The sequence below is a fragment of the Oncorhynchus gorbuscha genome, unplaced genomic scaffold, assembly GCF_021184085.1.
Source record: "Oncorhynchus gorbuscha isolate QuinsamMale2020 ecotype Even-year unplaced genomic scaffold, OgorEven_v1.0 Un_scaffold_50:::fragment_4:::debris, whole genome shotgun sequence".
Classification (NCBI taxonomy): Eukaryota; Metazoa; Chordata; class Actinopteri; order Salmoniformes; family Salmonidae; genus Oncorhynchus; species Oncorhynchus gorbuscha.
In genome coordinates, this window is record NW_025745332.1 from 1 (window position 1) to 72,089 (window position 72,089).

The 72,089-nt window shown below is 41.7% G+C and overlaps 2 protein-coding genes across 7 annotated transcripts; both read left to right on the forward strand.

The window, feature by feature from the left end:
• Positions 1 to 5,792: 5,792 nt before the first annotated feature.
• Positions 5,793 to 10,775, forward strand: LOC124018408 (replication termination factor 2-like). 2 transcript variants are annotated; one of them, XM_046333717.1, is made up of 4 exons: positions 5,793 to 5,943; positions 6,771 to 6,825; positions 9,088 to 9,165; positions 9,781 to 10,775. In XM_046333717.1, exons 1-4 carry the CDS (start codon positions 5,908 to 5,910, stop codon positions 9,972 to 9,974), a joined length of 363 nt encoding a protein of 120 aa, XP_046189673.1. In that variant the 5' UTR covers positions 5,793 to 5,907; the 3' UTR covers positions 9,975 to 10,775. The 2 variants fall into 2 exon arrangements, with proteins under 2 accessions (XP_046189673.1, XP_046189674.1); XM_046333718.1 differs by having other exon boundaries at positions 9,784 to 10,775.
• A 1,524-nt stretch (positions 10,776 to 12,299) lies between these two features.
• LOC124018409 (transcription factor AP-2 gamma-like) lies at positions 12,300 to 28,193 on the forward strand. Of its 5 annotated transcripts, none has more exons than XM_046333721.1 (8): positions 12,300 to 12,374; positions 16,310 to 16,759; positions 16,968 to 17,019; positions 18,963 to 19,046; positions 20,041 to 20,263; positions 23,798 to 23,916; positions 25,380 to 25,521; positions 26,578 to 28,193. In XM_046333721.1, the coding sequence occupies exons 1-8, from the start codon at positions 12,345 to 12,347 to the stop codon at positions 26,870 to 26,872; spliced, it is 1,395 nt and encodes a 464-aa protein (XP_046189677.1). In that variant the 5' UTR covers positions 12,300 to 12,344; the 3' UTR covers positions 26,873 to 28,193. The 5 variants fall into 5 exon arrangements, with proteins under 5 accessions (XP_046189677.1, XP_046189679.1, XP_046189675.1 ...); XM_046333719.1 differs by lacking the exon at positions 12,300 to 12,374 and adding an exon at positions 14,724 to 15,128; XM_046333720.1 differs by lacking the exon at positions 12,300 to 12,374 and adding an exon at positions 14,724 to 15,128 and having other exon boundaries at positions 18,963 to 19,034.
• The last annotated feature ends 43,896 nt before the right edge of the window (positions 28,194 to 72,089 follow it).

The window sequence follows — 72,089 nt, forward strand, 5'->3', positions numbered from 1 at the left end:
AAATAGTGTATAAGGGATCATACAAAAGATTTTGCTGTGACTCTTATGTGGATGATGTTAAAAATATTTGTTGGTCTGATGTGATTAATGAGGAGCATCCAGACGCTGCACTTGATGAATTTATGAAAATGCTTCTTTTAATTATTGATAAACATGCACCTGTTAAGAAATTGACTGTTAAGTGTTAACTGTTATGGATTGATGAGGAATTGGAAAAACAATGGTTGAAAGAGATGGGGTAAAAGGAGTGGCTAATAAGTCTGGCTGTGACTCTATGTGACTAAACTCAGCAAAAAGAAAAATAACTTTATTATGAAGCCAAGATCAATGATATAAAGAATGATGGAAATAAAACTTTGGGAGTACTTTAAATGAAATTACGGACAAATTCAACTCCATCTTTCATCGAGTCAGGTGGATTATTCAACACAAAACCATTTGATGTTGCCAGTTATTTTAATGATTATTTCATTGGCAAACTTAGGCAGGATTCAAGAAAGCGTACAGTATTACATAGAGTCCTTATTGCATGGAACTTCCTTCCATCTCATATTGCTCAAATAAACAGCAAACCTGTTTTCAAAACACAGATAAACACCTCGCAGCACAACGACTCTCCCCTATTTGACCTAGATTTGTGAGTGTGTGTGTATGCATTGATATGTAGGCTAGCTGTGCCTGTATGTAGTTCTGTCCTTGAGCTGTGCTTGTCTTTTGATGTTCTGTATTAGGTCATTCTGTATTATGTCTCATGTTTTGTGTGGACCCCAGGTAGTGCAGCTGCTGCCTTTGCAACAGCTAATGGGGATCCTAATAAAATACCAAGTACCGAATGTGTGATAGTCATACTGCATATTTATTTTCTACAACTCTTTGCGTACACGCTGCGTGAAACCACATACAGTACATGTGGAAAGTACACCCCATAATGACAAAGCAAAAAAAGGTTTTTAAAATGTTTGCGAATGTGTTAAATTAAAAAGAGGAATACCTTATTTACAAAGTATTCAGACCCTTTGCTATGTTACTCAAATTGAGCTCAGCTGCATCCTGTTTCCATTGATCAACCTTGAGATGTTTCTAAAACTTGATTGGAGTCCACCTGTTGCAAATGCAATTGATTGGACATGATTTGGAAAGGCACACACCTGTCTATATTAGAGACAGGGTTGTGTCGAGGCAGAAATCTGAGGCACACATTTTATTCAGCTTTGTTCAATTGTATTCTTCATACTATAAAATAATGACACGGAATAACAAGTCAATCTTTTCTGCTAAATGAACTAGTGCAGCCCATAGCCATTTGGCATAGACATTTACATTTAAGTCATTTAGCAGACTCTCTTATCCAGAGCGACTTACAAATTGGTGCATTCACCTTATGACATCCAGTGGAACAGTCACTTTACAATAGTGCATCTAAATCTTAAAGGGGGAGGGGGGGTGAGAGGGATTACTTATCCTATCCTAGGTATTCCTTAAAGAGGTGGGGTTTCAGGTGTCTCCGGAAGGTGGTGATTGACTCCGCTGTCCTGGCGTCGTGAGGGAGTTTGTTCCACCATTGGGGGGCCAGAGCAGCGAACAGTTTTGACTGGGCTGAGCGGGAGCTGTACTTCCTCAGTGGTAGGGAGGCGAGCAGGCCAGAGGTGGATGAACGCAGTGCCCTTGTTTGGGTGTAGGGCCTGATCAGAGCCTGGAGGTACTGAGGTGCCGTTCCCCTCACAGCTCCATAGGCAAGCACCATGGTCTTGTAGCGGATGCGAGCTTCAACTGGAAGCCAGTGGAGAGAACGGAGGAGCGGGGTGACGTGAGAGAACTTGGGAAGGTTGAACACCAGACGGGCTTCGGCGTACTGGATGAGTTGAAGGGGTTTAATGGCACAGGCAGGGAGCCCAGCCAACAGCGAGTTGCAGTAATCCAGACGGGAGATGACAAGTGCCTGGATTAGGACCTGCGCCGCTTCCTGTGTGAGGCAGGGTCGTACTCTGCGGATGTTGTAGAGCATGAACCTACAGGAACGGGCCACCGCCTTGATGTTGGTTGAGAACGACAGGGTGTTGTCCAGGATCACGCCAAGGTTCTTAGCGCTCTGGGAGGAGGACACAATGGAGTTGTCAACCGTGATGGCGAGATCATGGAACGGGCAGTCCTTCCCCGGGAGGAAGAGCAGCTCCGTCTTGCCGAGGTTCAGCTTGAGGTGGTGATCCGTCATACACACTGATATGTCTGCCAGACATGCAGAGATGCGATTCGCCACCTGGTCATCAGAAGGGGGAAATGGAGAAGATTAATTGTGTGTCGTCTGCATAGCAATGATAGGAGAGACCATGTGAGGTTATGACAGAGCCAAGTGACTTGGTGTATAGCGAGAATAGGCGAGGGCCTAGAACAGAGCCCTGGGGGACACCAGTGGTGAGAGCGCGTGGTGAGGAGACAGATTCTCGCCACGCCACCTGGTAGGAGCGGCCTGTCAGGTAGGACGCAATCCAAGCGTGGGCCACGCCGGAGATGCCCAACTCGGAGAGGGTGGAGAGCAGGATCTGATGGTTCACAGTATCGAAGGCAGCCGATAGATCTAGAAGGATGAGAGCAGAGGAGAGAGAGTTAGCTTTAGCAGTGCGGAGCGCCTCCGTGATACAGAGGAGAGCAGTCTCAGTTGAATGACTAGTCTTGAAACCTGACTGATTTGGATCAAGAAGGTAATTCAGAGAGAGATAGCGGGAGAGCTGGCCAAGGACGGCACGTTCAAGAGTTTTGGAGAGAAAAGAAAGAAGGGATACTGGTCTGTAATTGTTGACATCGGAGGGATCGAGTGTAGGTTTTTTCAGAAGGGGTGCAACTCTCGCTCTCTTGAAGACGGAAGGGACGTAGCCAGCGGTCAGGGATGAGTTGATGAGCGAGGTGAGGTAAGGGAGAAGGTCTCCGGAAATGGTCTGGAGAAGAGAGGAGGGGATAGGGTCAAGCGGGCAGGTTGTTGGGCGGCCGGCCGTCACAAGACGCGATATTTCATCTGGAGAGAGAAGGGAGAAAGAGGTCAGAGCACAGGGTAGGGCAGTGTGAGCAGAACCAGCGGTGTCGTTTGACTTAGCAAACGAGGATCGGATGTCGTCGACCTTCTTTTCAAAATGGTTGACGAAGTCATCTGCAGAGAGGGAGGGGGGGAGGATTCAGGAGGGAGGAGAAGGTGGCAAAGAGCTTCCTAGGGTTAGAGGCAGATGCTTGGAATTTAGAGTGGTAGAAAGTGGCTTTAGCAGCAGAGACAGAGGAGGAAAATGTAGAGAGGAGGGAGTGAAAGGATGCCAGGTCCGCAGGGAGGCGAGTTTTCCTCCATTTCCGCTCGGCTGCCCGGAGCCCTGTTCTGTGAGCTCGCAATGAGTCATCGAGCCATGGAGCGGGAGGGGAGGACCGAGCCGGCCTGGAGGATAGGGGACATAGAGAGTCAAAGGATGCAGAGAGGGAGAAGAGGAGGGTTGAGGAGGCAGAATCAGGAGATAGGTTGGAGAAGGTTTGAACAGAGGGAAGAGATGATAGGATGGAAGAGGAGAGAGTAGCGGGGGAGAGAGAGCGAAGGTTGGGACGGCGCGATACCATCCGAGTAGGGGCAGTGTGGGAGGTGTTGGATGAGAGCGAGAGGGAAAAGGATACAAGGTAGTGGTCGGAGACTTGGAGGGGAGTTGCAATGAGGTTAGTGGAAGAACAGCATCTAGTAAAGATGAGGTCGAGCGTATTGCCTGCCTTGTGAGTAGGGGGGGAAGGTGAGAGGGTGAGGTCAAAAGAGGAGAGGAGTGGAAAGAAGGAGGCAGAGAGGAATGAGTCAAAGGTAGACGTGGGGAGGTTAAAGTCGCCCAGAACTGTGAGAGGTGAGCCGTCCTCAGGAAAGGAGCTTATCAAGGCATCAAGCTCATTGATGAACTCTCCGAGGGAACCTGGAGGGCGATAAATGATAAGGATGTTAAGCTTGAAAGGGCTGGTAACTGTGACAGCATGGAATTCAAAGGAGGTGATAGACAGATGGGTAAGGGGAGAAAGAGAGAATGACCAGAGATGAGGATCCCGGTGCCACCACCCCGCTGACCAGAAGCTCTCGGGTGTGCGAGAACACGTGGGCGGACGAAGAGAGAGCAGTAGGAGTAGCAGTGTTGTCTGTGGTGATCCATGTTTCCGTCAGTGCCAAAAAGTCGAGGGACTGGAGGGAGGCATAGGCTGAGATGAACTCTGCATTGTTGGCCTCAGATCGGCAGTTCCAGAGGCTACCGGAGACCTGGAACTCCACGTGGGTCGTGCGCGCTGGGACCACCAGATTATGGTGGCTGCGGCCACGCGGTGTGGAGCGTTTGTATGGTCTGTGCAGAGAGGAGAGAACAGGGATAGACAGACACATAGTTGACAGGCTACAGAAGAGGCTACGCTAATGCAAAGGAGATTGGAATGACAAGTGGACTACACGTCTCGAATGTTCATAGTCCAAAGGACTTAACATAAGGACAACTCAGAGTATGCTATTATTTTCCTCTGAAATAGATTACATTTTCTACATTCTTCTTTAGACCGGTTTAAAATAAATAATGGATTTAGGAGGTGTGGAAGCCAGGAGATGCTAAATGTGTATGTTCATTAACTGTCAATTGTCGTAAGGCCGGCAGTTAGTTGCTTGACAATCACTGGCTGACAAAATTTTGTGAAAACCACAGGCCTAGTCTCCACATGTTATTGGATTGTCAACCTTGCAGAACCAAAAATGGGTCTCTGTTGAAGGTTGTGGGTCTTCCAGCAGGACAACAACCCAAACACACATCAAAAAGCACCTAGGAACAAACATTGAACTGTTCTGGAGTGTCCAGCGATGACTCCAAATCCGAATTCCATCAAACCTATGGCGAGATGTGAAAACAGCAGTTAGTGGAAGGCACCACTCGAGTGGGCCAAAGAAGAAGCTCTTTTATGGCTACAAGAAGGCACTTTTTTTTTAATCTCAATTATTAGTTCCTGGGTGCCATTTTGTTTTAGTTAGCTTAATTAGGCTAACATTGTATTTTTTTTAATGGTTCTGAAATGGGGAATTATTTTAGAAAGGTACAGGGGTGCCAATATATTTGGCCACCACTATTTTAGTACTAGACTTAGGTTATTTACTGTTTTGTGATTGTAAGTAACTATGTTCCATTGAGATTTGGATAGTATTATTTACTAGGGCTGGGAATGGCCAGTCACCTCACGATACAATATTATCACAATATTTAGGTGCCGATACGATGATGTATTACCATTTTCAGAATGATATTTGTATTGCGATTCAATACTATGATTTTGAGATTCCATGGTCCAAATATAGTGCTCACTATATGTCTGCTGCAGAGGGACAAGAGAGAGCCATGAGAAAGTTAGTTTTGATCAGTCATGGAAATAAAAGCTCCCTATTTAAAAAGTAGATGGAGAACAAGCTATGAAGGAAAAACACAGAAGTTTTGGTGCAAAAATAATATTGCGATATTGTCAAAATAATACTATACTATATATTGTCAAAAATAATATCCCGAAATGTAACTATCCCCCCCCACACACCACCTTCTTGCTTCATGTCCTTGTTATTGTGGCTCTAAAGTACACAAAATACATGTTTATATGTTCCTATATTTGCATTGTACATTGTGAATAAAATACAAGACAACATACCCGTAGGGGAGTTTAGAATCCCTACATGTGTTTTCCTTTCATAAACCATCCCTGTAATGTTAAATTAATGGATTCAAATAAGATACTCAAAAGCATAACATATGAAAATAATGTATAAGAATGTCTGGGCTTAACTAAAGCTTCTCTTGGTTGCAGTGTGGCGACCCGTTCAAAGACGAAAACCTTGTCGTCCTCAACGGGACCAAGGAAGAGGTGGAAAAACTGAGGGAGAAAATGGAGGAGAAGAGGGCCAAGGCCAAGGCAACAAAGGTACACATTTGTAGAGTTTTCTAATAAAAAATGTAGACATGCATTGATGTCAGTGAAAAATGTACTTATTGTAAGTAGAAGTAAAGATTCTCCAGATTCTCCCCTTACCGGTTATGTCAGTTACTTTTTGTGTCGGTAAAATGAATTGTGCGGGAAATGGCGGTGGAAACGACTTTATTAGCAAATATTGATATAATAACAAATCATATTGACGTAAACTTGGAGTCATGTGGCGATATGTCATGTGGTCCTCCCACTACGATTTGGGAAAGCATGCAGTTTATTAGGATACATAACTTTTTGTGTTTTTTTATCATAAACTTCACATGGTGGTGAATGTGCAAGTTGATGCGCTTGATGCTCCTTTCCAATAAATATCCAGGGTCTTATTCTGGTGACATTATGATCCATGCTTGGCTGCCGTTTTAACAAATACAAATAATATCACTCTTATCCATAATCTCATAATGTAGGTAGCCTACCAGCACTGTATCTGCGAGCTGTTGGCTAGAGCGCATATGCCAAGACCAGAGTGGGCACATTTTCTAAACAAGTTTTTGTGACTAAACCATCAGTAGAGTTGAAAATGTGATGGAAACCCATTTAACTTGTATTTTTCATTCGGTGCATGGGAATTTAGCAACAAAAGTCATTTTGTATGTGCACTATGTCATCACGCAGAGCCTTTTATCCGCAAAAGGTCAGTTTGGTGGAAACAAGTCTCTGGTGGGAAAATGTCCATATTGTTTGATGCAGATTCAAGAATATTTGCATGAAAATCTGTCGTCAATTGGATGGAAACCTAGCTAATGATCTTTTTTTTCTAGAAACCAAAGAAGAACAAAGTTGCAGAGACTGTTGCCAAGCCATCTGACTCAAAAGGTAGGAAGTGACGATGATGCTTGACAAATATCATATTTTGGTTTTATATACACACAGGCAGAAATTGGTGCAACCAGTTTGCAGAATGAATTACAGTTTTGCTTTTCTATATTGGTATTGCCCCCCGCCTAGCTCAGTTGCCACCCACTTAAAATAATTTGGACTTTCAATAGAATTGAATAACATTTTTGGGATACCCATGTAGCGCTCCTGACAAATTGTTTTCTCAATTACAATTGAAATCTATGGGAAACACAGGTGTAAATACCATTAAAAAACCATAACATGCCAATCACATCAACCTTCAGTCATCTAAGGTTATGTCTGACGGGGATCTACATAGTGATGGAAAATATGTCCACAACGGCCAATGACATGAGCTAGCAAAATAACCATGCAAAGCTTGACCTTATTAGTTGCTCAAACACCAATTGCTCATATTTGTTTTGGCTGCTTTTGATTGCGTAATAGAACACATTTACATTGTATTATGTAGACTTGGGCTAAACGGCACCCTATTGCCTATGTATTGCACTTATTTTGACCAGGGCCCATACGGCTCTGGTCAAAATTAGAGTACTATGTAGGCAATAGGGTGCCGCTTTGTATTGCATGTATGTGTATAGGTTTGTGTCTTACTGGTTAGTTATTTATTTGATAATGCCCGAGATTATTATTATTATTATTAAGCTGGTGTTTGGAGGATATGTTGTAGAGGGCCGGCAAACCGTGACAATATATCCTCCAAACACCTGCTTCGAAGGCATTATCGCTTTTATACACTGGGTTACCAACATATTCAAATAATGATTTTACATGACGTTAATGAAAATATCTTGATTAATTTTTTTCCATACTATTTCATCCATCCACAATAGTCGCGACACAAATCTAGGGTTGCTACCCAAACCAGATGGACGTTCGTTCTATCGGTTCGAGTTCCAGAGACGCGAACCCAGTCGATGTCTTTTTGTTCTGTACCTATGGCTGCAACCGAGTTGTTCGTTCTAAATGTTCCAATGCCATACTGGCTGGCAACATTCTAATCCCATGCTTGCTAGCTAGCCAACTACAGCTAATTTACAGTAATGTCAAACATTGCAGCCAAGAATAACAGCAAAGTAGCTGCATTTGCGTGTGTTTAAGCTGTTTTGAAGTGATATTTATTTAAATACAGTGTATTCGGAAAGTATTCAGACACCTTGACTTCAAGGGGTCTGAATGCTTTCCGACTGCGCTGTACATACAAAGCAATGAGCTAACGATGTGCTATTTCCCCCCGTGCAAAAAAATATGCTCTCTCTTCAGGACAGTGTTGTTCAGAGAAGCTAGCCAACAATACAGCTAACACAGTTTCAAACTGGAGCTGGAAAAACCGCAAACGAGCTGCACTTTGTTTTGTTTGTCCTGTTTTCTATTAAAAGGTCTTTGTATATATCTATAAAAATTATACTGATTCATGATTTCAACTGGCTGAGAAAAGCTGCCTGCCTGTCTTATCCCGCCAGCTGTTCATTACTATGGGACAGCTGCCGATCTAATTTGAATATTGAAACAATGTTGCAAATGTTCGGAGAGACAGAGAGCAAGGTTTATACAAAACTCTGCTGTTAAACTAAATGTTAGTCTAAAAGGAATTAGATCATGTCTAGATTCTTTTTATAGTGGACATCAAGTTTATAAATTGCATAGCTGGGCTGATGAGACAGTGGATTGCGTAGTCAGATGGAACATGGTAAATAGGCATGGTAACTTGTGGACTAGATATCAGCTGGAATGCGCTTTTAGCACATAGTGGTTAGAAACAGAATGTCCATGTTAGCCTTTATGCAACGGGTGGGAATAATCCTGACTTACTGATTGGTTAAAACTGCATTCCGGCCAATGTCCGTTCCACATGTTACCATCCTCCAAACACCGGCTTCTCGGGCATTGTCACTTAAATATTGCACTCAAACTAACTTATAGCTTCAATGAGAAAATGTCTTGATCTGAGGTAGATGGATGTTCGTCAGGTCAACATTTGTTTTGACCCACTCCAGCCTACTTTGATTAGCTTTTGGAACATACAAAATGTTCAAATAATTCATCATATTCACACTATTGTAAAAGATTGTACCTCTCTTTTCAGACAGACAGGAGCTTCATGAAATGTTTTGGAAACATTCTGTTTTTCTCCCCAAAATGCCAGAGTGTTATAGATGTTTGTTAAAACGTTCTATGTATTTCTTGTTACCATTCATCTCTTTTGTTCCTATATAGAAAATCCAGAGTCCACTGAAACTGTTTCTTCAGAGGGTCAAACTTCAACACAAAATGGTGGAGACAACAGCCAGCCAGGTATTTGTGGTTTATTTGACTAGGAAGGGATACTTCAGGATTTTGAGGCCTTTTATCTACTTCCCCAAGTGTCAGATGAGCTCATGGATACCATTTATGTCTCTGCATCCAGTATGAAGGAACATAGAGGTAGTTTCACCAGCCAATGCTAACTAGCATTAACTTAATGACTGGAAGTATATATGGTATGTACTAGCATGTTGCCAGTTACTATAGACTGCCAGTCATTGCGCTAATTCTAGTTAGCAATTGCACTAACGCTAGATCTTGCCTTTCAGACACTATAACCTCTCCATACAGTTCATAACTCAGCAGCATGATGTTTCTAACGTTATAACTGTCATTGTAATATTGAGGAAAGCATTAAAACCTTAAAGTGTGTGTGTGTGTGTGTGTGTGTGTGTGTGTGTGTGTGTGTGTGTGTGTGTGTGTGTGTGTGTGTGTGTGTGTGTGTGTGTGTGTGTGTGTGTGTGTGTGTGTGTGTGTGTGTGTGTGTGTGTTTGGGTGTGTTTGGGTGGGGGGGTTGAGATAGGCAGAAGACCAATTTCCATTTGGCACCAAAAAAATTATATTTTATTTTATCCAATTAATGGTAATTTTGTCTTCTCCTGCTAGCAGTCCCTGAACCCCCTGCTTCTTCCAGCACCAAGGTGGTTACACCCTCGGCGGCAACCGGAAGCAAGAGGTCCATCCAGACCATGGAAGAGAAGTCGGAGACCTACAAATCTCTCTTCACCAGCCACAGTTCAGCCAAACGCACCAAAGACCAGACGTCCAACTGGGTCACCCACACCCCCTACCATTTCTAAATTACTTCACCTCCCCTAGATCACCACCAAGTGGTCATGACAGGCAACACACAACCAGATTGTGTATTTGAAGGGTATCTATAAAAGGTTATTAATAACACATTCATATAACCCATACTTAACACATTCATAAGAAGTATGTGAGCATTTCATAAATGCTTATGCCAACAACCGCAAGTTGATAAGTCGCATTACTGCATTTCTGTGACGAAGGCAATATCAGCTTGCTACTGCTTATGAATGTGTAATATGAGGGTTATGAAGCTTATGTCGGCATCCTTCAAGTAAAGTCTTAAGGAAGTTGACATTTTTCTTATAGGTATTCTTGGCTCAGGTTAATGAATCAATAGCCTATAGGAAGCACTATTAAATGCTCCTTTTTCTAGGAATGGCTGTAATATATGTAGGTCTTATCTAGGTATGGATAGGTGTAGATTTGGCAAGTCATTATGGTTTGCTATGCAATATGACATATACATGTTTTGAAATTATATCACAAGGGCCTAGTTAATTTTTTTTGTATAGGAAGTGGAATAGTGAGTGTTTTTGTAGTGTTCATTCAAAACATGCTTTCAATAAGCTCATTACTTATGTCTATACTCAATTTGAATGTTTCCTCCAAATAGCTTGTCACCCACCACCCATCAAAATATAGATGGGAGAAAAGTTGTTTTATTCACATGTGCATATTTCATTTTTATTTAAATATTTACCTTTTGATATACTTTTTCCCACTTTGTTTGGGTTGAGGGTTGAACAAACATATGTCAAAATAAAGACTATGTCCTTTTACTTAAAAAATGCATTATTTTTTATATGGAACAACATTATTCTAGTGTGTACAAGTAAAGGTGCATTAGGTCGACTCAATACGGGATTTGTTGTCCCTTTCAATTTGTATTTTGGGTGTGTCGCCAAACTACTGCTTTTTTTAACTGTATATTGTAACTACTGTACCTCACCTTTTCATGACACTGCAGGTGTTTTTCAGGTTTAAGAGTGGAATTATAGGATTTAAGGTATATTTGGATTTCAATTATATTAGCTTACTTTTAGTACACGACCATGAAAGTGTAAATGAACCCAAAAGAGAGCAAATTGCAAATGTCATTTAAGTCACATGAAGGTGTCAAGGCTTTAATAATTCATGTCACAAGATGGCAGCAGAGTTGTAACTTTGCCTTAGATTCTACTTAAGAGTAGTATAATTCTAGAACTCTACTCTGCGGATAACTAGATTATATTAATTTAGGATATGACCACTGGAAAAAGTCGCATTGGAGAATTCTGTTTCTCATGCAAGTAAATTAATTAAATACATTGTGTGTAGGCCTACTCTTTTGAGGAAAGCTCCTCAACGTTTCAATTTGATGTAGCCTATGCCCTAAAGGCCTGTCTACATACTCTGAGCTTTAATTCTCATTCTTCCCAAATCCCATGCCCTTGTAAAAAAAAACTTGTATTTTCTTCTTAATTATTAGGCATTTACATATAACCATCTTCATGTAGTCCTCAAATATGGATTAAACTGAAATAGGGCGACCATGCATTTATTCTCATGAGTTCATTCACATGACATTTTCACGGTACATAGTTTATACATTGACAGTCAAGAGAAAACATATTTTCTTTCAACGCAATTCTGCAAAAATAAATGCAAACAGTATAGGCAAATGATTAGTCGTATGATTATGTGCATTGTGAAACTTTGAAGGAAAGCCAGGCTATGCATTTTTGTTAGCCTTCAGCAGTTCATTGGACGAAAATTCGAATGCGTCAATGTGTTGTAGTAGGTAGTAAGTAGTGTAGTTGACAGGTATTTCGCTATAGGCTATTTTTATCCTCTGGCATTTGACTTTGAAAATGCGACAATTTAAGGATATATATTTGAATCTATCTACCCTACACACGTTTACGATAGTCTAAACAATACATGTGATGTTAATATGGGACGGGGTTAAATTAGTCCAGTGGTTTAGGCTCAAAGAATCCCCACAATAAATTGTATTAGAACATTGAGCTGTAGTTGATCGAAAAGGAAAGAAACGAAAATGAATGGGCCTAAGCCTATATTGACAGCTCCTCAAATGGTTTACAAAATGATTTATTCGATGAATATACACTTTCATAAGTAAGATTTTACTCTGCAATGTGTAGATTCAACAGCAATACAATTTCAGAGAGATGTAGGAAAGTCTAACCGCGTCAGAGTAGTTTACAACTGGAATTTGCATAGGCCTTCACTCAGGTGTATTACCATGTAGGGCGCATGCGCATTCCAAGAAAACCAGGTGAAATCAGCAATTTTGACTACTTGCGAATTCACTCATTCGTAGCCACATCACTGGAATTATACCGCGTTCCTTGCAGATGTCTTTACTGGAGAGGCTAGACTGGCGGGTAAGCGAATGCATGTTTTTCTTTATTGTGTTATTTAAATACATTAATGGGTTATTCATTGTCTATCTTTCGACCTAAGTCAGCTCATTAATTGTAGGTTATAGTGTTTTAGCACCTTTGAAATAGGCTACTCCGCGGTGTTTGATAGTGGCTGCTAAATATGCTATTTGAATTCATTATTAAAGACCATAATTATGATCATATCAATCAAGCAAATGTATTTATAACGCCATTTTTACATCAGCCGATGTCACAACGTGACAATAGACCATATAACGTTGATCCATTAAAATAAGGTGCTCCTCGAGTGCCTCACGATTTAGGAATTTGAAATCATGCAGAAGATAAATAGTTTAGGCCTGAATTTTCTATACACCTGGTCACTATACACATAACTTGTGTGACTTAAAAATACGTGACCAACGGCGACTAAGATTCATAGTTCATATTGGCAACTGGTTTTCTGATAACTTGGCTTGTACTATTCATTTCAAGAACATTATGTATTCTGGTTTTCACAATACTCAGTAGACCAAATCTGCTCCATATAATAACATCTACTATTATAGACTACTCTAGATAAATGGTTCAATAATAAAATACTATACAAACAAATTTCAGTTAGGCTACTTAGAGATTGCGCATGTGCTTCAAAATTGATAATTTGTCTCGGAATTTCTTAGTTGCACATAGGCTATATAGCCTACACGAACTAGCTTCTTCAGTGTGATAGATAATATTAGCATAATTCAACTCTTTATTTTTCTATTTCGAACGCGCATTTCATTTTCACGTTAAACCACTTGGCCCATGTGACACCTAACGTATTGCTAATTGATTTAATGGATAACGATTTACTTTACAAGTGTCTATTCTATCAATAGTCCCTGTTTAAACGAATTGGTCTTGCCATGATAGTCATTTAATTTTTTAAATAAAAAAAACTGTTCACAACACAACGGCAAGGCTCCTCTTGCGTGTCTAACCTCGTTTACTCTACAACGGCGATGTAAAGATGCCTTCATTAATTAGTGAGCGTTCATTTCTGGTTTATATCCCATCACGCACAGAAGAACCACACGCAGCTTACAGCCACCGCATCGTTCACGGATGAGTTGATCTTCGTTACCCAATTTGAATTGTTTCCCAGAGACGATGATCACATGCGCGCAACAGGCAAAGAATCGCATTCCCCAAACCTTGATGATACATTTAGACACCTGTATTGTTCTCCCATGCATATAAATGATTATCAGACAGAAAATGATTCACACCGTTAAGTTACTGCTGTAGCCTATCTCTAGGACTCATTATATTTCACAATAATATTGGAAACTTAACAATTAAAAGAAAATCCCAAGCATAAGTGTAGGCCTATTGTGTTTAAAACACAAACGTCCTTGTCCTTGAAGTAATGCATATCAACACATCAAAGGGAACCTTTATTTTGGATATTGCAGTGCTCCACCATAAATGTTAATTCAACTTTTTCGTTGAGATCCCTCGTGCTTCGAGGTTTCGAGAAGAAATATGCTATTAAGCCTTGGGTCTTTGAGGTTTGTGAAGGCACCAAACTACAACGTGAAGCTCCGTAATGTAACTATTCATAAGTAAGTGTAAGTAGGTTTAAGTAAGTGTAAATTATTTAAACAATTAAGTTTAGCATGGAAATCGCAATATTTGATTGATATGAGCGCCTTGAAGCTTGATGTATTAAGCGAAATATGCTAATTCGTTTTTCAGGCTGTTTGCAAGCAATGGTGGTGCGCTTTGCCAGTGAATCCAACGCCTGGTCTCTTCGAATATAAAGTGAGAAAAGTAACAACATTTTGACAGCCCTGCAATGTTATTGGCGTGGATCGCATTGAAGTATACGCGCATAATGTTTTACATTGATTTTCGTATAGGCTATTGTTTTGCAAATGTGCTCATTGCATTGATTATCGTATTGCTTAACATGGTAAAAAATACATAGATTTTCGATTACATTCATAGGCTATAATTGTTATCACTTTTTAAAGCAAGTTTTCCAACTATAATATTAATACATTTAGTTATTCAGACACAATTACCAATAATAAGAGCATAATAATAAAGCAGGCCTGTTATTATTATTATTATTTAATTAATTAAGCTACAGCAAAGTTATCGGAAGTATAATCCTATAATATCTGTGTCATGCGAGCAACTGCAGACGGACAGCAATATGATTGGCTCCAATAATAACCGATAACAACCAATCAGCAAACTTTTATTCTGCCATATTCAAGATGACATCATGACAAAGGCACGCCCCCTAAAAATATCTAACCTATGCAAATTTAGTACACATGCTTCCAAGCGGGTTCAGTAAGGAGAAAAGGTTTGAACATCATCACTTTGTCCGTCAGAGGGAGTCAAGTTTCTTATTCAGCGCTTCTTCCCATATTCACTGAAGAACTGCTTACTGAGTCGTTGGGATGGAAAGGGAACTTGCTTGACAACCGTTTTCACTCAGTTGCTGTTGAGACCTACGTTGATAGTCGCCCGAATCACGCTCAAACGTCAGTGTGCTTCAAGGAACCGCCGCCCTCCTCTCGAGTTGAAGAAGTTGATTCATGATTTCTAGGAAGTACAGTATTACTTCATTTCCTACCTGGATTAACTCGTAGAAAACCATCAATTTACCTGGTCAACCTTGGTGTAAAATTTTGCCTGTCAGAAACTATGCTGTGGAAACTAGCAGATAACGTGAAGTACGAGGACGACTGCGAGGTAAATTCTAGCTATACACATAGACAAACCGCACGACATTAGGCCTGCGTTTCAACAAGGCTAGGATTTATGAAAAAAACATTTTATGAAAATGTTGTGGCCCTCATGCGCTCCATCACACCATCGCATCTGAAATTGGTAGCCAATTTTATGGATCTTTTTTTGCGCGACAATAGCTTTTAGGCAGACTTGATAAAAGCTTTACAGAATGAAAATGATTTTGATGGAACATTTTTTAAATGATAAAGCATTTGGAATAAGACAGATCGGTGGTCGGTTTATGCTATTTTCGTTGTCACTATTTGCTTTTATGGAATTCATATTAAATGCAAGTTCAAGTGCATTAGGGCACCCATGTTTGGTTTTCTGGTTTCTTTGCATTGTCAATATGTTTTTAAATATGCAACATTATTAGATGTCTATAGGCTAATCTCGATGGGCGTTTGACTCTATCCGCAGAATCTCCTCGACTAATGCATTGGCGACTGACGCCATGCAGTTTTGATTTCAGTAAATCACTTTTAGATGAGTCTATATGGATTGTAAAGTACATTTTTTTGTTACACGAGTGGGATTTTAATGAAAGTGGAAAGCTTTTTGATTTATTTAGGTTTATTTCTCTGAGCTAGGCCTAAATCAGGTTATTGTAAATAATTAAAACCAAAATTACAAAATTATTATTGTTATTATTATTATAGGCCCACGTGGGTAGTAAAATAGTTCCCTCCTGTGTGTCTATTGAGAGCTGACCATGGTGACAACAATATCTCAACAGTCCACATAGATTGCATAAACATAAATAATTCAGAAAGTTTTTCAGTTTAACAAAATATGCATTATTAGGCTACTTTGAATACTAAAACAACATGTTACTTTTTCTGAAAAATAGGCTGACCTCCAGAAATTGAGTACTGCAATAAAAAAAAAGTGCCTTATTTCGCCCACTAAATGTGAGCCGAGGCATGACTGTTTAAAACATTTCACTATATAGACCATGCCTTCCTAAACGATGGTGAAAAATACATCTCGATGTCAGGCCTAGCTGTCAACACAGTTGATATTTCTAATTTTGTCGACGATTGTTGATTCACTATGAATTTGGTTGATTGACAAGGGGCACAACTTTTTATAATTTATCTTAATATCATTGTCAACCTTAACGAAAGTCTCTCTGTTCCCAGGAAAGGCACGACGGGAGTAGCAATGGGAACCCCCGGTTACCTCACCTCCCCGCAGTGAGCCAGCACCTTTACAGCCCGTCGCCGTCTCTCTCCCACTCGGCCAACTCAGACTTCCAACCCCCGTATTTTCCACCTCCCTACCAGCCTATATCATACCCCCAGTCCAGTGACCCCTACTCGCACCTCGGCGACCCTTTCAACATCAACTCCATACACCAGTCGTCGAACCAGCAACAATCATGGCCGGGGAGACAGGGTCAAGAAGGACCCCATTCGCGAAGCGGACTCGCTAGTCAGATTCTGGGCCTGGAAGGCGGCTCCTCCGCCTTGAGGAGAGAAGGTTTCCGACGGCCGGAACTGCTACCGCCTCACGCTCATAGCATTGAGTCGTCCGTCATTGGTGATAATATAGGACTGCACGAAATGGGCCATGGCCTGGATGATGTTCAAGTGAGTGATTTCATTGTGATTTTGTTGCTGACTTTAAATTGAAAGAAGCATGACATCTAAAACAATAAAAACATATAGGCATGCAACAAAGGCATGGTTTTTTATTATGGTGTCATGTAATGGATGGAATGGAAATGGCATATTTCATAATGAACTTCCTTGTAAGAATGACCATAACATCACTTATATTAAACTTGTTTTTTTTCAGCATGTAGATGATCACAGTATTATAATGGCAGATCAGACGGTCATCAAAAAAGGTGAGTTTATTTGACTTTCCACATAGCTACTTTACTACTGTATATTAACTCATTTATTAAACTCATTGATAAAATGGTGAAAATGCTTTTACCACTTCAAGACAATACACGTACTGGTTTGTGAGATAGACATGCTTGGTGTATAAGGCACTGGGTGTGCAGTCCGGCATTGGTGTGCAACAGGTAACAAGGATGCAATAGAGAAACATTGAGTGCTATTTCCATGAACTCCATCCCTGAAATTGCTTGTTACTAAGTACATACCTGGAAAAATCTTCTTCAACAAATATTTTGCAATTATTTGTACAGTGATGTCTTTGCATTTGATTATAAAAAATCGGAATGGGAAAGGCTTTTCGCTGTACTTGTTCGTACATACATTGATAATCCCCCGTAGTCACGAGGTGCACTTAACTAAGCCTAGTTTGATCCTCTATGTGTTCTCGTGCTGAGGTCGTTTGAATAGAGCACCGGAAAAATAACCTTTTCAAAAAAATAGCAGGCTATAGCTGACAAGATGTAACTGTGAGGACATTGTGCAATCCTTGAAATCATGTATTGACTGGGGAGAGAGGGGGAGAGAGAAAGAGAGGGAGGGAGAGAGGGAGAGAGGGAGGGGGAGAGAGAAAGAGAGGGAGGGAGGGAGGGGGAGAGAGAAAGAGAGGGAGGGAGAGAGGGAGGGAGAGAAAGAGAGGGGCGGGAGAGAGGGGGAGAGAGAAAGAAAGGGAGGGAGGGAGGGAGGGGGAGAGAGAGAGGGGGAGAGAGAAAGAGAGGGAGGGAGGGAGGGAGGGGGGAGAGTAAAAGAGAGGGAGGGGGAGAGAGAAAGAGAGGGAGGGGGAGAGAGAAAGAGAGGGAGGGAGGGTGGGTCTTTAGAGGCCTACGCCAGTGCATTCGACTCCTTTTGAATTCCAGTTAAAAGCCGCCCAATGGATTGCTCTTCTCGAGACTCGCTGGCTGACTTTCTGCAAAACCAGATTTCGCTGGGGTGTGGTGTCCTACTTGCAATTCAGTCATTTGTTGGGGCATGAAATGTTTTGAATGAGGATTCAGAGTGTCATCTATTGCGCCTTCCTTCAACAGTCTTTCACTCAGAAGAAGGCCATGTTGTGCATTGATTTGAAATCCTGCACCACTTTTGTAACTCAACGAATTTATAGATGTATGTCGATATTGAACGGATCATACGAGTAGTAAATGTATTTTAGGTTTGTTAAAACAACATCACTGTAGATATATAGGTTCAAGAACTGTAATGATAGATAACATTGTTGTGGTATGGTGGGTGGCTACAGTTAGTAGTGTGAATGACATGTCCTTAGCAACATTGGCAAGAATGGTAAAGAGTAGTTGATGTTGTCTTTTCTGTAGTAAAGCCTACGTGTATAATGCTAAACTGCTTGCTCCACAGGATGAAGAATGTGAACAAAAGTATAGTTAATATGATATAAAATAGCCTAATGTGCATGCTCAAGTATTTATTTATGTTTTTAGACAAAGGATTTTGATGGCCATCTAGGCAGTAGAAAGCTTGAATATGATATTTAACCCAGCTATAACCGTTTGTTTAAAAGCTACCTAAATGCTCCTAATGCCTCATTTAGCATACATATGTATTTTTCTCAGTTGCAGGCATTTTGGATTTGAGACACACAATGTAATATTGGTGGACATTGTTGATTTTCAGATTTGAATCAATACGATAATCTGATCAAGCATACAGTATTAAGGAGGTAACAAGTTGTATGATAAAAAAAAATAGTTGTCATTAAAATGTGCAATGGCTCACTTTATTGGCCTTACACTCAAGGGCAGACTGTAGGTAGCCTACAGCCTACTACTGTACATTATTGTAAACGGTGAAAGCAAACCTCCCTCTTAGCTGTTTATCCAATAGATGAGCTCTAAATCATAATTTTGCCCCCCTTTTGTGATTCTTCTCTCAGTACTAGGACTACGAGGGGGCAGGAACTTTGATCGCTTACAGAGGACTTATTATGAGGGGGGCATTCTTGCTGGTGAGGACGAAGGTATATGTAGTGTACTTTGTATGTTTGTCTGGGTGTGACTTGTTTAGTTTGACCCTTGAACTTTTGACCCAAAATGACCACCCAGTTTGCCAGTTGGACAAGTCTTTAGATTAGGTTATTTTTAGCCACTCAATTAGAAGTAGCTACAGACCCTTAAACGTTTAATCCAAAATGGCCGTCTAATATAGGCCCTGTTTCTGTATATAATTCTTCAGATAGGCAAGGCAGGGAGAAGGGATTAATTACTCCTCACCTTCTCTCTCCTTGTCTCCTTCTCAAAACCCATTGGAGGAGAAGGTCAGAGGGGAGGATACTCTGGCGTTCTCATCCAATGGATTTTGAGAAGGAGACAAGGAGAGAGGAGGTGAGGAGTATGCAATTGCAATCTTCCCTCTGTGAAGAAGTATGGAGTAGAGGTGGATGTCATGTCAGTGGGTGGTAGGAATGAGGGGACTTTTAGCTGTGACACCGCAGGAATTATCGTTATCTAGTTAATGGCTACTTAGGGTCTACGTTTTGACTTCCACAAAGTAAACATGTTTGTTGTTTACGTGTAACAGTTCAGTCACCCTGATTTTTTACAAATCATTATGATGGTGTCAAATTTCATAGTTTATTATAAGGAAAAGCATGTTAAAGTTGGAATCCAAGCTGCAGTGTTTGGAGGTTACAAACAGTCTCGATAAGATTTACAACTGTCGGCAGACGCAGCCAGTCTTGATGACTCAACCTGAATTTCTCAAATAAACAGTCTCTTCTCCGAGAACATTTTTACAATGTAGCACAAACTCCAGAAAGTCCAATAATGTTGTCTAGTGTCCGTCTGTCCTCGCTGCAAAGCAAAATTCCCAATGGGACAATACAGATACATTTACCTTGAAACTCCAACTTTTACTCTTACTTTTACTAATCCTACTCTCATTATCATTTCTCTTCACATCTATATTAACCTACACTCATACTAACCACTCCTCTCTCTCCACCCCTTCCCCAGGCCCCATGTCTCTCCCCAAGAGCAACTCACTGGGTCTGCCCTTCCAGAAGGAGTCCCTGCTAGGCATGGTGTCCAACCCCACCGAGGTGTTCTGCTCAGTGCCCGGACGCCTCTCCCTTCTCAGCTCCACCTCCAAGTACAAGGTGACTGTGGCTGAGGTGCAGCGGCGTCTGTCCCCTCCCGAATGCCTCAATGCCTCCCTGCTGGGGGGAGTCCTGCGCAGGTCAGTATTCGCACAACGTCAATCCATTGTGAGATGGTTCTGAGACATTATAAGGGGTGTTAAACATGTATTGCAAAGCATTATAACATCATCATAATACGCTATACGGGTCGGCTTTAAGTTTTCAGTTTTAGCCTGAAGGGTTAAATAAACAAATGCATTATAACTGCATCATAATGCATTATACCGGCAGGTGTTGCCGTTTTTTCATTGTTTTATTAGGTGTAATTGTGAACAATGGCCAATATCTAGTCCGTTAAAATATGGTTCACAGCAGCTCAAAGGATCAGTGATTGTGGTACAGCTGATGTGATGTAGTTAGGAGATCACAGAGAGATGTGCATACAATACGTTTCTCAGTGTACTCTGATGTTGCTCCTGTTTTACAGCTATTGTTAGTGAGCCACTTCCGGTTGCTGGATACTAAACGAGTAAAAGATTGTCGGCCTATATTTAGTTGTACGCTCTTAGCAAAGAAGTTGCTATCACGAACCTAAAAGGGTTCTTCGGCTGCCCCCATTGGAGAAGACTTTGAATAACCTTTGTTGGTTCCAGGTAGAACCCTTTTGGTTCCAAGTAGAACTGTTCTGGTTCTACCTGGAACCTAAAATGGTTTTACCTAGAACCAAAAAGGGTCCGCCAATGGTGGACAGCCGAAGAACCCTTTTGGAACCTTTTTATATAAGAGTGTAGGTCTATACTGTGAAAAGTTAATACCTGCTTCATGGACAGACATTCATTTAGGAAAGTTTAGTGATTCTCTAAAAGCAGATGTGTCGCTGTTCGACTTCATTGTTTGTGTGGAAGCACCGTGACTACCTTTGTACGTGCTCTGCAATTCCGGGTACTTCGCTTTGGGGATATGTTACATCAGAGTAGTTGGCACCAGTATGATAGATAGAGTGTGTTTGTGTGTTGGTGTGTTTGTCTATGAGTTCAGGGGGTGGGGCTATAGGGCTGTTTTAATTGCTGCTGAGCGGTTGACCTTGTGCCCCATATATCAGCAGGCAGTCTGTTGAGGGACTAGGGGTTCGCTCCTGCCTATTTTTGCTGGGAATGCAAGTTTTTTTTAAACTTCCATGTGACCCCGCCAGTGCCACACACACACGCACGCACGTATGCACGCACGCACGCACGCACGCACGCACGCACGCACGCACGCACGCACGCACGCACGCACGCACGCACGCACACACACACACACACACACACACACACACACACACACACACACACACACACACACACACACACACACACACACACACACACACACACACACACACACACACACACACACACACACACACACACACACACACACACACACACACACACACACACACTTAACTAGGTCATGAAGCGATAGGCGAGGGTGTGGAGGGAGCGGGGCAGTCACACACACGCCTCCCCAAAGACACTGTCTCTCACCCGTCACGGAGGGAGTGAAGCCTGCCACTCATGTGGAAAACTGAATTGGCTACAGCGAGTGGGGAATTTTAGTGTGGGTGTGTGATTTCCCATCTATGTTCTTAGGGCGGGAGAAACATAATTTGACTGGAATATTTCCGAGGGCAGGGTCTACAGACCAATCACGGACTACAAAAGGAAAACCAGCCACGTCACGGACACCGACATCTTGCTTCCAGACAAACTAAACACTTTTTCCCACTTTGAGGATAATACAGTGCCACTGACGCCGCCCGCTACCAAGGACTGTGAGCTCTCCTTCTCTGTGGCCGACGTGAGTGAGACATTTACCCTCGCAAAGCTGCCGGCCTAGACGGCATCCCTAGCCACGTCCTCAGAGCATGCGCAGACCAGCTGGCTGGTGTGTTTACGGACATATTCAACGTCTCCCTATCCCAGTCTGCTGTCCCCACATGCTTCAAGATGGTCACCATTGTTCCTCTACCCAAGCTCATCATTAAGCTTGAGGCCCTGGGTCTCAACCCCACCCTGTGCAATTGGGTCCTGGACTTCCTGACGGGCCGCCCCCAGGTGGTGAAGGTCGGAAATAACATCTCCACTTCGCTGATCCTCAACACTGGGGCCCCACAATGGCGCGTGCTCAGCCCCCTGCTGTACTCCCTGTTCACTCATGACTGCGTGGCCACGCACGCCTCCAACTCAATCATCAAGTTTGCAGACAACACAACAGTAGTAGACTTGATTACCAACAACGACGAGACAGCCTTCAGGGAGGAGGTGAGGGCACTCAAGAGTGTGGTGTCAGAAAAACAACCTCTCACTCAACGTCAACAAAACAAAGTAGATGATGGTGGACTTCAGGAAACAGCAGAGAGAGGACCCCCCCTATCCACATCAACGGCACAGCAGTAGAGAAGGTGGAAAGTTTTAAGTTCCTCGGCATACACATCACGGACAAACTGAAATTGTCCAACCACACAGACAGTGTGGTGAAGAAGGCGGAACAGCGCCTCAGGAGGCCGAAGAAATTTGGCTTGTCACCTAAAACCCTCACAAAGTTTTACAGATGCACTATTGAGAGCATCCTGTCAGGCTGTATCACCGCCTGGTATTGAAAGTGCACCGGCCACAACTTTAAGGCTCTCCAGAGGGTGGTGCGGTGTGCACAACGCATCACTAACTACCTGTCCTCCAGGACACCTACAGCACCCGATGTCACAGGAAGGCCAAAAAGATCATCAAGGACATCAACCACCCGAGCCACTGTCTGTTCACCCCGCTACCATCCAGAAGGCGAGGTCGGTACAGGTGCATCAAAGCTGGGACCGAGAGACTGAAAAACAGCTTCTATCTCAAGGCCATCAGACTGTTAAACAGCCATCACTAACACACTGCCTACATACAGACTTGAAGTCATTGGCCACTTTTAATAAATGGATCATTAGTCACTTTAATAATTCCACTTTAATAATATTTACATATCTTGCATCACTCATCTCATATGTATATACTGTATTTTATACCTATAAAAATCTATTGCATCTTGCCTATGCCACTCTGTCATTGCTCATCCATGTATTTATATGTATATATTCTTACTCCATTCCTTTACTTAGATTTGTGTGTTAGGTAGTTGTTGTGAAGTTGCATGTCGCTACACTCGCAATAACATCTGCTAACCATGTGTGTGTGACCAATAAAATCTGATTTGTGTCATAGTGTTTTTTTTTTTAGGTTAGGATGGCACTTTTTCATATGATTTATTTGTTTTCAAAAGTGAATGATGAGGTCTCCTTCAGGGATGGGGGAGACTTCTGCTGCTAGGTTTTCTCAATGTAGTAGGAAGTCTGAAGTTTGGGTGACAGCCCTTACAACATCACTTATTGATGCTTACTTTTCGATTCGTAGAAAAAACATGTAATCACAAATAGCCTATAGAATGGAATATGCTATATTCTTCAGTTGGAGGGACTGTATGACCGTTATGAATTCAGACATTTCTACACGTTAAATGACCCCAATGTGGCCTTGTTCATATGGAAGCAGACATTTGTCAAGTAACGATGATGACACTAACTGTATTTGTCCTTATTTTTCCAACAGAGCCAAGTCTAAAAATGGTGGCCGGTCATTGAGAGAGAAGTTGGACAAGATTGGGCTCAACCTGCCCGCTGGAAGGAGGAAGGCTGCTAATGTCACCCTGCTAACTGCACTGGTAGAAGGTATGCTGCCCTCTTCGTATTTAAAACTGTGGTCATTGAGCCAAAAACATATATGACATCATAGAAATACAATGCATAGAACTCGTCTCCATCTGTACTCCTTGAACAAGTTGGCTCGTCCAAAATGGAGAGCCAATTGAATGAATTGTTGCACATATACAGAGATGTGATAAACAACATATCATCTGGATGTTTTTGTCGTCATCCCATCAGAGATGGTCATTTTGTTTACACCACTTCCACTGGTGTTGTACCATCTATTCATTATATTTATATGGTTAACCTAAACTCTGCGTTTCCGTTACTGTGACATGATTACCTAAATGATTATAATATTGGCTGTATAAAAGTTACTGGAACTTGGCTTTAATAGTAGCGGTGGCTGGTCTTTGTCTTGTAATTTCCCCATTTTTGGTCAAAATGGCAGTGACTTAGCTGATGATTGATTTGGTCTTTCACTACATTTAACTGCCTTTTGAAAATCAAGGAAGCTTTGACATTATCCACCTGGACTGTCTTGGTGACATTTTGAGGTTTACCAAGCAGCTGGCCAAGACCAGTAGAGTAAGAGAATAGGCCTGAAACACAACTTCACAGAGTCCAACCCTTTGTATTACAGCGGTGGCATCATCTAATACAGCACATGTGACCAAAGGACAAAGAAACATTTAGCGTGTAACCTTCCTGTCTTTCAAATCACACAAACTCTTTGAAAGATGTAAAATACTCATCTCCTCAAATCATTTTCAGGGCGAAGTATTTCATGAAGGTTTTTCTTGTGGTTTTTAGGTTGGATAGTCACCTCTTGTCTACTTTTTCATTAAATTCCGTCTTTGACGCTTTCGTCAGTCTTACCTCGGCTAGACAATGTCTAAGCAATGACGCATAGCTGTGTGCCTAGCCGCCCGAAGCCACGTGTAATTTCATTTTTCTCCCCCATATAAACTCTACTCACTATAAATGGAGTGACAGTTCGGTGCAGGGGAATGACTCGGGGCCAGTGTTATTTAGAGACCTTCAAAGTCTGAATTAACGCTTGTTATAACGTGTTTGACTTGCCAGGGGGGTTAACTGACCTTAAAGCCTAGTGTTTCTGAATAGCTACATTCCCCAAGTGATCTGTGTGTCTATCAATAAGTGCCTCTGTTCGGTGCTACAGGCCGTCCGGTTGCAGTTAGCCACATAAGCCCATTAAAGACCATGCAGGAAGTCACCCCTGAAGATGGGATATATTCATCTCAGTGGCACAGCTTCGACCGAGCCAAGAGACTGAGCGCAACTTATTTTTTTTAAATGTTGCACCACTTCAATGTTCCCCTTTCTACATATACTGCCCCTGTGGGATGTGGGATGTCAGCAAGACCACATTCACACTTGTCTCTTAGATAATATTTTTGTATTTTGTGTGTGTGTTTGTTTGTGCGTTTTATGTGTGTGCAACACTTGTGTTTTTGTCTTTATAGGTGAAGCCCTTCACTTGGCAAGGGATTTTGGCTACGTGTGTGAGGCAGAGTTTCCGGCAAAGGCCATCGCTGATTACCTGGGTCGACCACATGTGGAACGCAATGAGGTCAACTCGCGCAAGAACATGCTCCTTGCTGCCAAGTGAGTCTCTCTCTCTCTCTCTCTCTCTCTCTCTCTCTCTCTCTCTCTCTCTCTCTCTCTCTCTCTCTCTCTCTCTCTCTCTCTCTCTCTCTCTCTCTCTCTCTCTCTCTCTCTCCTCCAAATGAAGGGATGTACCCTGCGGGTTTTGAACATATGTGACGTTTTGGACTCGGTTAAAACCTTTTCGAATAGTTTTCAAGCTGCTCTTGATTTATAAAACATCTTGATGTCTTCACTACTTTTAAGATCTCCCAATTTCATAGTGTGTACATGAAACAGTGTGCACATATAAGTGAATCATTGTCACCCAGACATAAATCCAATAGTCCATGTCTGGGTCGTGTACATTCCGTTTCCTTTATCTAATTTCTGTCATCTTAAAAATAAAAATAAAATGTGTGTTTGCGTGTGTGTGTTGGCCATATATTTTTCCACTCTGCTGTGATGTTTCACAAAAATTCTGAACCTTTTGATTCTCATTGTTTCTACAGGATTGTAAAATGAAAGATGAACACCTTTGCTAAGAGTATTATTATTATGATTGATTGACTATGACTTTTCAAATCACCCAGCAGTTCTATTTGCAGAGTTAGCTCCAAGTACATGAGCAGTACCAAAAAAAAGTGATCTAATGATTCTGTCTCTTTGCAGCAAAACCTGCAGTTCTAGGATTGTTGTATCCCCCTTATATATAACTTTCTATTGGTTGCAAGAATTTTGTATAATAATTTAATTTGAAAACAAAGTTTTCAATCCAACGTCGTTTTAAATTCAACGTCGTTTTGTGTATCAGTTCATAGACCGTGTGCCATGGAAAATCTCCTCCCTATTATTTTGCAAACTGTATGTACAAACTTCTGTACATTCTTTGGTCCTTAAATGAAACTGGTATACTTTTTTATTTATCACAATTTTCTTTAGCCAATTTTGGTCTTTAAAGCAGAGCCGACACACAAGTTCTTCACCTTATACCTATATAAATCCAATAGTCTATGTCTGGGTCATGTACATTTCTTTACCTTTATCTAATTTCTGTAATCATTTTCTTATTAAAAGGCAAATCTGTAAGGAGTTCACCGACCTGCTGACTCAGGACCGCTCACCTTTGGGGAACTCGCGGCCGGCACCCATCCTCGATCAGGGAATCCAGAGCTGCCTGACCCACTTCAGCCTCATCACCCACGGATTCGGCTCGCCCGCCATCTGCGCCGCCATGACCTCCCTCCAGAACTACCTAAACGAGGCCCTCAAACAGGTGGACAAAATGTACCTGAGCTCTGGCAGCGACACGCAGGGCTCCTCCGACAACGGTAGCAAATCCTCCGACAAAATGGAGAAGCACAGGAAATGAGGAAATGCTCTCACATTGGACTGTATAGCCCCCCCTTTCTCCTTTGGACTATTTTGACGTCCTATTTAGTAGCGAAATTTTCGATATGATTCCAATTCTAGATCATTTGTGTTTTCACACAGTTGAATTAACGTTTTCCTGTGCTTCTGGCCTGTGCTCTTTTACGAGTAGAGTTTTTCAAAAGACTTGTCACTGCTTTTGCGTTGTTACTACCATTGGCTGGTTTCAATGCGAGATCAACCTACCTTGGTGCCTACTGTAATAGTAGGTGCATAAGCTGCTTACAGCCAAAGGGCCTAGACGCTGTTGACACGGGGAAAGGAACAGAAAACAGACTTTGTTGTTTCCCTATAGGACATAATTTCAAGATGGGTCATTGTGGTTGTAAATTCTTTTCAGCTATTTTCCTTCCTCTTCTGTCTGGAGACAAATCCTCTGATTTCCTCTGTCTCTTCCGCGGTGCTCAATTCCCATTGGACTTACCAAAGGACGTTGTTTTACAGGAGATAAGAAAATCCTCTTCATTCTTGTTTTCTTTGATGCTCAAATTTTCATAACGACTTCAATGGGTACGGTGTTATTGTGCTTTTTTCATGGGAGCTTCTTTCGTAGGTCTGGTAAAAAAAAGAAAAAAAAGAGCCTGTTTCTTTGTTTGTCTACATTCCCCAGAAACCTTAAAGATGATTTGCAATGGCAGCCATTCAGTGTTCGATGAGGGATGGTTACTTGTGGGTTGTGACAAAAGCCACAACAATGGGGTATTTGTTACTTGTAATTCCTGTCTTTAAGTACTTATATTGGCCATTGGTTCCTTTAGTATTTTTTTACAGTTTGCAATGTAAAAGGAATCAGTCCCCGACCAGATTAGATATCCCTCACCTTCAGTACAAACTATTCCATGTTGATGTTAACTGTATCCAATCATAATCAGCCATTTTCATCTAAATTGTATCTCTTTTAGCCAGAACACCAGCAAAAGTGTATGTGTTATGTTGTGTGAGTGTGTGTCTGTATGCAAAATGTATATATTTCATTTTGAAAAATAGTGTTTTTAATTAGACAATGAACTACAAACAGAGGATTTCCCCTGTTATCTTTACCTTGAATGTAAATATTTTCTAATTTATGTTGTAATTTAATGGGTTATGTAAATAATGGTATCATTATGGTGTGTGGCTTAACTTTTTATAATGTGTTAAAGTTTTATAAAATGGGTTAGTTTTTTAAAAGTAGAGGTTAGGCAGTTGGTATGATATGCTTTTTCAATATGTGTAAAGCTGTTTTAAAGTTATAGGAAAGAATATAAAAAGTCAACCCTGTGCATAACAACTTTGTTGATATTCTCCCATTTGGGCAAGTGTTTTGCCTTGCATAGACATTTGAAGAGATCTGAGGCAGTGGATTCTCTCCCTCTCTTGCAACACGCACACACACACACACACACACACACACACACACACACACACACACACACACACACACACACACACACACACACACACACACACACACACACACACACACACACACACACACACACACACACACACACACACACACACACACACACACACACACACACACACACACACACACACACACACACACACACACACACACACACACACACACACACACACACACACACACGCAGCAGCAGCAATGTCCAACAGGCAAAACATTTTCAGTTGTGTGTTTCATAAATTATGGGCAAGTCATTTGCGTGAAGATTTTCCTATTAATAAATGGTAAAAAGAATGGGAACAATGGGCATCATTATGTGTAGTAACTTAGCTACACAAATAAGCGATGTTGCTTGGTGCATGAGGATGGTACAAAAAGGCATCATGTGAGAACAAAACATTTCTAGTTTATGTTTTCACTTAGTTAACCATTTGGTGCATAACACACATACTTGTTTGTCTCCCTAAAGATTTATTTTGTATTTTTTTGTTCCCCTTTTTACATTTATATGCCCAACTTGGGAACAGGTGTTTTTGTGTGTTGCCCAATAAAAGCCGATCTCTACTTTAGCATATAACACACTGACAAATGTACGAGTATGTTGGATGTTTCACAGTAGGTGACGATTTTGATCTGCGAGGAAAAAAACAAAAGTGCTATGGTGCTCAATGTGTTGACTCTTCAGCAAAAGGCCGCTTAATCATCCCTTACCCATCCCCACTGAATCATATGGCAAGTCTTTGTTTACACGGATCACAGAAACTCTCACAACACAAATCCCTGCCCCCATTTTAAACAAAATGTGTCACACCATTATGCATATCAGACACTTGACTCAGATTTCAGAGTATGTCTCACTTAAGTGACACGCATGTAGGAAGCCTACAACATACCTCCTATCTAAGCTATCCCACTATGCCTCATTGAAATGTGTTACCACTGACCTACTTTTAGCATATCTATTTTACGACCCTGTGTCTTACAGTGTTGTTTGGAGTGTAACAAAGTGCCTAGTTGGATAAATAGAAGCTGTTGGACTCATGTCATACCTAGCAGCCCAACAAGTAGGGGCCTCTCTCCCTTAGAACCTGTTTGACCTGTCAGTCTCGCTATGGCTTATCGCTCTCTAGCAGTTGTCTGTAACTGCCTTCAGTTACATTTATACATGTTCTTCTCCAGAGGGGTTGAAACCTGAGACAGGGGAACTGCTTCAATTGTCTTTGATGACCAATCTAGCACGGTTGCGGCAACATTTCCTTGCCTCAATGGCATTGATCACAGGTTCTTTCTTTTCTTCCCTCTCTCAAGCTAGCGTTAATGTTTGTCTACTGCCAGGCGTTGCTTTTTGGTTATAAAGCTTTAGCCGCAAGCTAGTTATTAGCTACAGTAGGTAACCGTTTGCTCTTTTGAATGGCGCCCTCAGTGGATGTTGGCGTTTTGTGGGTTTACCGTCACATGCTCAGAATGTTATGATGTTTGAGACGGCTGTGGGTTCTGAATTACCATTAACATTCTTCGACTTCCAGGTTCTTAATGACAGGTTTCACTCCTTTACGACATGTGCAATGTTCAACGAAAGCTGAATGATCCTGTATTTGTGACTGCCCATTCATCACAACTAGATCTTCATTTGCATTGGCCATATTTTATCCCTCTATGGTTAAAGTGACGCACCCATTCACTCATTTTCAAATCAACATAGGACGGTTTATATGTGAAGCAGGTTTGGACCTGTTACATCTACCTGTACCTGAATCTAATATGCATATTTTCACCCAAACATAATTGATGAGCTAAAATATATATTTAGATGCCCAAAGCCAGTTGTAAATGTTCAATTCATTGAGCCATAAACATATTTTATGTAAGCTGTGACTCGATGACCTTTCTATATAGGTCGCGGGAAGTCACATGACACGGTGGTGGCCAGTTATGCAAGATTTGGATGTTCCAAGGATCCCGGATAGCGGTGTGAGTGGTTGAATTCTCAGAAAATGGTGGAAGCGGATACCGAGTTTGAAACTGATAGTGTTGGCAAAGATGAGTGAGAATGAAGCTGAGGAGAATACTGGATAGACTACAGTCGCTAAATGACGGATTAAGAAAGCTAAAATCGCAGTTAAAAGGCTGTCTAGTATGACTACTGCTCATGGCACAACTTCTTCACAGTTCTGTAGTAAATCAAATCACACTTTATTTGTCACTTGCGCCGAATACAACAATTGCAGACTTTACTGTTAAATGCTTACTTACAAGCCCTTAACCAACAGTGCAGTTCGAAAATATTTACCAAGTGGACAAAAATAAAAAGTAATAATAAAAAGTAACACCATATGAATAACAATAACAAGGCTATATACAAGGGGCACCGGTACCGAGTCAGTATGCGGGGGTTCAGGCTAGTCGAGGTAATCTGTACATGTAGGTGGGGGCGAAGTGACTATGCATAGGTAACAAACAGCGAGTAGCAGTAGTGTAAAGAAGAAGGGGGGGGGGTCAATGTAAATGGTCCGGTGGCGATATTATGAATTGTTCAGCAGCCTTATGGCTTGGGGCTAGAAGCTGTTGAGGAGCCTTTTGGTCCTAGACTTGGCGCCCTAGTGCTGCTTGCCGTGTGGTAGCAGAGAAAACAGTCTATAACTTGGGTGACTGGAGTCTCTGACAATTGTATGGGCTTTCCTCTGACACAGCCTATTATATAGGTCCTGGATGGTAGGAAGCTTGGCCCCAGTGATGTTTTGGGCCATTCGCACTACCCTCTGTAGCACCTTACGGTCAGATGCCAAGCAGTTGCCATACCAGGTGGTGATGCAACTGATCAGGATGCCCTCGATGGTGCAGCTGTAGAACTTTTTGAGGATCTGGGGAACCATGCCAAATCTATTTAGTCTCCTGAAGGGGAAAAGGTTTTGTTGTGCCCTCTTCACGACTGTGTTGGTATTTTTGGACAATGATAGTTTGTTGATGATGTGGACACCAAGGAACTTGAAACTCTCGACCAGCTCCACTACAGCCACGTCGATGTTAATGGGGGCCTGTTCAGCCCTCCTTTTCCTGTAGTCCACGATCAGCTCCTTTGTCTTGCTCACATTGAGGGAGAGGTTGTTGTCCTGGCACCACACTGGCAGTTCTCTGACCTCCTCCCTATAGGCCGTCTCATTCTTGTCGGTGATCAGGCCTACCTACCACTGTTGTGTCGTCAGCAAACTTAATGATGTTGTTGGAGTCGTGTTTGGCCACGCAGTCGTGGGTGAACAGGGAATACAGAGGGACTAAGTACACACGCCTGAGGGGCCCCAGTGTTAAGGATCAGCGTGGCAGACGTGTTGTTGCCTACTCTTGCCACCTGGGGGTGGCCCGTCAGGAAGTGCATTTTTGGTAGGAGTGCAGTTTTAGGATAAGAAGATGTACAGTACATGGGAGATCCGTTAGATGTTGCCAATCTGTGAGGGTGACCAGTGAGGGTGACCAGAAGTGGAATTTTGTTTATTTTTTGTTTGCCGGCAGAACAAAAGGAGCGTGTGTTGCACCTCACCAGAATCAAGGAGAAAGAGGAGACTGCTTTCAATTTTCAGAGCAGTGCACCAATCCAGGGCGTGATTTCTGTCTGTGGAAGTTGGGGCTGAGAAGACTAAGATGAATATTCCTGTAGTAGTTGGGGGTCGACGATTGAAGCGTATGTTCAATGGAAAGAAGATAGAGAGTACGTCTGCATTAGTATTTTTTTATGTCGCTCCCTACATTTGTCAAGATGGGATATGTGTGTTACCCTGAGAGGGCATTTGTCCCTAGGTTACTGCAGTGTTTCAACTGCAAATAATTTTGACATGTGTCAAGTGTTTGCAAAGAGTGTGACTTGAGTAATTATTTTGCTGCAGAAGATGATGATGTGGAATGTTGCAGTTGTGGTGGGAATCATGTACATGAGCTGCCTGAATGTCCTGTAAGGGTGAAGGAGGCAGAGATTGCTAGGATAAGAGCTCCAGCGTGTCTCCTATGCAGAGGCAGCGAGTAAAGTTAAAGGATGTTCTAGTGGTTCTGTTGCCGTGGATACACTGCACCTCAGTGCTGTGGGTGCCGTTCGTAAGGTGCAGGATCCAGATACCCTTCTCGTGAAGAAAATACATCTTTGGGCATTTCTTGCTATGGTAATAAACTGCACGGAATCAAATAAGAACTACAGAAAGATCAATGTCATCGGATCTGCAGCTGAACACTTCTTGGGAATGAAGGATGTAACCGGTGAGGAGCTGACCAGAGCAGCAGCTCTGTCCTCTTAGGTCACCAGATCTGAGTAGGGCTCTGAGTGTATTCTGAAGGACTAAAGGATTTTGTTTTTAGTTTTGTATTTTGTTTTCAGATGTTTGAGTGGATTAAACTTGAGTTTATTTCCCTTTTCCAGTTAGAATTTCCCCCTTTCTCTGCTTCACGCATCCAGTAGTGGGTGGCAATACATCGTTTCAGGTGTAGTCCTCCCTAAAACACAGCTGAAGAAGAATGACATTGTGGTCCAAAATGGAGGAGGACAGATCGTGAGACACTCACTGGCTTCAAAGAAGACAAGAATCCTAAATTGTTACCTAAGTTGTGTGAGTCATTCTTTTGGCATATTATCCTGTCTTGATTGAAACAAATGGGTTCAGTTAACAGCACCTTAGTGGGAATGTGTTCGTGTATGCTTGACTGCATAACAAAATGTCAATGAGTCAATTCCACAGCAGCTCATAACCTATTTTATCTACTTCCTTCTTGCCCTATCCTAACAGACACAACATAACCACCATTCAAATCTGCTCCTCATTAAGAGTAATTTGCAGTTGCTCTAATCGGTACTGAAACTCTTGACCACTGAAACCACTTAATTGTGCAAGGTTGAAAACATGCCATGTCACATCCCTAGCAACTACAGCGGTTCCTTATTTCCTCATTTAGAATATCACTCATTGTCCCTTGAAAATGGGTACAAGACAAAAATCGATACAGATAAGAGGGACACAAAAAAAGGGTCTAACCTGGGACTTGATTTTAGAGGAGGAGGAGGGGGAGGTGAGTTAAATAATGAGAACACCAAACAACAATGGGGATGGTAAACAACTAATCCGGGGGAGGAAATATGGAAGAAATTAATCTAAATTACAGATGAAGATAGGTTTTCTAAAGGGGGGGGTATAGACCCAGGGAAGTGGGGAAGGGGCAGGGAGGAGGGTGCACTCACTGCCTAAGTCAATCCTCTTCTCTGCTTTTTGTTCTTTTATTTTAGACTCATTCTGTGGGAATGTGGTGGCCTGTCCCTCTTCCTTTCGCCGCCCACCCAAACACCCCTCCTTCTCCTGCTCCTCACACATCCTACCAATTAGACTGCAGTGCAGGCTGCAGTGTCGCCGGGTCCATAGCCATCCCTCTATCCCACGCCTCCCCTCACAGACAACAGATGTTTAGGTTTCTCAGGGAACTAGCTCTGCTAGCTACCTCCGCTAAGAACCAAAAGAAGGATTTTGTCATCTTCTCTGAACTGCTAACTCACTGTAACTAGGGACTAGGACTCCACTTCTTATGATAGAGGTCACATTTATCAAGGATAAGATTTCTCCCACTTTGCTATGGCCTCCTCTTCCTCCGTCTTTCTATTTAGCACAACAGAAAAACAGATAAATGACAAGATGGCCGACACCGAATCTCTAGCCAAATGAAAAGCATCTGTTGTCTCCCTAATAAACATACCTTGTCCACCTATCTAGCACCGAGCAACAACAGTAATTGGAACAAGCTGTTTTGTCAACAAACAGGCCTACATGTACAGACTTGGTACTATGCGGCCCAAATGGCTGAACAAACACAGCCTTTACAGCAATGGAGTTTAAATGTCGAATCCTATTAGTATTGGACTTTGACATTTTTCCAGTATTGTCTTCATTTTCAATGGATTATAGCCCTTATGGATTATGAATGTATTATTGATTTCTCCCTTCCACTTCTCTCCCCTAGCTCTCTCTATCTGACTCTTTCTCATTATTCATCACATGGCTGATTCCCAAGCCTATTGTGCTAATGATTGTTAGCGGACTGCTAATGCTATTGCAATACGTTAGCAATTAGCATTGGGTGGAAGGACTCTGTAGGGAAGAGGGATCAGAGTCACCCACGAGCCACATGTTAGCCAGCCCAGCCCTGCCCAATGCATCATGGGAAGGCTTGGTGATGCCAACTGCTAATCAGTGCATGACACTCACATACTGTAATCGTAAGAATTCTGGCCAATAGAATTGCAACCATTTTCGAAAAAGCTAAGATTTTAAAGCTGGAATCCTTAATGGTGAAACTGCCACGTCCGTTTGCGATATTACAACATCAAAGAAGTTACTGCAAACAGCAAACATCATTTTCCCCTCAGACATCATTGCACATGTGATAGAAGCGCAGAATCTTTTTTTTTACCACGTTGGGCAACGCTCCTCACCTCCACTTTGCCAACAAAACAAAAACAAATAACTGTGGCTGTGGGGCAGACAGTAGTGCTGTTTCCCTTACTGTGGATTCCATCTTTAAGGAATAGGCCTACAACTCAAAAATAGCCAAAACGAAGCACGTTATGAAATGTTATTGTAAATACTGTTATTGCAAAAGTGGAAAATTACAGATACAATTATGGAAAACTACCCTAAAAAAAGTCACTTGAAACAAAGTACATACAGCCTTCAAATGAACAACTGCTCATCATCAATCATGCCTTCAAATGAACAGCGAGACAGTGAACCTCCATACTTCGTTTCAAAGTATGGTAATGTTTGTGACTATAGAGTGAACACATGAGATGAGAAATCTTCAGGGACGGAATGTGACCAGAAAATGGCCCAGGCATTTCGAACACACTGGCCCATCTGGGGCTCCTACATTGGCCCATTTGGGGCTCCTACACTGGCCCATTTTTCCCCCTTGAGGCCACCATTATAAAACAAATTGGGGTTATTCTGCTCATAACCCCCAAATTAGACCGGCCCACTTGGCAAAAGATGGACCAACCCATTTTGCACTACCAGAACTGCCCTATAACCAGTCCGTCTCTAGCTATCTTTAGACTGTCTAATACATCACTGATAATATCAACACATAATACAAATACACTTACTGTAACAAAGTGTATTTCAAGTAATCAATGGTACGTAAAAAATCACAAGACTGGATTGAACTTCATGACTCAAATTTATGTGCATGGTATTTGAAGGTGTCATGCGTAGGTTATACGCTGTCATACCTCTAGTTGTAGTGGGCCACTGCATCATACCCACACTTCATGGGACATTATCTTAACTGTCATCTTTTAGTCATGCCTTTAAAGGGAAAACAGCCCATACTGAATCATTTTTTCCCTGTTTCAAACTTTTGCCTTGATGACACTTAGTGCACTGGTCGACCCTTGTAAGGAAGTCATCAGGATATGTACAGTTAAAATATATATATATATATATATATATTGGTTATCATTATGCTAATAGACATGCACAGTAGATAGAATTTACTTCAACATTGTTGTGACTCTTGAAGGTCCTGAACTTATAATAATAAATAAAAAACATCTGGGTGAGATGCGTTGGGGTGGGTGGGTGGGGGGAGCAGGGATGCCCATAAGCAGGCACAAGCCTTTATGGTTCAGCTAAAGGTAAAACTCATTACTCCCACAGACAGTCCCTAACCAGCTGTACTGCATGGTTAAAGCAGATGCCCCCAGGTATTTTGACTTTTGACTAATAAAGAAAGTAGAGCAAGGTAGAAACACATGAAAACATCGTACAGGGAGGGCACATACTGTCATTTTAACCATGCAAGCAGTTCTGGGAAATTGAGGGAAGTTAATCATGATGTTGAGATATAAGCAGAAATGTATATCGGAAATGTACTGAAAGTTAGAAAGCTAGTAATAAGTCGGAAGCTTGAGATATTTATGTAAATAATCCAAATGAGATGTGTATCTGTTAAAGTTAGAGACAATAGTAAACATGTGAGACCAAAGCTGTGCTTTCTTTGACAATAAATGCTTCCAGTATGGAGTGAATCACTGGAAACCACATTAATTTCCTGCATGTGTTTACTCAGCGGAGATGAGATACAAGCTGTCCAGACTTGTTTGCAATGTGCAGGATCAAGGGGGAAAAGATGAGTTGAGAGAGAACACTATATCCAGGGAAGGGCCATGGCTGACAAGTGTTCTTTAAATGTACTGTGTGACAATCACTTGAGGACTAGACAAGTTAGACAACACCAAAAGGGAAAATAAATTACAATCAGTTAGGATCATTTCTAAGAGCAATAAGAGGGATGTATGTGATTGACATTGGATTTCTCAAAAGAAATGCATTTGCAAAATGTTTTAGTCTCAGGTCAACAATTAATTTATGATACATTGTTGGAGGAACCTACCTGGCAGATTGGTGATATATATATATACGTACACATTGATAAATCAATTGGTGACAATATTATTTCATAGCAGATCCCATACTCACCAGCATACCCACTTATTAAAAACCATAGGGGTGTGTGATCTGACAGCAAAATTGCCTTAGAAAAAGTGGGCTTCCTTCTCCATCCACATACCTCCCTCACACCTTATAACACCCATGTGCCATAGCAACCACAGCCAGTGTCCTAGGCCTGTTGAGTATTATGGTGTTGGGGAAAGACTCGTGTTTACGGTATACTCTGGCATCCGGCCAGGGCACAGATTTCTGCCTAAAGAGGGAAGGTGGTGATGAAAAGGTTCAATGCCGCCTTGTCAAATCGGCTACCCCCTCTTCAAGCAACAGGGGACAGAGGAAGAAAAGCCTTGCTAGTCTCTTTACCTGAATTGGGATGTTCTCTTCCCATCATTCCATTAATTCACATCTAAAGTCCTTCTCGTTCATGCACACAACATGTCCAACTCTTAAAGCTCAGTAAAAGCTGAGTGATATATACTGAACAAAAATATAAACGCAACAGTCATCAATATAAAAAAAATGGACTAAGTTACAGTTCATATAAGAAAATCAGTCAATTTAAATAATTCATTAGGCCCTGATCTATGTATTTCACATGACTGGGAATACAGATATGCATTGTTGGTCACAGATACCTTAAAAAAAGGTAGAGAAAGTGCATCAGAAAACCAGTCAGTATTTAGTGTGACCACCATTTGCTTCATGCAGTGCGACACATCTCCTTTGCGTAGAATTGATCAGGCTGTTGATTGTGGACTGTGGAATGTTGTCCCACTCTTCTTTAATGGCTGTGCAAAGATAATGGATATTGGCGGGAACTGGAACCCGCAGTCGTACACGTCAATCCAGAGCATCCCTAACATGCTCAATGGGTGACATAAATGCCGAGTATGCAGGCCGTGGAAGAACTGGGATATTTTCAGCTTCCGGGAATTGTGTACAGATCCGTGCAACATGGGGCCGTGCATAATCATTCTGAAACATGAAGTGATGGTGGCGGTTAAATGGCATGACAAGTTCCATCAAGTTCTTATCCACAAAATGTCATTGATAAAATGCAGTAGTGTTCTTGTCTGTAGATTATGCCTGCCCATACTATAACCTCACCTCCACCATAGGGCACACTGTTTACAATGTTGACACACCGCCATACACGTGGTCTGCAGTTGTGAGGTCAGAGTTCTTTATCACAAAATTGGAGGCAGCTTATGGTAGAGAAATGAACATTAAATTATCTGGCAACAGCTCTGGTGGACATTCCTGTAATCAGCATGCCAATTGCATGCTCCCTCAAAACTTGAGACATCTGTGGCATTGTGTTGTGTGACAAAACTGCACATTTTAGAGTGGCCTTTTATTGTTATACGCTTTTATTATACGCTTTTTGTGCGTAAGGCAAATTTTATTTCAGCTCATAAAACATGGGACCAGCACTTTACATGTTGTGTTTATATTTCTGTTCAGTATTAATAACGTTCTGGGAACATACTATTTGTTCAGTATAAATAATGTTGGGGGAACAGACTTCTAATAACTCTAAACACAGATAGCACATTCATTTGCTTAGGCATTGTGCTAGAAAACGTGCAATCTTTGGAGAATAAAATAGATGAGTTACGTGGAAGATTAAACTACCAACGGGACATTAAAAATGGTAACATCTTATGCTTCACGGAGTAGTGGCTGAACGACGACAACATCAACATACAGCTGGCTGGTTATACGATGTACCGGCAGGATAGAACAGCGGCTTCTGGTAAGACAAGGGGCCGCGGACTATGTATTTTTGTTAACAACAGCTGGTGCACGATATCTAAGGAAGTCTCGAGCTATTGCTCGCCCGTGGTAGAGTATCTCACGATAAGCTGTAGACCACACTACCTACCGAGAGAGTTTTGATCTGGATTCTTCGTAGCTGTTTACATACCACCACAGTCAGAGGCTGGCATTAAGACAGCATTGAATGAGCTGAATTCCATCACAAACAAACAAGAAAATGCTCACCCGGAGTCACTCATACCGGTGGACACCGTAAATCGAAAGCCCTGGTTCCCACTGACAGAGTAGTATATTTTTTGAGCCTGTGTGGATCGGAAATCTGAAACCACTTGCAACTGGGATATTCCTCCTAGCATTTCATTACCTCTTCTGACTGTTCATCAACTTCTGGCTATGTCATAGCCACTGACAAAGCACATGCCTGCTATCCTTACATCATACCACAGCAGGAGAGAGTGCTTTCATCACTGTAGCACATTCAGAGATCGTTTTATCTAAAGTATTTAATAGATTTTAAACAAAAAACACTTTCTGTTTGTTATAGATGGACAAGATTAATATGAGACGAAAGGCAAGTTCCTAACAAGTTCAGGAAGCCAAGCTTGAGCTTGGTGAAATGTTTACAGCAATGGGGGCAGACGTTTTGATCAAGAGAGACCTTTATAAAATATTCACATTTTCTCTGTGTGCATATGTATTTTACAGTGATAAGGAAGGTGAAATCTTATAGTTAGTCATTTTATAATTTGACTATACTATATGTATAAAGCATATACTGTAAGTAATTTCAAACCTTATTCATACCGTTTTGTTGAATATGAAATACATAATTTAAAATATTACATTTTCATATTTGTATCATATTTGTACTGTGTAGTTGAGCTTGTGTCCTCAAAAGTGACTACACCTACTGCAATTAATTATAATACTTTTTTACCAGAAAGGTGATACTTTCTTTGAGTATGCAGTATTACTAGTTATTGTTTGTGGCCCTCTCGTGATAAATACTGTAATTACTTTTGGGGATTACGTAGATCTAATTTTCGATTCCATTTAATTACGTTTAGTTGGTTTTAAGATCAGGTATGGCCAATTAGTGGGCGCGGTCAAAACACCTGAACACACTTAGAGACTCACTTAGAGAGAGTTTTGTTGATTCTGAGAATGGAATATATATGTTTAAATAACATTTTTAGAACATTTTCTGAACGTTAAACAAGTTATCTTGTCATTTTTGTGGAAAACATTACTTTAAATACCACCATGAGGAAACCTGGAGGAAACGTTATGCTGAAGTACTGAAATTCACACAGAATAACATTATATGTTAACATTTCTGAACTATTTGAGAACATTTCCAATGTCAAACCAGTTGGAGAATGTTATTATAACATTACTAAAATTGACATGAAATGTAACCATGTTTAAACGTTTAGGAAATGTTCTGTTAAAGTAATGAAATACCAATATTTTTTTTTTGTCAAGTTCCTAAAATGTGCTGAGAATGTTCCAAAGCCAAGCAACTATCCTGCACCATTCCCAGAAAGTTGTGGGAAGGTTGTATGCAAAATAAGCATAGGATTTCCAGGCTCTCACCATGCTCCAAGAAACATATGGTTCTCAGAACATTATGTACTAACTGGGTATGTTGTAATGTGCAGGGCATTAAATTGGCTTACTTTGCTGCAACAAATTGTGGTAGACCGGCTCTCATTGATCCAAGCAGTAGGTTTCCAATACCTTTGAATATTCAAACATGTGTGAGACAGAAAGTGAAAGAATCTGGCAAAAGTGGGAGAGAAAGAGAAAGAGAGGGAGGGAGAGGAGACTTCACATCAATGGCTAGATATGAACAGCATGTTACACTTTGATGACCTGAAATGTCATAACTGAGAAAAAATAAAGGGTCAGAAATCTCCCTCTCTCTGCGGGCTGTGTGTGTGTGCTTTCATATGTCTGTGTGTTTTTGTGTTTGTGCATAAGTGCATATGTGTGCAGTTGCTCGAATGAGTGTGTGTGTGTGTGTGTGTTTGTGCTTGCATGTGTGTGCTTGCATATGTCTGAGATAGAGCATGCTGCCATGCACCTGTCTGTCCTGGGTAAAAAGAGTCTAAACAAGCGTGACTACCACAGACAACAGTTCTGCTGACGCCCACTTCTGGAGAAAAAAAAAATATATAGACCATGAGAGAAATAGCGAGGGAAGGCACCGAGAGAAAGAGAGGGACTGACAGGAAGAAGAGGAGGAGAAAGAGAGAGGCAGAGTAGTGGAGGATAGAGAGATACAGTAGCTTATGTAGATCCCAGATGGTAGGAACATGAGGCGGATAAACTTCTTATCTCAGCATGTTTTCACAATGAGATGTGCTGCATACAGTATTGTGTGATTAAGCTGTGGTCTGACTGCAGCTTACTTACAGTGTAAATATTCGAATCAAATCTAATTTTATTGGTCACATGCACGTGTTGAGCAGATGTTATTGCGTGAAATGCTTCATTATCAGCGTCAAAGCACTCTACTGTACACTATATGTGCCATATAAAACTAGTTTGCAATAGTACAGTGACAGGAACAAGTATGTGAACCCTTTGGAATTACCTGGATTTTTGCATAAAATGGTCCTAAAATTTGATCTGATCTTCATCTAAGTCACAACAAGCACAGTCTGCTTAAACTAACAACACACAGACAATTATACATTTTCATGTCTTTATTGAACACACCGTGTTCAAAAGGAAAAGGTGGGAAAAGTATGTGAACCCTTGGATTTAATAAGTGGTTGACCCTCCTTTGGCAGTAGTAAACTCAACCAAACGTTTTCTGTAGCTGCGGATCAAACCTGTACTAAGGTCAGGAGGAATTTTGGACCATTCCTCTTTACAAAACTGTTTCAGTTCAGCAATATTCTTAGGATGTCTGGTGTGAACCACTCTCGAGGTCATGCCACAGCATTTTAAACCGGGTTGAGGTCCAGAAGGCGTATTTTCTTCTGTTGAAGCCATTCTGTTGTTACTTCTGTGTTTTGGGTCGTTGTCCTGTTGCATCACTCAACTTCTGTTAAGCTTCAATTGGACAGATAGCCTTGCATTCTCCTGCAAAATGTCTTGATGAACACGGGAATACATTTTTCTGACGATGATCGCAAGCTGTCCAAGCCCTGAGGCAACAAAGTAGCCCCATGATGCTCCACCATACTTTACAGTTGGGATGAGGTTTTGATGTTGGTGTGCTGTGCCTTTTTCTCTCTCCACAAATAGTGGTGTGTGTTCCCTCCAAACAACTCAACTGTAGTTTCATCTGTCCACAGAATCTTTTTCCAGTAGCGCTGTGGAACATCCAGGTGCACTTTTGCAAACTTCAGATGTGCAGCAGTTTTTTTTGGACAGCAGTGGCTTCTTCTGTGGTGTCCTCACATGAACACCATTCTTGTTTTGTGGGCCACCTAATAAGGATCACCTAATAATCCACATTTTACAATTGGCTCATTCATCCCCCTCCTCTCCCCTGTAACTATTCCCCAGGTCGTTGCTGCAAATGAGAACGTGTTCTCAGTCAACTTACCTGGTAAAATAACGGATAAATAAATAAATAATTAGTGGTTTACGTATCATAGACTCATCAGAGATGTTAGCATGTTCCAGAGATCTGTAAATCTTTAGCTGACACACTAGGATTCTTCTTAAACTCACTGAGCATTATGCGCGGTGCTCTTGCAGTCATCTTTGCAGAATGGCCACTCCTAGGGAGAGTAGCAACAGTGCTTAACTTTCTCCATTTATAGACAGTTTGTCTTACTGTGGACTGATGAGGCTTTTAGAGATACTTTTGTAACCCTTTTCAACAATTCTTAATCTAAGGTCTCATTTGTTCAAGGCATGGTTCACATCTGACAATGCTTCTTGTGAATAGCAAACTCAAAGTTTGTGAGGACAAGGCAGCTCCAACCAAAGTCTCCACTCGTCTCATTGATTGGACTCCAGGTTAGCTGACTCCTAACTCCAATGAGCTTTTGGAGAAGTTATTAGCCTAGGGGTTCACATACTTTTTCCAACCTACACTGTGAATGTTTAAATGATGTATTCAATATAGACAATACAATCATTTGTGTGTTATTAGTTTAAAGCACACTGTGTTTGTCTATTGTTGTGACTAAGATGAAGATCAGATCAAATTTCATGACTGACTTACGCAGAAATCTAGGTAATTCCAAAGGGTTCACATACTTTTTCTTGCCAATGCATATGCAGGGACAACGAACAGGTTGAAGGTTTTATTTCGGCATGATCTATTAGTGTCTCACAACTCAATCCCGGCAATAGGAGTGATGAGGATTTCTGCTGAAAACAATACCATTGCATATCATTTGACCACTGGCTCATAACATTGATACACTCTTAGAAAAAAAGTGTGCTATGGGGGTTCCCCATAGGAGAACCCTTTTTGATTCCTGGTAAAAAAAAAGAGTTTTAGTTCCACGTAGAACCATTTTGGTTTCCATGTGGTTTCCATTGGTTTCCCCTCTGTGGAAAGGGTTCTAGATGGAACATAAAAGGGTTCTACCTGGAATCCGAAAGGGTTCTTCAAAGCAGAAGAATGCTTTTAGATTTTAAATAGCACACAGCTTGCCCAGAGCTGATTTCAGAGTACCCAGTTAATATTGCAAACATGAAATAGATCTCATTCTCACAAGACATCAGTGTAGCTATAAGTTGTGTATGTTCATGAATGTGTGTGTGTGTATGTGTATGTTTTGTTTTGCTTATCTGTCTGTTTTCTGCTGTGTTGTCAGATTGCTATGGTATTTGTCATTGAACAGCAGATGTGGGGGTTGGGTATCAGACCGTTTCCAACACAATTGTCAACGTAAAGATGTGTTGTGCTATGGAGAAATGTTATTATTCGATAACGATAACAATAACATAAATCATACAGATGCCTAATGATACCATGTCACGTTATCAGTCTTGGTGTCACGCCCTGACTTTGGAGAGCCTTTGTATGTCTTTATTTGGTTTGGTCAAGGTGTGATTTGGGGTGGGCATTCTATGTTTTGTTATCTATGATTTTTGTATTTCTATGTTTTGGCCGGGTATTGTTCTCAATCAGGGACAGCTGTCTATCATTGTCTCTGATTGGGAACCATACTTAGGTAGCCCGTTTCCCTCCTTTCTTTGTGGGAAGTTGACTTTGTTTAGGGCACATAGCCTTTGAGCATTTGTTTTTGTAGTGTTATTTGTTTTGTTCGGCGTCATTTTGTTTAATAAACGAAAATGTACGCTCACCACGCTGCACGTTGGTCCTCTCCTTTCAACAGCCGTGACACTTGGTTTATTGAAAAAGTTGTTGATGGGGCATGAGGGAGTTTATACTGAACAAAAATATAAAATCAACATATAAAGTGCTGGTCCCATGTTTCATGAGCTGAAATAAAAGATCCCAGAAATGTTCCATACGCACAAAAATATTATTTCTCTCAAATTTTGTGCACAAATTTCTTCACATCCCTGTTAGTGAGCATTTCTCCATTGTCAAGATAATCCATCCACCTGACCGGTGTGGCATATCAAGAAGCTGATCAAACAGCATGATCATTACGCAGGTGCACCTTGTGCTGGGGACAATAAAAGGCCACTCTAAAATGTGCAGTTTTGTCACATAACACAATGCCACAGATATCTCAAGTTGAGGGAGGGTGCAATTGTCATGCTGACTGCAGGAATTTCCACCAGAGCTGTTGCCAAAGAAAGGAATGTTCATTTCACTACCATAAGTTACCTCCAATGTTGTTTTAGAGAATTTGGCAGTACATCCAACCGGCCTCACAACCGCAGACCACGTTTAACCACACCAGCCCAGGATCTCTGCATCTGGCTTATTTACCTGCAGAATCGCCAGAGGGGGGAAGGGGGGGGGGCTCAGGTGTATTTCTGTCTGTAATAAAGCCCTTTTGTCGGGAAAACTCATTCTGATTGGCTGGGCCTGGCTCCCCAATGGATCGGTCTGGCTCCCGTGTGTAGGCCTATGGCCTTCCAGGCCCACATGTTGCATGTTGCATTTATATTTTGTTCAGTATACATTGTGGAAGTTTAGCATTAACCACCTCATTGTGTATCATAACACAAACAAGTCCTATGATGTATTGCAACGCAATATGGACGTTGTTATTGAACTGCCACACCCAGGCATGCACGCACGCAAGCATGTATGCACACACACACAAACACACGCACAGATGTTGAATAAATTCCTCTGTTATGCAATGTAACATAGTGTCAGGGTTGCTTTCTAAGTGTAATCCGTTACAGTTACATGTCCAAAATTGTAATCAGTAACGTAACTTTTGGATTACCCGAACTCAGTAACTTAATCTGATTACATTTAGTTACTTTTAGATTACTTTCCCCTTAAGATGCATTAGAAGAAGACAAAAATGTATGTTACCAATTGAATGACATCTACTGCTGGATAAATCAATGTTCAAGTTTACATAGCTGATCATATATGGATGTTCAATTTTACTTCATGGGTTGGTTATGTAGGCTTCTTCTAACCCATAACTTTCTACTACATATAATAATACGATTAAATTATATCATTACATTAAGAACAAAAGTCAGAATTCCAGTCATTCTAATAAATGTTTTACCCCTTGATCTTCAAGAATATTACTTGAAATATGGAAGTATAGATTAGCCAAATTGTTTTACCTGAGCATAACCCCAAAACTAAGGACATGTCATGGAGGACTGATTGGGCTCATTGATTCAAGTTGAAAAATAAATGCTGCGCTCATGTAATGGCATGCTTTGAGCACTACTGAAAGGTCCTATTTACATGTGAAAAATGAATGCCATATGCTGCATTTCTTATAGGCCTATTGTTTACCTTTTTGTTGGTGACACTTTATCTTGATAATATGCAACTGTTTAAACGGAAAATGCACAGATGAAACAATAACAAACCCCCACCTCTGTTTTGGTAAAAAGCTGAGGGATGGATGGGCCTGGAGAAAATAACAACTCTCAGATGAATAGACAGATATGAATGCAAAGATTTCAAAATTCTGCGAGTTTGAGCATGTGTCCATTAGGCCTATGAATCTTTCAAAATTCAGCATGAATTAGATTGAGCAATAAAAGCCCCACTTTTATTCCATAGGCTGGGATCTGCACTATGCTGCTGTTGCAAGAGCGCATTTTTCACTGGATAACAACTGTTTTCAAAAACAATGATTGATAGGCAGCTTACATTTCTTGAATTCAACCATTATTGGGTTCAAATAGACAATTAGATTTGTGAACAGCCATCCACAACAACCACAATCGGTAAGGTTCCAATAGCTAAATGAGAGAGCAACAGTGTGATTCACATCAATGCGCTATGTGGGTCATTCTATGAAAATGGTGGCTTTTTGAACAGCCAACTTTTACACATTTAAAAACATGTTTAAATCAAAACTTATAGTCAGATAATAGTTAACCCCTTAACATTATAAATCAACATAAATGACAGCTTAATATATATATACACTGCTCAAAAAAATGAAGGGAACACTTAAACAACACAATGTAACTCCAAGTCAATCACACTTCTGTGAAATCAAACTGTCCACTTAGGAAGCAACACTGACAATACATTTCACATGCTGTTGTGCAAATGGAATAGACAACAGGTGGAAATTATAGGCAATTAGCAAGACACCCCCAATAAAGGAGTGGTTCTGCAGGTGGTGACAACAGACCACTTCTCAGTTCCTATGCTTCCTGGCTGATGTTTTTGTCACTTTTGAATGCTGGCGGTGCTTTCACTCTAGTTGTATAGCATGAGACGGAGTCTACAACCCACACAAGTGGCTCAGGTAGTGCAGCTCATCCAGGATCGCACATCAATGCGAGCTGTGGCAAGAAGGTTTGCTGTGTCTGTCAGCGTAGTGTCCAGAGCATGGAGGCGCTACCAGGATACAGGCCAGTACATCAGGAGACGTAGAGGAGGCCGTAGGAGGGCAACAACACAGCAGCAGGACCGCTACCTCCGCCTTTGTGCCAGAGGCCTGCAAAATGACCTCCAGCAGGCCACAAATGTGCATGTGTCTGCTCAAACGGTCAGAAACAGACTTAATGAGGGTGGTATGAGGGCCCGACGTCCACAGGTGGGGGTTGTGCTTACAGCCCAACACCGTGCAGGACGTTTGGCATTTGCCAGAGAACACCAAGATTGGCAAATTCGCCACTGGCGCCCTGTGCTCGTTCTGCTGCCTGCAACATCCTCCAGCATGACCGGTTTGGCGGTGGGTCAGTCATGGTGTGGCGTGGCATTTCTTTGGGGGGCCGCACAGTCCTCCATGTGCTCGCCAGAGGTAGCCTGACTGCCATTAGGTACCGAGATGAGATCCTCAGACCCCTTGTGAGACCATATGCTGGTGCGGTTGGCCCTGGGTACCTCCTAATGCAAGACAATGCTGGACCTCATGTGGCTGGAAGTGTGTCAGTAGTTCCTGCAAGAGGAAGGCATTGATGCTATGGACTGGCCCGCCCGTTCCCCAGAACTGAATCCAATTGAGCACATCTGGGACATCATGTCTCGCTCCATCCACCAACGCCACATTGCACCACAGACTGTCCAGGAGTTGGCGGATGATTTAGTCCAGGTCTGGGAGGAGATCCCTCAGGAGACCATCCAACACCTCATCAGCACATTAAACTATGTAAAGAAAAAAGTATTTAATAAGAATATTTCATTCATTCAGATCTAGGATGTGTTATTTTAGTGTTCCCTTTATTTTTTTGAGCAGTGTATATGTAACTACATTACATTAAAAAAATGCTTGTGCTGCCTTTTTGTCACTGGTGTTACCTATATTTTAGATGACAATTCAAGCTTTCTAGAATGTAATTTCAGTCTTTTATTTGCATATATAATCAAAGAAAAGGTTCATGATAATACTAAGAAATTGTTTGGAAATAGTAATAATTTACTTAAAAAATGTACGTGTGAAGTTCTATTGTCTGACATTTTCCAATTTATACTATTGTTATTTTTTGTAATATTAGAAATAATTTAAGTTGCATCATTGAATGATTATAGCCTCAAAATGTTTACCAATGAATGTAGCAACAGTTAGGTAGATACAAAAAACATATGAAATTAAATTGGGCAACTGCAATATGCCATACAAATCAAATCAAACCATATCAAATTTGATTAATCACATGCGCCGAGTACAGTAATACCAGTGACGCAATTTAACACCAGTGACACAATGTGAAACCAATGACACACATAAGATTATTTGTAACAAATGTTATCAATTTATTAGTCATATTTTTAAATACAAATAATTTCAGATTTCATAAAATGGGTTGATTTAATATGAACAATAAAATGAGGATTGTTGGTCAAAGATTAAGACCAAAAGATGAAGCCTATTGACTAAAATGTGTCTTTCATAACCCAAAATTGTCATACAAACATATTAAACATGTCCACTAGAACATTAAAGACACTAACATTGAACATAAACTTTAAACTGTTTTCCTAATCACACTGATATGAACATTTTGTATGCAGTAAAACATGTTCATGGAATTTTTCTTGTATTGTTCTTCACTTTTTTTCAGATATATTTGTCTTTGCCATGTTATTGTGTCGCGTCCATCTCTTATCATCTCTGAGATAATCTCCATTGCTTTCTAGCTACTGACGGCTTCTTCACTAGTAGCCAGTTCACATCTGCCACTTTCACACAGTCAGGTGCTCCTCCACATGTGGAGCGTCACTTGCTTGTGTGAGCCCCCTCCCAGAAGTGAACTGACTAGATTTCTGAAGCATACTTGCAAGTGATATGTGATTACAATATTGAAACAATAATAAAATGCTAATAAGTATTTTTTAGATAATTATGAAAGTTTTATAAAACATTACGTTGAGAAAAAAGTCTGCAGTGTTATTGATTGTCACTGGCGTTATCGCTATGTCACTGGTGTTACCAGCAAGAACAGTAACACCAGTGACAATAACACCAGTGATAAATCTGCAGACAAGATGGAATATCTAAGATGGCAGCCACTGTAGCTCAAACCACACTTCTTAAATTCTAAATAAATTACTTAACCTCTTAAGCCTAGCCCTGTTTACTGCCCCTAATGGAGGAATTGGGTACCCACATAAAACAGGATACATTTTTGTCAAAAGTTGCTAATATATGCATATAAAAAATATTACCGAATAGAAAACACTCTAAAGCTTCTAAAACCGTTTAAATTTTGTCTCTATGTAAAGCAGAAGTCTCAGGGCATGCATTCTCCCAAAATCTCTCTTGTCATGGAAAAAGTTGGCCCAACTTTGACGTCATCGTATACGCCTTCCCAAACAACTACCGCTCTGGGAACAGTTCCTACGTGTTCAGCGCGAAGCCTGCTTTCAATGGGGCTTCTCATTGTGTGAATCGCGCGCTCACGAGACGTTGAGCGTGCCGAAAGGTCTCGGTCACGCGAAAAAAAAGTGTACGTTTATGCGCGCTCTGCTCCGCTCTCTCTTTTCTTCAGGATCAATTACAAGACGTGTGTGTTTTGCTTTGTCCTCACAATTGCTGTACACCTTTATAACATGTTAAAGCTTAATTATGAACATAGTTTGACAAGTTTACTCGACATATAATATATAATTTCGACGTTTTGGTGCGCATCCACTTGAATTTTGCCTACATTTCGACCGAAAAGTGGCTATTTTGAGAACCGAAAGACGCAGACTTGAAAACTAAACGCTGTTTTGGTAAGTATAATCCCTTCCAGGTCTTTTGATGGAAGAACAGCAAAGGTAAGGGAATATTTATGTGTTAATTTTGGGTTTCTGTCGACTCCAAGATAGAGGAGGCATAATGATACATTTGGAGCGCCGACTCCTAGTATAGCCTAGTAAACGCAAACTGTAACGTTAAAAATAAATGTAACACAGCGTTTGCATTTAGAAGAAGTGTATCTTCCTATACATATGTAAAACATGCATATTTAGTCAAAGTTTATGATGTGTATTCCTTGTTAGCTGACGTTATCTGCCGGAGCTATTTCATTTCTCCTGACATTTTAGTAGCATTTTTTGAACGATGCGTCATTGTAAACAGAGATTTATGGATATATATTGCAGATTATTGGAAAAAAATGAATGTACTGTGTAACATGTTATATTACTGTCATCTGATGAAGATTTCAAAAGGTTAGTGAAATTTTTTTTTAAAATCCTGCGTTTGTTGATTGCATATTTTTTCCTACTTGGCTATGCTAATGAGCTATGTCTGCGGTGGTGGTTTGACATAAATATGTGCTATGTTTTCGCCGTAAAACATTTTAGAAATCTGACTTGTTGCCTGGATTCACAACGAGTGTAGCTTTAATTCAATACCCTGCATGTGTATTTTAATGAACGTTTGAATTTTAACTAATACTATTAGCATTTAGCGTAGCGCATTTGTATTTCCAGAGCTCTAGATGGGACACCTGCGTGCCAGGTAGAAGCAAGAGGTTAACAACTAGTATTTATTTTCTCAAAAAGCCACGGGCCAAAATTGATACCCTTAAAAATTCTTAGAATTAAAGTAGTCAAAAATGTTGTATTTGGTCCCACATTCCTACCATGCAATGACTACATCAAGCTTGTGACTCAGAAGCTTGTGATTAAGCATCTCCAATCCAAAATTAAATCTAGAATCGGCTTCCTATTTCGCAACAAAGCCTCCTTCACTCATGCTGCCAAACATACCCTCGTAAAACTGACTATCCTACCGATCCTTAACTTCGGTCATTTACAAAACAGCCTCCAACACTCTCCTCAGCAAACTGGATGTAGTCTATCACGGTGCCAACCCTTTTGTCACCAAAGCCCCATATACTACCCACCACTGCAACCTGTATGCTCTTGTTGGCTGGCCCACACTACATATTTGTCGCCAAACCCACTGGCTCCAGGTCATCTATAAGTCTATGCTAGGCACAGCCCTGCCTCATCTCAACTCACTGGTCAGCATAGCAACACCCACCTGTAGCACACGCTTCAGCAGGTTTATTTCACTGGTCATCCCCAAAGCCATCACTCCTTTGGCCGCCTGTCCTTCCAGTTCTCTGCTGCCAATGATTGGAACGAATTCAAAAAGCACTGAAGCTGGAGTCTTATATCTGTACGTCTATTACTCCAGTGTTAATGCTAAATTGTCATTATTTCGCCACTATGGCCTATGTATTGCCTTACTACCTCCCTACTCTTCTACATTTGCACACACTGTACATAGATTTTTCTATTGTGTTATTGACTGTACGTTTGTTTATGTGTAACTCTGTGTTGTTGTTTTTTTGTCGCACTGCTTTATTTGGCCAGGTCGTGGTTGTAAATGAGAAGTTGTTCTCAATTGGCCTACCTGGTTGAATAAAGGTGAAAACCAAACTTGGAGGATGCATTTGGAGTTTGTTGTGGCTGTTTTTCAGATTATGTTGTGCCCAATAGAAATAAACTGTAAATAATTCCCTCATTTATTTAGCATAAAAACAGTAGAGTTTAGTATTTGAATTCTTTATTTTATGCAGTCATTATTGCTCATCTTCATCAAGGGTGTCAATAATTTCGGACTCCTCTGCAAATACACATATACTGCACACACTATACACTGAGTGTACAAAACATTAAGGGCACCTGCTCCTTCCATGACAGAAACTGACCCGGTGAATCCAGGTGAAAGCTATGATCCCTTATTGATGTCACTTGATAAATCCACTTCAATCAGTGTAGATGAAGGGGAGGAGAGAGGTTAAAATGAAAGATGTTATAGCCTTGAGACATGGGTTGTATATGAGTGCCATTCAGAGGGTGAATGGGCCCTCAAACATATTTAAGCGCCCTTGAACGAGGTTTGGTAGTAGGTTTGTGTCAAGAACTCTGTTGGATTTTCCATGCTCAACAGTTTCCTGTGTGTATCAAGAATGATCCGCCACCAAAAGGACATACAACCAGCTTGACACAACTGTGGGAAGTATTGGAACACTTTCCACATCTTGTAGAGGGTGGGAGGGATTGTAACTCAATATTAGGAAGGTGTTCCTAATGTTTGGTATACTCAGTGTATATACACATACAAGTCACCTCACAGCTGCACCTCCCTCCCATAGCAGGCCAGTCAACAGGGGATCCAATGAGAAGGAAAAATTTGCAGCCTGTAAACAACCATCCTGTTCTGACATGTTCAAACAATTGCACCACACCAAGCAAGTCTACAAAAGCACTGTGAGTAATTCTTCGGAGAAGACAGACACTATAGCAACATCGATGGAAACAAATAATAAAGTGAAATTTGCACATGCTTCTCTCTACACTTCTTTTACATACTTTCAGAGGTGTAGTCAATGTCAGAACTACTTAGTAGACAAAATAATTTTATCGCTGTAGAAATGCTGACCTCACAAAAACAGTCAACATCTAAATAAGCTTACTAGGAATCAGGCATAGGCTCTGGGGTTCAAATACTGTTTCAAATCTTTCAAGTACTTTGTGTGTTTCCTTGAGCCTGCCTGGAGGGCCGGGTGGACAGATTTGCACTTTTGGTACCGTTCTATTGGTTCCATTGCAACATGCAAACTCAATCAAACCCAGCTAAAGCATGTGACATGATTTCAAATAGTATCTGAACCCAGGTCTGTTAGGAATGCTGACCTCACAAAATGCCATATCTGCTGGTCACAGGTCATTGGTGCCCTGAGCTACAGCCTTGGTACTTCCCTTCTATAACCTCTACACTTCACTTCTAAAGGGGACATACAGTAAACGCGTCAATGCAAAGAGAAGAAACACAAATCAACAGGTAACTAATGCACTGGAAACACAGTCCTCTGCATCCCAAATGGCACCCATTTCCCTATCAAGTGCACTACTTTTGATCAGGGCCCATAGTGCTCTGCCTAAAAGAGTTAGAATATGTAAGGAATAGGGTGCCATTTGGGACACAACCTTTATGGATGTATTTATGGATGTAGCCAACAAACTGGATGGACGTAGAACACATACTTGGTGCTCATGTCTTCTGACTTCCAATCCTAGGTAAGTGTGCTCAGAAGTCGGACAGTCGACAGCTGTCACAGAAGCATGAGGTGGTAGTGTTTGTTTTTAAAGGTGGAATATTTAGTGTCTGTGCCACAGTTGAAACCCTAGCGGGGTTTCCTCTTCCTGTACATATGCAGCAGCTGCCTGGTGAAGTTACAACAACATGGTCTCATTAGGTTATGGTCTCGTCAATCATTGCACCTGTTTGAACTTGTTATCACTATAAATGACACCTGTCCACAACCTCAAACAGTCACACTCCAAACTCCACTATGGCCAAGACCAACAAAATTGTAGACCTGCACCAGGCTGGGAAGACTGAATCTGCAATAGGTAAGCAGCTTGGTTTGAAGAAATCAACTGTGGGAGCAATTATTGGGAAATGGAAGACATACAAGACCACTGATAATCTCCCTCGATCTGGGGCTCCACGCAAGATCTCACCCCGTGGGGTCAAAATGATCACAAGAACGGTGAGCAAAAATCCCAGAACCACACGGGGGGACCTAGTGAATGACCTGCAGAGAGCTGGGACCAAAGTAACAAAGCCTACCATCAGTAACAGACTACGCCGCCAGGGACTCAAATCCTGCAGTGCCAGACGTGTCCCCCTGCTTAAGCCAGTACATGTCCAGGACCGTTTGAAGTTTGCTAGAGAGCATTTGGATGATCCAGAAGACGATTGGGAGAATGTCATATGATCAGATGAAACCAAAATATAACATTTTGGTAAGAACTCAACTCGTTGTGTTTGTAGGACAAAGAATGCTGAGTTGCATCCAAAGAACACCATACCTACTGTGAAGCATGGGGGTGGAAACATCATGCTTTGGGGCTGTTTTTCTGCAAAGGGACCAGGATGACTGATCTATGTAAAGGAAAGAATGCATGAGATCGTGAGATTTTGAGTGAAAACCTCCTTCCATCAGCAAGGGCATTGAAGATGAAACGTGGCTGGGTCTTTCAGCATGACAATGATTCCAAACACACCGCCCGGGCAACGAAGGTGTGGCTTTGTAAGAAGCATTTCAAGGTCCTGGAGTGGCATAGCCAGTCTCCAGACCTCAACCCCATAGAAAATCTTTGGAGGGAGTTGAAAGTCTGTGTTGCCCAGCAACAGCCCCAAAACATCACTGCTCTAGAGGAGATCTGCATGGAGAAATGGGCCAAAATACCAGCAACAGTGTGTGAAAACCTTGTGGAGACTTACAGAAAATGTTTGACCTCTGTCATTGCCAACAAAGGGTATGTAACAAAGTATTGAGAAACTTTTGTTATTGACCAAATACTTATTTTCCACCATAATTTGCAAATAAATTCATTACAAATCCTACAATGTGATTTTCTGGATTTTATTTTCTCATTTTGTCTGTCATAGTTGAAGTGTACCTATGATGAAAATTACAGGCCTCTCTCATCTTTTTAAGTGGGAGAACTTCCACAATTGGAGGCTGACTAAATACTTTTTTGTCCCACTGTAACCTGAAAGGCAGCTCAGCAAGGAAGAAGCCACTGGTCCAAAACCGCCATAAAAAAGCCAGACTACGGTTTGCAACTGCACATGGGGCAAATATTGTACTTTTTGGAGAAATGTTCTCTGGTCTTATGAAACAAAAATAGAACTGTTTGGCCATAATGACCATCAGTATGTTTGGAGGATAAAGGGGGATGCTTGCAAGCCAAAGAATACCATCCCAACCATGAAGCACGGGGGTGGCAGCATCATGATGTGGGGGTGCTGTGCTGCAGGAGGGACTGGTGCACTTTACAAAATAGATGGCATCATGTGGGTGGACATTTATGTGGATATATTGAAGCAACATCTCAAGACTTCAGTAAGGAAGTTAAAGCTTGGTCGCCAATGGGTCTTCCAAATGAACAATGCCCCGTAGTATACTTCCAAAGTTGTGGTAAAATGTCTTAAAGACAACAAAGTAAAAGTATTGGAATGGCCAAAATTTGTGGGCAGAACTGAAAAAACGTGTGCGAGCAAGGAGACCTACAAACCTGACTCAGTTACACCAGCTCTGTCAGGAGGAATGAGCCAAAATTCACCCAATTTATTGTAGGAAGCTTGTGGAAGGTTCCCTTAACTGTTTGACCCACAATGTATAGGCAATGCTACCAAATACTAATTGAGTGTATGTAAACTTATGACCCACTAGGTATGTGATGAAATAAATAATTCTCTCTACTATTATTCTGACATTTCACATTATTAAAATTAAGTGGTGATCAAAGACAGGGAATTTTTACTATAATTAAATGTCAGGAAAAGTGAAAAACTGAGTTTAAATGTAATTGGCTAAGGTGTATGCAAACATCTGACTTCAACTATAATATCTGTTTGTTCATTTTCAGTTAGGCTGCTCAGCCCAACAGTCAAACCCAATGGTTTCATTATTGCAATAACTAATCAATATTAAATAAAGATGATTATTTTAAGAAATGACAAAGTCTTTCTCAGTACTGAAATTTCAACGACACCTGGCCTCCACAATCACCCTACCTCAACCCAATTAAGATGGTTTGGGATGAGTTGGACTGCAGAGTGAAGGAAAAGCAGCCAACAAGTGCTCAGCATATGTGGGAACTCCTTCAAGACTGTTGGAAAAGCATTCCAGGTGAAGCTGGTTGAGAGAAAGCCAGGAGTGTGCAAAGGTGTCATCATGGCAAAGGGTGGCTACTTTGAAGAATCTCAAATATAAATAATATTTTGATTTGTTTAACACTTTTTTGGTTACTACATGATTCAATATGTGTTATTTCATAGTGTTGATGTCTTCACTATTATTCTACAATGTACAAAATAGTCCAATTAAAGAAAAATCCTTTTGACTGGTACTGTATATTTTTGAACCAATATTAACTTTACAGTGACCATTTGTTCATCATTTTCCATCCTTCTCTACCATCCGTCAGTGGTTGGCACCTTTCTTCTCGCTGCCATGCCATTGTAGGACAGAGCTCAGTGATATCACAGGTGATGATGCGGTAAAGGGTTTACAGGGACAAGATGAGTGTAGGTGATCCCCCTCTGCTCCGTCTACTGTCTCACACTGTGTGTGGCGGAAATGTGTGCGTGCATGTGTGTGTGTGTGTGTGTGTGTGTGTGTGTGTGTGTGTGTGTGTGTGTGTGTGTGTGTGTGTGTGTGTGTGTGTGTGTGTGTGTGTGTGTGTGTGTGTGTGTGTGTGTGTGTGTTTTTGGAACAGTATGTACACTCATAAACATCCTCCAGGCAATAGGAGTCATTCTTGGAATATTTATTTTTGCTGGTAACGCAAAGAGGCAGCCAACCCCTAATCTTGCCCTCAGCTCTTTTCTCTGAAGCACAGAGGAGGGGAGGAGGAGAACAAGAGAGAGGGGGCGGGGGAAGGGAGGGTCAGTATGACTGGAGAGGATTCTCAAAGAGAGAGAAAGAGAGTGGTGGGTACCAGGGACGAATGGGCGATAAATGGAAGAGGACGTGTGTGTGCACCAACGTGTGTGTGTGTGGGCAGATTGCGGAATGGGGGTGACTGGGGGCTGGGTGTGGAGACCCTGTGTTCAATGGGGCTCTAAGGCAGAAAAGGGGGGCAGATGGGGGGTGGTGGAGGTGAGGAAGGGGGTTCAACTAGTAAAGAGGGTGCGGGGTGTTCCCGGAGGCTGAATGTGGCTCGCCGTGTGTCTGATTCAATGTGAATGGCAGCGTGCCGTGCGGCCCCATCCCGGCCAAATCCCTTTTGACATTCTTCGCCTTCTCTTAGATGTCAGCGCAGAAGGAAAGAGGGGCACACACAACACCAGAGCAGGCACTGACTTTCTCTCTCTTACACTCTGTGGAACACACACACACAGTCAGATGCACAGGGCACCTATTCAGTGGTGTGTACATTCTTGACATGCCACATGCTATTTCTTTCACATGGGTCTACATGGTCACGTGAACTACAGTATACGTGTTGATGTGCACACTTGGACCTGAAACGGCAGCCTACATGGCTTGTGACAGCTCCTTGTGCCAATACTGCTTTAGCATTTCATCTTGGCTGGTAGATAATACATTTACGCTGCAATTAGAATTTTAGGTGGTCACTTGTCACAGTAAACAAGACCACAATCAGCTTGAATTATTTTGATTGTGAAGCACTGACATAGACACACAAGCCTGTTATTGTATATAGATCCCCAAGATGAATGTCTTTCCCTTTCGAGATGGACCGATGCATTTCTATTCTTTCTTGCTCGACTGTCTTATGACAGTGCAAATGTATTTTTCCCTCTTCACTATATTCAGTGTGACACTCCGTTACAGAGAGGACATGTTTGAGTGGATCACAGTTGAGTTCCCATCTGTATTTGGGGACATATTTTACTGTGGCACAGAGCTGACAGGGGGATAGAGTCCTGCTGTTTTATGACCAAGGCTGCAAGTCCTCATGTCATCCTTGTGCCTGTCGTTTGTTTGTGTCTGTCTGTGTATTTCTTTAAAATGTTGGTTATTTTGGGGGGGTCAATATTTGTATTTGTTTTGTTATTTTTTGGTGTGGGGGATACAGGTATATGATCCATTTCAGGTTATAGGTTTATATAACATGTACCCCGTAGGCTGCCACTCACAATTCTGCATAAAACAGGGAAAATGAAACAAAAAAGAAGCGGGCCTCCACCCCGAACATCCCATCCCATTCACCCAAACAACATGTCTCCACCCCCACTCTCGGAAACCAGGTTTTTCACCCCCCAGCAACTGGGGGGGGGGGGGGTGTTTTCTCTTTCGCACTTCCCAGCCAAAGAGAACTCTCTCCCTATACCACCCCTTCCCCATGGGCATAAAAGTAAAGAAAGTGAAAAAGATTAAAATATATACACATACAGTGCATTTGGAAAGTATTCAGATCCCTTTACTTTTTTCACATTTTGTTACGTTACGTGTTTTTTCCCTGATCAATCTACACACAATACTCCATAGCATAAACAGATGTACACATTTTTGCAAATGTATCAATGAAACACTGAAATATCACATTTTCACAAGTATTAAATTAGCTAAACAACTACCGGTAGCCATATTAATAACAAAAACAGAAGAGGTTTTACAATCAGTTATTTTCTATCTCGATTGTAAAACCTCTTCTCTTTTTACTTTCAGATATGGTTACTAAACAACAACCCACAACGAGCCACCAAAAGCTATGTTTACTAGCAAATGTTAGCACATGACTGGAGTTGGCTAGCTAGTTAGCCTGGCGCCTGCTAACATGTCATGCACCTGCCTTGCATTTGTAACATCAGCAACTGTAAATACACTGAACAAAAATATAAACGCAACATGTAAAGTATTGGTCCCATGTTTCATGGGACCAAATAAAAGATCCCAGATTTGCTGATCCCAGAAGCTGTTTATCATGTCCACTTATCCACTGCCCCCATTTTAAGGTTAAAGTCAAGCACACAGTCTGGTTTATTTTTCTCTCTCCCATCAGATGGTCCACCTTCCCTGTGGCCGACATGGTTGCTGTATGGACAATGGCGAGGACATGTATCGTTTGTCATGCCACTTTACTGCCAGCTGTTGACCGTATGGTGCACTCAATACATTTTGACCATACAGCAATGTTACATTCAACCACACTGGTGATCCATGCAGTGCAACAAAAATGAAAAACATGGTTTAAGTTTAAACACCCTGTAGATACGTTTGAGTTATTTGTAGATATTAAATACTTGTTGATTAAGAGTTTGACACCCCTGGGCTAGTGTATCTATCTATTTATGTAGCTAACTATTTATTTATCAAGCTAAAAACATGGAGTCTGACGTTAGCTAGCTAGCTAGTTGCTGGGAGGATGTCACGTCATTGGAGGAGTGGCTGAGTGACTGAGTTTTTCCCCTCCTATCATTTTTCGGTGGCTACAGCTAGAGATGCAGGTGTCATTTGGTTAGCTAGCAAGAAATGTGAATCGCTGTGCTAGCTTGCTGTGCTGAACATGCTGAACTTAAAAGACTGTTATCCACAGTTAGCATATCTCTTAGTTTGTTTGGAGACAATCAAATATATTTGGTATCGATCAAACGGGCGGGCAGGCAGGCAAGTTGCCATTCAGCTGTCAAAACGTGGGTTGGGACAAGCATTCATTGGCAGACAAGCTTAGGAAGGACGAGCAGGCTACTACTCCTCATTGTTTATCTATGCAAAAGTTTGAGAGGGTTTATCAAAATGACCCTCATTAGATTTTAGCTCATCTCTCTCTGACTACCAATATTTGTTGATTTTGTTGATGACCATAGGCAACTGAGGGAGAGAGACACTACCTTTTCATGTTTGTTTGATTGTGAAGTTGCAATATGTAAGAGGATTCCTGTGGTATTAACATATTAGCAGAATTACATTAAAGTGTATTTTGCGGCATTGGCGAATGTGTTCTAATGATCTAAAGTTGCACTGTTGCTACTGCCTGTAAACACACAGTCCAGTTCTAAGTCAATGATGGCAGGCCTGTGTGGCAAATGGCTTATTTATTTATATATATATATATATATATATTATTTATTTATATATATATATATATATATATATATATATATATATATATATATATATATATATGCAGACCGGTATGCCATAGGCAATCAGATCTAGAGTATATATATATATATATATATATATATATATATATATATATATATATATATATATATATATATATATAAATATACTCTAGATCTGATTGCCTATGGCATACCGGTCTGCATAGACCCCCTGTCCTGGACAAGACATATGTTTTTATTAGGCTTTATTTACTGTAGTGTTTATTAATTGTCCAAACGCACGGTGGCTTTCCCACTTACTATGGAATTTTCACAAATGCCAAATATCATTCCCAAACATTCTATGAATTTATGAAAATGAGAAAATGACCATATCAAAGTGCTTGCTTGTCAGAAAATGATTTGCATGTTGAGAGAGCATGTTGCATTTTAAGAGAGCATGTGTATTATTTTAGATTTTTTTTTTTTTTGGGGGGGGGGCGTAGATCAGCTTTCATCAATGTAATTGTCTGCATCATTTCCAAAATCCCATTATGTTTTTTTGTATATACAGTTGAAGTCGGAAGTTTACATACACTTCGGTTGGACTCGTTCATCAACCACTCCACACATTTCTTGTTAACAAACTATAGATTTGGCAAGTCGGTTAGGACATCTACTTTGTGCATGACACAACTCATTTTTCCAACAATTGTTTACAGACAGATTATTTACTTTATAATTCACTGTATCACAATCCCAGTGGGTCAGAAGTTTACATACACTAAGTTGACTGTGCCCTGAAAATTATGTCATGGCTTTAGAAGCTTCAGATAGGCTAATTGACATCATTTGAGTCAATTGGACGTGTATCTGTGGATGTATTTCAAGGCCTACCTTCAAACTCAGTGCCTCTTTGCATGATATCGTGGAAAAATCCAAAGGAATCCGCCAAGACCTCAGCAAAAAAAATTGACCTCCACAAGTCTGGTTCATCCTTGGGAGCAATTTCCTCTGGTTCAAATCCAGTTACCACGTTCATCTGTACAAACAATAGGAAGCAAGTATAAACACCATGGGACCACGCAGCCGCCATACCTCTAAGGAATGAGACATGTTCTGTCTCCTAGAGATGAACGTCCTTTGGTGCGAAAAGTGTAAGTCAATCCCAGGACAACAGCAAAGGACCTTGTGAAGATGCTGGAGGAAACAGGAATAGAACTATCCATATCCACAGGAAAACAAGTCCTATATCGACATAACTTAAAAGGCCGCTCAGCAAGGAAGAAGCCAATGCTCCAAAACCGCCATAAAGGACTTTGTGAAGATACATATCCACTGTATTCCAAACTTCTTCCATTTAAGAATTATTTTAGGCCACTGTGTTCTTGGGGACCATCAATGATGTAGACATGATTTGGTACCCTTCCCCCAGATCCATTCCCCCAACTCCAAAATCCGTAAACACGGGCACCCTCATAGATGTCATCCTAACTAACTTGCCCTCTAAATACACCTCTGCTGTTTTCAATCAAGATCTCAGCGATCAATGCCTCATTGCTTGCATCCGTAATTGGTTTGCGACCAAACGACCACCCCTCATCACTGTCAAATGCACCCTAAAACACTTCTGCGAGCAGGCCTTTCTAATTGACTTGGCCGGGGAATCCTGGAATGACATTGACCTCATCCCGTCAGTAGATGATGCCTGGCTATTCTTTAAAAGTGCCTTACTTACCATCTTAAATAAGCATGCCCCATTCAAAAAGTTTGAACTAGGAATATATATAGTCCTTGGTTCACTCCAGACCTTTCTGCCCTTGACCAGCACAAAACATCCTGTGACGTCCTGCATTAGCATCGAACAGCCCCCTTGATATGCAACTTTTCAGGGAAGTTAGAAACAAATATACACAGGCAGTTAGGAAAGCTAAAGCTAGCGAATTTCAATAAGCATTTCTCTACGGCTGGCCATGCTTCCCACCTGGCTACCCCTACCTCGGTCAACTGCCCGGCATCCTCCACAGCAACCCGCCAAAGCTGCCACCATTTCTCCTTTACCCGAATCCAGATAGCTGATGTTCTGAAAGAGCTGCAAAATCTGGACCCCTACAAATCAGCCGGGCTAGACAATCTGGACCCTCTCTTTCTAAAATGAACTGCCGGAATTGTTGCAACATCTCTGATGTCTCTCTGGAAGGCAACCCATGCTCTAATTTCGTCTACCTTGTTGTCAAGAGACTGGACATTGGTGGGTAGTATACTCGGAAGCGATGGGCGGTGTACACGCCTACGGAGCCTGACCAGGAGGCCGCTATGTCTTCCTCTTCTGCGGCGATGTTGTTTTGGGTCTGCTTCTGGGATTTTATCCACTGTCCTGAGTGGTGGTCCGAACAAAGGATCCGCTTTGGGAAAGTCGTACGCCTGGTCATAATGTTGGTAAGTTGACATCGCTCTTATACTCAATAGTTCTTCCCGGTTGTATGTAATAACACTTAAGATTTTCTGGGCTAACACTGTAAGAAATAATACATAGATTCTGCATAGATTCCTAAGGACTTGAAGCGAGGCGACCATCTCTGTCGGCACCATCTTTACTAACCAACCATAAACCATTTATACTCATTCATCATTGCCACCAACACACAGAGAGTGAGTTAGCTATATCGACAAATCCATTTCCACAAACAAACATGTTTACTCTGCTGAAGGTACCTACCAGTCTAGCACTGACTACCATGGCATAGACAAAATTGATTGACAGTGTGTAATCCAAAAAAGATAGCTAATATGATTTAGCTGATGGCTTTCAGAGTTCAGTACATGACTGTAACGTTAGCTAACTAAACTAATAGGGCCTGAGGGAGAGGTAACTGTCATGGGGTTAGCAAGCACACACACACACACACACACACACACACACACACACACACACACACACACACACACACACACACACACACACACACACACACACACACACACACACACACACACACACACACACACACACACACACACACACACACACACACACACACACACACACACTAGATCCTTTTTAAGGGGGGGGGTTACTTCCTTAGCGAAAGGCTTGTGCGTGCCCCCCCCCACCTTCTCCACCCCAACCCCACCCCCAGTCTGGGTGTCGATATGTGTCCGCTTGGGTTTGTTTGAGTCCCTGTCATGTCACGTACAGTCTGTTGTGTGGCTGCATTTGTCCTTGCCTCGGGCCCAATGTGTCCAAGACAAGCGTTTTGTTTGACTTCAGCCATCTTTGGTTGGAGACCACATATACTGTTTATCTGAGGAGTGCTTGGTCAACAGTTCTACTCCGTATAAGGCCTGGATATTAAGAGTTTAATAATATATTGGGCAAAGGACTGGGAGCGGATACCTCCAGGCTTGTAGTGTTTCGTTCTCATGCTACAGTCAAGAAAATCTGAAGGGGATTTGGAAGACGAATTTATGACTGGATCATTTTAAACTGAATGTGTTTTCTGCATGTTCATGGTTTGTCTGGGATGTGTCCCAAATGGCACCCTGTTCCCTATATAGTGCACTATTTATATCAGAGCTATGTGTACCCTGGTCAAAGGTAGTGCTCAATATAAGGGAATAATGTTCCATTTGGGATGCAGCCCTGCAGTGCGTATGAGATTATTGTGTGTGTGCAGGTTTCTTCTTCAGTTCTTCATTCTTAATTTTAAGTTTCCTCAGTGAACCAATCAGCTCACAAAATGACTATGTGCACAGTGTGTGCACAGTCAGCATTCCCCTCCAATGAGCAGGCTGGTGGAACATTTTACGCCATGAGCAGCAAACGCAAACAAGAACCGCTGTTGGTTTAGAGAATGTTATACTTGGATTGTGCATCTAAAATGATCCAAAGGTGATTCATAATATTTATAGAATGAATCTTGATCCAGAAGAGATTCCAGGGTAAGAAATACAGTAGATTACATGGTTTTTCCCATGCTGAATAAATCATGCGAACACTGATATATAATTTACATATTTAAAATGGTATATTTAGGGCTGTCAGACACTGAACCTGTATACAGTATATACTGATACACTATAGTTAAAAAGTTCCCTTAGTTTAGCCTGTGACACAATGTGTGGAGAGCGCCGTGGCAGCACGTACAATTGCAAACCATGGCAAATGGAAACTTTTATAGTAGAGCTGTTTATCATTGACAATCTCAATACTTCTGTCTACATACCTTGAAGTACGCTAACACATAACCTATATTTCAGTCTTCAAAAGTGAAGACACACTACTGTTCTATGCACTATAAATCAGTAAAGTACATGTACATTTACCGTCTCAAATATATCTGATTTTGAACTAAACCCCATGATGTGTTTAAAAAGCATTTTTATGGTAGTGAATATACATGGATTATGCAAGAGTGTGTTGTGTTGGAACTCAGGGCAAATTACGCACTTGTCTCTTTCAGTGAGTGTCATCCAGACCAACACTGTGGGTCTATCACAAGCCTGCCCTTCCCTTAAGCCCAAAGTAACTCTTCAGAACACAGAATGAAACACAACACAGAGATGGCTTCACCTAGAGGACCCAAGTTTGTAAATATACGGTGTAGTCATATCCTTGGAGGGCTTTTGTTTGAACATTGTTACATTTAAAAACCTGTCTGCTTGAAACCTCAGTGAGCAACCCTAGAATTTAGAAAAACAGAAAGAAAAAAAATTAATAACAGACAAGAGAGACGAAAAACCCATTGCAGGAGAGTCGGGATACGACTTTGTGGTAAGCTTTCAGAAGCCCAGCTTCCATCCCCTGGGCGCACATTGATGTCATTGTCAAACATTGTTCGCACTACCCCCCACCATCACACATCCCCCCTCCATCACACATCGCCTCCTGCCCCCCACTTTCTCTATCAGCACTCATGCCTCGGGTACTGCAGGCGAGACTTGTAAGGATTAATTAACCAATTAGGAGAACAGCCCTTGAGACACGTTGGGGGCACCCTCTTCGTCATCACCCTGACACTGAGGGGCAGACCTCAATTAGGCTATTCTGGGGACTCCAGGAGAGAGAGAGAGAGAGAGAGAGAGAGAGAGAGAGAGAGAGAGAGAGAGAGAGAGAGAGAGAGAGAGAGAGAGAGAGAGAGAGAGAGAGAGAGAGAGAGAGAGAGAGAGAGAGAGATAATAATGTGTGCATTCCCTTGAGTGAGCAACCTTTTAATTGAATTATCATCAGTCCTGATGTCGATTCCTGTTTCGGGGTCTTTTAGCCCCCACTTACCCCCGGATGCTGGCGGAATGAAACGCCAGCCCACTCGGTGCTGCTTGATTAGGCTGATAAAGAGGGGAGCAGATGTACCCCCCTCCATCCCTTCTTCCCTCTTTTATTTAATTACTGCTCATAGTTCATACTGCAGGCAACTCTGACTGACAGTCTGTCTGCATACCTATGGGCAGCATCTCTCCCACACTGACTTTGGGAGGAGACTTCCCTCTCTTTGGGATGAGAAACTTTAGAGTAAAGGCGTGTGTGTGTGTGTGTGTGTGTGTGTGTGTGTGTGTGTGTGTGTGTGTGTGTGTGTGTGTGTGTGTGTGTGTGTGTGTGTGTGTGTGTGTGTGTGTGTGTGTGTGTGTGTGTGTGTGTGTGTGTGTGTGTGTGTGTGTGTGTGTGTGTGTGTGTGTGTGTGTGTGAGAGAGAGAGAGAGAGAGAGAGAGAGAGAGAGAGAGATGGATAAAGATAAAGAGAGAGAAAAAGCAATTGAATGAATTCCAGGCATGTTTTTGAATCATGTATAATCACATTCCATAATCATATCATTGTATATTAAAGTGGACATGATCCCAAATTGCCCACTGCACATGCTGCACTACGAGCCAGCCAGTCAGTCATTTGAGATTGACGGATGGCTCATTGCCGGCTGATTGTGGCATGTATTCCCAGTGTCAGCGGTTAAAAGCTGGGCCAGAGACAGCAAGGGGACTGGAGAGAGAGAGAGAGAGAGAGAGAGAGGCAGAGAAAAGATGGGTCCTCACACACACACACACACACACACACACACACACACACACACACACACACACACACACACACACACACACACACACACACACACACACACACACACACACACACACACACACACACACACACACACACACACACACACACACACACACACACACACACACACACACACACACACACACACACACACACACACACACACACCTACTTATCACAGTGCTGATCTACATGGTTGTGCATTATGAATAGGCAGGCTGAGTTGTATATCCTCTCTAAATGATGGTACCTAACTTCTGGAGGCTAAACACACTTAACCCGAGTTTTTATTTTCTTTTAACAGACCTAACACAATGACAGTAGAGCAATAGATTGAGGGAGTGTGTCAGAAATATTTCAATGCCGTTATTATGAGCACAAGAGCTTGCGATGGTGCAAAAGGGCTAAGTTTTGATGAATAAACAAGTTGTAAGCGGGCTTGGGGGAGGGGTAGATAAAGCTTTAATATTGCAGATAGATTGTAGCTTCCATCAATGTAATTGTCTGCATAATTTCAAATCCTGAATATACATTTTTGTAAATATATACAGTACCAGTCAAAAGTTTGGACACACCTACTCATTCAAGGGTTTTTCTTTATATGGACTATTTTCTAGAAGAATAGTGAAGACATCAAAACTATGAAATAACACATATTGAATCATGTAGTAACCAAAAACGTGTAAAACAAATCAAAATATATTTTAGATTTTAGAATCTTCAAAGTAGCCACCCTTTGCCTTGATGACAGCATTGCACACTCTTGGCATTCTCTCAACCAGGTTCACTCGGAATGCTTTTCCAAAAGTCTTTAAGGAGTTCCCACACATGCTGAGCACTTGTTGGCTCCTTTTCCTTCACTCTGCAGTCCAACTAATCCCAAGCCATCTCAATTGGGTTGAGGTTGGGTGATTATGGAGGCCAGGTCATCTGATGCAGAACTCCATCACTTTCCTTTTTGGTCAATAGCCCTTACACAGCCTGGAGGTGTGTTGGGTCATTGTCCTGTTGAAAAACAAATTATAGTCCCACTAAGCCCAAACCAGATGGGATGGTGTATTGCTGCAGAATGCTGTGGTAGCAGTGATTGTTTAAGTGTGCCTTGAATTCTAAATAAATTGGCGACAGTGTCATCAGCAAAGGATCCCCACCCCATCTCACCTGTGGAGATCATCCGTTCACTTACTCTGCGTCTCACAAAGACATGGAGGATGGAACCAAAAATCTCAAATGTGGATTCATCAGACCAAAGGACAGATGTCCACCGGTCTAATGTCCATGGCTTGTATTTCTTGACCCAAGCATGTCTTTTCTTCCTATTGGTGTCCTTCAGTGGTGGTTTCTTTGCAGCAATTCGCCCATGAAGGCCTGATTCAGTCAGTCTCCACTGAACAGTTGATGTTGATACAGTGGGGAGAACAAGTAGCAGGTTTTCATCAATTATCTCTTTGTACTTTTCTCTGTTAATCTTTGCCTCGATTCGGACTAGTCTTCCAGTCTCTGCGCTGAAAAACATCTCCACAGCCTGATGCTGCCACATACATTCTACACCGTAGGGATGGTGCCAGGTTTCCTCCAGATGTGAAGCTTGTGCCTTTTGGAGCTCTGTCAGTGACCATCGAGTTCTTGGTCACCTCCCTGATGAAGGCCCTTTTCCCTGATTGCTCAGTTTGGCCGAGCGGCCAGCTCTTGGAAGGGTCTTGTTGGTTCCAAACTTCTTCCATTTAAGAATGATGGAGGCCACTGTGTTTTTGGGGACCTTTCTATGCTGCAGCCATTTTTTTGGTACCCTCCCCCAGATCTGTGCTTCTGCACAATCCTATTTTGCTCTGACATGCAACTTTGGGACCTTCTGTAGACAGGTGTGTGCCTTTCCAAATAATGTTCAATCAATTGAATTTACCAGAGGTGGACTCAAATCAAGTAATAGAAACATATCAAAGATGATCAATGGAAACAGGACGCACCTGAGCTCAATTTCGAGTCTCATAACAAAGGATCTGAATAGTTAGGGAAATAAGGTATTTCTGTATTTACATTTTCATACATTTACAAACATTTCTAAAAACCTGTTTTTGATTCGTCATGATGGGGTATTGTGTGTCCAGGAACATATTTTATTTCATCCATTTTAGAATAAGGATGTAAAGTAACAAAATGTGAAAAAAGACAATGGGTTTGAAAACTTTATGAAAGCACTGTAAATACATACATGCATGCATGCATGCATACATACATACATACATACATACATACATACATACATACATACATACATACATACATACATACATACATACATACATACATACATACATACATACATACATACATACATACATACATACATACATACATACATACATACATACATACATACATACATACATACATACATACATACATACATACATACATACACGGCTTCTATGGCTTAACTTCTCTAGGGTAGGGGGCAAAATTTGGAATTTTGGATGAAAAGCGTGCCCAAATTAAACTGCCTTCTACTCAGGCCCAGAAGAGAGGATATGCATATAATTAGTAGATTTGGATAGAAACCACTCTAAACCACTCTAATGTTAAAATAATGTATGTGAGTATAACGGAACTGATTTGGCAGGCGAGAACCTGAGAAAAAGCCATTCAGGATGTTTTTTGTTGTAGTTTTCTATTCAATGCCATTACAGTATCCATTGACTTAGGACTCAAATTTCAGTTCCTATGCCTTCCACTAGATGTCAACAGTGTTTAGAAATGGCTAAAAACAACCCGAGGATTGAATATAAACCTCGTTTGACATGTTTCTATGAACTTTATGGATACAATTTGGATTTTTAGTCTGCCTGTTGTGACTGCGTTTGAGCTTGTGGATTACTGAAGAAAACAAGCGAACAAAACGGAGGTTTTCGGATATAAAGAGAGACTTTATCGAACAGAAGGAACAGTTACTGAATAAATGAATGTCTTCTGAGTGCAATTCTACGTAGATCATCAAAGGTAAGTGATTAATTGTATCTCTATTTCTGACTTGTGTAACTCTTCTACTTGGCTGGTTACTGTTTGTAATCATTTGTCTCCTGGGCTATGTTCTCAAATAATTGTAAGGTAACCTTTTCGCGGTAAAGCATTTTGTAAATCTGACACCATGGTTGGATTCACAAGAAGTTAATCTTTAAACCTATGTTTTAACCGAGTATTTCTGTATTTGAATTTGGCGCTCTGCAATCTCACTGGAAGTTGGCCATGTGGGACTCTAGCGTCCCTCATACCCTATAGAGGTAAGTACTGCATGCATTTGTCTCAAGTTCTGTAAGTTATTGACAATCTTTGCATTGTCCTCCTGTACTCCCTGTTCACCCACGACTACGTGGCTGTGCACGCCTCCAACACCATAATTAAGTTTGTCGACGACACGGCGGTGGTAGGCCTGATCGCCGATGATGATGAGACAGCCTATAGGGAGGAGTGTGATATGAAAGCAATTTGAAATTCTTTGCTCGTATTGGCGATGCTTGGAAATTGTAGGGCTCGTTAGTAATTTAATGAATAAACTTTTGTCAGTGTCGTACATATATTACATCACAGTGGTCTTGAAGGGCCGACCGGGCTCTCTTCCAGGTATGCGGCAGACAAACATCTGTGCCGATGGTATGCCCACCTCTTCCTCTTACTCGGGGAAGAGCGAGGGCTGATAACCCAGGGAACACTCAAAGGCGAGAGACCAGTGGCAGAGCAAGGAAGGGTGTTGTGGGTGTATTCAGCCCATACTAGTTGCTGGCTCCAGGTGGTGGGGTTGGCAGAGACCAGGCAGCGAAGAGTTGTTTCCAAGTCTTCTTTGGCTCACTCCACCTGGCCGTTGGACTGGCTGGCCGACGACCCAATTTGCGTGCAGAATGCCTCCCAAAACCGGGACGAGGATTGAGGACCCTGGTCGGAGACCATGTCTAATGGGAGTCCATGGATCCAGAAGACGTGCTGGGCCATCTCTTTGGCCGAGGGTAGCTTGGAGAGAGGAATGAAGTGAGCGGCTTTGGAAAACCGATCCACTACTGTCAGGATGGTTACGTTACCATCAGATGGGGTGAGACCCATGACAAAGTCCAGGGCTATGTGAGACCTGGGACCATGAGGGACCAGCAGAGGTTGAAGGAGTCTTGTTCTGTGCACAGACTGTGCATGTGGCGCCGAACACGGAAACGTCTGGAATCAGGCCTCCAAAAGTGTTGTCTCACAAAGGCCAGTGGCAGGAAAATACTGGAGGTGTGGTGCCACTGCAGGACTGAGGAGGGGAATGCGTCAGGAACAAACATCCGGTTATCTTGGCCCCCAGTGGGGTTCAGCTGGGAATACTGCACCTCACGAACCTGCTTCCCTATATTCCCCCAGCTGAGTGCCGTCGCCAGTCATGAGGTGGGAAGGATGGTCTCGGGTTTCGGTGTTGTAGCCGTGGGGCTAAAGCAGCGCAACAGTGCATCCGGCTTGACATTCTTGGATCCCGGTCGGTATGAGAGGGAGAATCTGATCCTGGTGAAAAGCAGGGCCCATCTAGCTTGCCTGGAATTGAGACGTTTGGAAGTGCGGAGATATTCCAGGTTCTTGTGGTCGGTCCACACAATGAACTGATATTCCGCCCCCTCCAGCCAGTTCCTCCACTCCAACGCCGTCTTCACCATGAGAAGCTCGCGATTCCCCACATCGTAGTACCTCTCTGTGGGGTTGAGACGATGGGAGAAGAAGGTGCAGGGATGTCACTCAGGAAACGTTGCAGCTTCACCCTGGACAATATCTGGGGCCAATCCACCACCGCTCTCACCTTCCCGGGATCCATCTGTAAACTCCCTGCAGTGATGATGTAACTGGCGTTGGAGTGGAGGCACTGGTTGGAGGGGGCGGAATATCAGTTCATTGTGTGGACCGACCACAAGAACCTGGAATATCTCCGCACTTCCAAGAAAATCCTAATACCACGGGAACCTGAGGAGACTTAACCTCTTGCTCCTACCTGGCACGCAGGCGTCCCATCTAGAGCTCTGGAAATGCAAATGCGCTACGCTAAATGCTAATAGTATTAGTTAAAACTCAAACGTTCATTAAAATACACATGCAGGGTATTGAATTAAAGCTACACTCGTTGTGAATCCAGGCAACAAGTCAGATTTATAAAATGTTTTACGGCGAAAACATAGCATATATTTATGTCAAACCACCACCGCAGACATAGCTCATTAGCATAGCCAAGTAGGAAAAAATATGCAATCAACAAACGCAGGATTAAAAAATAAAAAATTTCACTAACCTTTTGAAATCTTCATCAGATGACAGTAATATAACATGTTACACAGTACATTCATTTTTTTCAATAATCTGCAATATATATCCATAAATATCTGTTTACAATGACGCATCGTTCAAAAAAATGCTACTAAAATGTCAGGAGAAATGAAATAGCTCCGGCAGATAACGTCAGCTAACAAGGAATACACATCATAAACTTTGACTAAATATGCATGTTTTACATATGTATAGGAAGATACACTTCTTCTAAATGCAATCGCTGTGTTACATTTATTTTTAACGTTACAGGTAGCGTTCAATAGGCTATACTAGGAGTCGGCGCTCCAAATGTATCATTATGCCTCCTCTATCTTGGAGTCAACAGTAACCCAAAATTAACACATAAATATTCCCTTACCTTTGCTGTTCTTCCATCAAAAGACCTGGAAGGGATTATACTTACCAAAACAGCGTTTAGTTTTCAAGTCTGCGTCTTTCGGTTCTCAAAATAGCCACATTTCGGTCGAAATGTAGGCAAAATTCAAGTGGATGCGCACCAAAACGTCGAAAATATATATTATATGTCGAGTAAACTTGTCAAACTATGTTCATAATTAAGCTTTAACATGTTATAAAGGTGTACAGCAATTGTGAGGACGAAGCGAAACACACACGTCTTTTAATCCATCCTGAAGAAAAGACTTCACCGGAGCAGAGCGCGCATAATCGTACACTTTTTTTTCCTTTCGGCACGCTCAACGTCTCGTGAGCGCGCGATTCTCACAATGAGAACCCCCATTGAAAGCAGGCTTCGCATTGAACACGTACAGACTGTTCCCAGAGCGGTAGTTGTTTGGGAAGGCGTATACGATGACGTCAAAGTTGGGCCAACTTTTTCCATGACAAGAGAGACTTTGGGAGAATGCATGCCCTGAGACTTCTCCTTTACATAGAGACAAAATTTAAACAGTTTTAGAAGCTTTAGAGTGTTTTCTATTCGATAATATTTTTTATATGCATATATTAGCAACTTTTGACAAAACTTTATCCTGTTTTATATGGGTACCCAATTCCTCCAGAAGGGGCAGTAAACAGGGGTAGGCTTAACAGGTTAATGAGCTGGAATTTTACATTTACATTTTTACATTTAAGTCATTTAGCAGACGCTCTTATCCAGAGCGACTTACAAATTGGTGCATTCACCTTATGACATCCAGTGGAACAACCACTTTACAATAGTGCATCTAAATATTTTAGTGTCTCGCTGTGGTTCCCTGACACCCGTACCTTGATGGGGGTGGTGTTGTGGGTGACCCAGCCTATAGAGCGTCCTTCCAGCATGCTGACATCCATGGGAATGGAGAGGGGCTGAGTGGGGATGCCTAGCTCGGATGCCAGGGTAGCGTCTTAAAAGCTCTCTTCGGCCACAGAGTCGAGGAGTAACCGGAAAGATTTTGACTGGTTTCCCCACAGCAAAATGGCATGAAAAGGGGGGCGAGAAAGGGGAGAGGAGAAGTTCTCTATATGGCCCACCAGAATACTTGCTCCTACTGGTGAGCCTGGTCTTTTAGGGGACGGGT

What these genes read in the sequence shown, in the direction of transcription:
- LOC124018408 (XM_046333717.1), top strand. Translation starts at nt 5,908, where the DNA reads ATGGAGGAGAAGAGGGCCAAGGCCAAGGCAACAAAG. An exon ending in CCAAGGCCAAGGCAACAAAG is followed by an intron (nt 5,944 to 6,770) that starts GTACACATTTGT and finishes TTTTTTTTCTAG; the next exon opens with AAACCAAAGAAGAACAAAGT. An exon ending in TGGAGACAACAGCCAGCCAG is followed by an intron (nt 9,166 to 9,780) that starts GTATTTGTGGTT and finishes TTCTCCTGCTAG; the next exon opens with CAGTCCCTGAACCCCCTGCT.
- LOC124018409 (XM_046333719.1), top strand. Translation starts at nt 15,081, where the DNA reads ATGCTGTGGAAACTAGCAGATAACGTGAAGTACGAGGACGACTGCGAG. An exon ending in AGTACGAGGACGACTGCGAG is followed by an intron (nt 15,129 to 16,309) that starts GTAAATTCTAGC and finishes CTCTGTTCCCAG; the next exon opens with GAAAGGCACGACGGGAGTAG. An exon ending in AACATGCTCCTTGCTGCCAA is followed by an intron (nt 25,522 to 26,577) that starts GTGAGTCTCTCT and finishes TCTTATTAAAAG; the next exon opens with GCAAATCTGTAAGGAGTTCA.